Consider the following 72,089-nt stretch of genomic DNA (forward strand, 5'->3'; position numbering starts at 1 on the left):
ATTTTGGCTAGAATATGTTCAAAGATAAAAACAATGTTCATGTGAGTGAGGACGTGAAGCCACAGGAATTGTGTCCACCTGACTCATGCAGGATATAAAAATACTAAGACACTGGGTTATTTGACCTAAAAAAGGAATAAAATTCTGATACATGCTACACCATGGATGAACCTTGAAAACGTTATGCTAAATAAAATAAGCCATACACATGAAAATTAAAATGTTGTATAATTCTATTTATATGATCTACCTAGAATAGACAAATTCACAGAAACAGAAAGTAAAATAGAGGTTATCAGGGGCTGGGAGAAGGATTAATGGGGAGTGATTGTCTAACGGGTAGTGGTGATGATTACACAACATTTAAAAAAATAATTAATTAATTTCTCAATATCCAGTGTAGTTGATTTTCGTGATCCTTTCCCCGTTCCTCTTCCCCTCTCCCTCTTTTCCCTACACAGCATTTTGAATATATCAATGCCCCTCAATTGTATACTTAAAACAGGTTAAAATGATAAATTTTATGCTGTGTATATTTTATCACAGTAAAAAAAAAAAAAACAAACAGGTTAAAATGGATTTTAGGTAAAGAAAGAGGACTGGAGGACCACAATTGGTGGCCATGCAGTCAGGAATTCCAACCCATATCATGTAGCAGAAGAATTAATACAGAATATCTGTCTCACCCCTGCCACCACCACTTCACTGATATTGCTGATACCAAGTGCACTGGTCCCACTGCCATAACTTCCCAAGGGACTCAATCTTATTGCAAAGTCCTTCATCATCAAAAATAATCCCCATAACCCCTGCTTTCTATTAGATACTCTTGATTCAAGGTTCTGGGAGGGTGCATCTGAAAGTCAGAGCCTGGGCCACAGCTATGTTGTAGCTGCAAGAGCGGATTAGAGAGAGCGTATTGAATATTTTCAGTTGCTACAATGGCAAGGGAAATCTGTCTCTACCAAGACTTACAATATGGGAATCCTCCAAGCGTACAAGGGAGTTAAGAAAGACTGATATTAAGAATGAGAATATCTATGTAGGAACACTTTCATACATTACTAATGGGAATGTAAATTCATATAAACTTGCTAGGAAAATGTTTTGCATCGTGTAGCAAAAAGCTGGAAAACTTTTAAGGCAGCAGTACAACATATATAATACTACCCAAAGGAAATAGGTAGAAATAGTGGACCTGATATTGGGCAGCCCAGGTTTCCATTCGGCATGGAGGGACTGACTTCTCTAATTGTTGGCAGAGCTGCCTGTGGACAGCCTTGAGCCTTCCTTGGAAAATGTTTCACTGAATGAAGTCATCTTGCCTGAGGACATATCCTTTTTGAGAACAGACTAAACCTATGGTTGGTAGACATGAGGGAATAAAGGCATTTCCCCTTTGCCCCAGCTTGGTTCCATCCTGAAGGATCACCCCAGATTCAGAGCTGGGGTGGGGTCAGCTAAGGCCTCCATTGAGACAGCATCAAGCCCACTTCTCCTTCTGCCCAATCCTGCTTCCTCCCATCCCATTACACAGACAGTGGGCCTGAAAACACTCCCCAATAAACTTCCTACAGGCACAAATCCATCTCAGAACACGACTCCCCAAGAACCCAAACTGCAACACAGAGAACTGCCCAGAGGTGGTTTGTACATGATCACCCAGCACTGCATTATTTTAGCAGAAAACACTTTTGAACAAAGGCTTCATTGTAGAATAAAATATGAGGTACAGTAGGATACATTCATAAGATAGATGATTATGGAGCCATTAATATTATCTTGTAGACTTGTGTTATATTTCTAAATCAAATTTAAAATAACAAAATAGTAGAAAAAATAGATTAATATTTAAATTATGTCCCAGCCAGAAGAGAGAGAGAGAAAAATTCATATTCCTAAGTGTTAATATTAATATATTTCGTGAGTGAGATTAGGAAAGATTTTTCTTATCTTTCTCTTGTTTTCCAATTTTCCTACATTAAGTATGCATAATTTTTTACAGAAGAAAATTAAGTAAATATTGTGTAAGTCTACTTGCTTTTGTCCATATTTTAAATAATATTTATTTTGTCAAACTATTTAAGGTAACAAATAGTTTTATCTTTGTGTGAGACAAAAGTAATATAAATGATTAAGCTTTTTAGTAGTAAAATGTCAGATGTATTCCAAAGAGTGTGGATTTTAATACTAGGAGTGAGAGAGGAAGGGTTAATTGTTAGCAAGGAGACAGCATCACAATAAATTGCATACCATAATTTTTATGTGCTTAGTGATTTAGTTTTCATAACAATATTATTCGTTTAGCATAATAATAATATCAATAGTGGCATTGCATTAGTGTTTAGCCTGGTAGCAGATTGCCCAAGGCTGGTTGCTAAACAGTGTCTAAGGCTTTCATTGGCAAGGGGAAAAGCCTTTTTCCAGAAGCAGCAGAAGAGCGGAGGCAGATTAAAGAGCAGGCATGCCTACATGGTTGCAGATTTTGTTAGAGGGGCTTTCCCCTAATGAGTCAGGATCTTTCCTAGCTAGGTGGATTTCATGTCACCAACACACTGTGTAACTCTTAGGCTGGCCCTGTAGACCACTTCAGTCAAAGGAAAAAAAAGAGTCTGGGCAGAGAAGAATACGCAAGATTTGCTTGCTCACGGACCCAACTATTTCCATATCCCACTCAGAATGCTACTGTACCAAAATTCTTTAGGTTAAGCTCAAGAGATGGATTCTGTCTCCAAAAATATAAACTATGAGGCTATTCTGAGTAGAATTTTAACAACATGAGAGTGAGCCAACTAGAAAACAGTGATTAAACGCATATGAAACCATTGTGTTTGTGAAAGACAGGGAACACGGTAGTCAAGTGCTGGGGAAGAGCGTACTTTTGAAAAATAGTTACTGTGACAGGCAGTAATAAAGTTGAGACAGAATTTGCTTTCTTCATTTAATTTTAAAAATAAAATCTGGAAACAAAAGGCAAAAACAGTTCATTGGCCCACCTTTATAAAGCTAACTGAGATAGGAAAGAAGAGAATGTTATTAAGCAAATGGGAGAAATGATTATAAAATACCTTAAAATTAGTAAAGAGGAAGATTGATGATATAGAACATAAAATCAGAAATTTAAAAGATAAAAACAAAACAAACAAACAAAAAACACAATAAGGAAATAGACAAAAGTGAGAGAGAATATGATAAACGAGAAGACTGGCTATCAGAGATCTCAAACACGTAACTGGTGCTCCTAAAGGAGACAGAACAAATGAAAGAGTATAGAAAGTGAGGGGGAAAAACAAAACAAGACAAAACAGGAAGAGAGTTTTGCAGTGATGAAAGCCCCTGCTACATGTACTGGTTCATTTTACCTAAACCCATCTGGAGCATTCGCCTTTTCTCTTTTTCCTTCTATCCATCATCAATTGCTACATAACAAATTACTCAAATGATCACACACATATGAATTATCTCACAGTTTCTGTGGGTGTGGAAGCTGGGCAAAATTTAGCTGAGTCCTCTGCTTCAGGGTCTCTCACAAGACTGCAGTCAAGATCCACCTAGGAACAAATCTTCCGGAATCTTCCGGGCTTGGTCAGTGGTTGTTGGTAGAATTCAATTCCTTGAGGCTTGTTGAACTGAGAGACTCAGTTCCTCCTGCCTAGTTGTAAGCCAGACGCCACCCTCAGTTCCTTACCACGTGGGGGTCATTATGACCAACTTGAATAATGACATATTAAAAAATAATAACAATAAAAATAACCATTTCCATATTCTCTGATTGCAACCAACGGAAACTTGCTTCCTTTTTCATGTTTACTCTATTATTTCGTACAAAGTTCAAAGCATTCCAGAAAGTCATAAAAAACAGTAATTTGTTGAATTTCTAAGAAGTACTTAGAGAAACCCTGTGGTATCTCAGTCATAGCATACCTAGACAAGAACATAATGTAGTGTAACTGGTTTTAAAAAAAAAAAAGTAGAAAAGGTAAAAGTAGTGGTAAAAACCGGCTCAGTGGCATACCTGAGGTGTCTGAGGAGGTTAAATGTCGAATAGGTGGAATTCACTTAAAGTTAGTAAGTCGCAGACCTAGGTCTGGAAACAACACTGTGAAATCAACATCTTTGCTCTAAACCATTTTTTTTTAAGGTTTTGTTAATCTTTATTTAAAAACATAACCAGATACTCCTTGGTTGTTTATATTCTTTGGTTGGCATTCAGTCTCAAAATAAACATTGCAAGCATATGACAAGCAATAGTTTAATGAAGCCACAGCATTTACAGGGTTCTCAAAACCATCTAAACTGCTATGCAGTCTGCCTCAAAAGGAAGCTTTTCAGGGACTGGGCTCAAAGTCTTCTGATAAGAAGGTGGTTTTCCTGCCTTTATCCTCTGGTTATCTATCTCCATAAGGGACCTATGATGCCCCTGCAGTGGGAACCTAGTGATGTCATTTAGGCATCTACAGGAATGTTCAGATGCCATTCCTTGGGAGTATATGGTTTATTTCTAGCTCAGTTCATGGTAGGTGGCTAGGTGAGGATTCACAGGTTCAAGATTTCCATTTCATCAATATTAAAAAGGATGAAGTGAAACTATGGCTAGTGTCTGGAAATTAAAACAACCAACCAACAAACAAGCAACAAAGCCACAGAGAGTCAGGTTGGTCACAAGTAGATTATGGCCTTATAGGAAAAAGGGATTTATTTTTGGGTCAGGACAGGGTCATCTGAAACCTCACACTGCAGATAAAGCTATACTTTTTAAGTTATTCTCGTGTAAACTCCCACATGGAAAGAAAGGAAGCAACAATGAGTGATCTGATAGGTGGGCTTTGGATTTGCTGGGGATTAAGATTCACTTTTGAGGTCAGAATGAGCTTATCTAGAACCTCATGCTGCAAGGGTACATGAATTTCCTGCGGGCAAAATTCCTCACGAAAAGAAAGGCCTGCAGGGCCAGGTAAGTGATGAAAACAGGTAAAACCGGCCAAGTACAAGAAAAAAGGCAGCAGTGATGGTCAAGTGGGAAGCATGTGCCCTGATAATGGAAGCAGCCACTTTATTAGTTAGAATACCTTCTGTTTCAAGTAAAAACAAACAAAAAACCCTAATTCAAAATGGCTTAAACAATAAGAAAAATTTATTGATCATATTACAAGAAGTCCCAGATGTGGGGAGACTCTAGGAGTTATTAATCTACCAGTTCAATTATCTCATTAAAAGGCCAGGTTGCATGCTCTTCATCTTTCTGCCCTATCTTATGCAGTATGTCATCCTGGCCTTTATAATCACAGAATAACCACACCAGTGCTACACGGGATATCAAGATGTCAACATACAGGGATGAGGACATACTTCCCTTTATTTCCCAACATACCTTCTCTTTCATCTCACTGGGAAAAAACAGGGATTATACACTTGCCTCCAAATCAACCACTGGCAAGAAGAATGAGATGATTATGATTGACTTAGAGTAACAGGGATTTATTTATGAGATGGAGTTAGGATCGTCTTTCCTAAAAAATAAATAACTGAACAAAACTGGAGTCTGATAGCAAGGAAAAAGGGAGATATTTTGTAGTCAACCAACACTATTTGCTTCACTGCCAAACAATTAAGCTGATGGTTGTTATGAGCAATGTGATTCCAGTGTTGACAAACTATCTGATTACTTTTAAAAAGCCGGGGATCTGGGTGTTTATGCAAGGTTTCCCAACTTTTAAATATTGGCAATAAATTCAAAACATTTATAAATACTATGTGGCCAACATCATTCAGGCCGAATAAAATATATCTGCAGTCCAAACATGGCCCGCAGGTCACCAGTTTGCAATCTCTTGTTTATGCTATTTATTTATTTAACTAAAACTTTCCTTATTTAGAAAGTGAAGGGCCGAGCCCATGGCGCACTCGGGAGAGTGTGGCTCTGGTAGCGCGGTACGCTCCCGCCGCGGGTTCGGATCCTATATGGGAATGGCCGGTGCACTCACTGGCTGAGTGCTGGTCACGAAAAAGACCAAAAAAAAAAAAAAAAAAAAAGAAAGTGAAGTTCAGGTTAACCATATCAGTAACTGAATCATACAAACATCTATGATAATACTTTTTAAAATTAATAAGGTTTTACTCAATTATAGAAAATCTCAAATGACACAGCTAATAAGGATTTCAGAAAATAATGTAGAAAAGAGATATAGTACATAAAATAGAGAATGTTTATACAATTTTCATCTTAACTGAGGGTCCTAATTCAACAAATTAAGAGTTAAAACAATCAAGATGCTCCTACTCATTTAATAATGAATGTACAATTTTTTCCCACTCCTTTCAGTTTCTGTGGTTTTTTTGTAATTTTTTTCTCTAGGGGTGAATTAATTCCTATCAAATGAGCAAATCCAGGTGTCCAAAATATTTGAAGAAATATTAGTCAACATCATAGTAAAAAAAGAAAAAGAGGACAGTGGCTAGGAAAATCACCCAATTAGAGATTCAAGCTTCATAAATATTTCTTCATAGTCATCATCCTTCCCATGAGTATGGAGAATAGAAATTTTAAACTCATACAAAGATTCTCAGGAATGTGCACCTCTTGAAAAATTTGGTTTAATTTCTTCAAAGTATAACATGAATCAGGAAATGTTAACCTCTTTCAGTGTCAAAAGCAAATAGCTAGTGATAAAGTAGGTATATTTCTCTTCCATCCAGACTGTCCAGCCTTCCACGTTGGTCATTTACCCACCAATTCTTACTTAGCCGTTGCCTCAGACTTTTGGATTTAAGCCCTAAAAAAGACAAGAATCTTAAAAGATCAATTTTTCCTAAACATGTAGATATTATATAACTTCAAAATATTAAGAAATTAAAATAAATTCTCTATAGTGACACTTCTTGTTTCATAGTTCGTTTGATTCATCAACAGTGGAGATGAGATTACACAGTAGGGTATGGACAGGACTTAAGAAAAATACCACACTGGGATCCAAATGTCCATCTGGGTAATTAGCATATTACAGAGAGAGTAGGGGACCAGAGTTATGGGATACTGGGTGACTATTCCATAGGACAGTTCCCCCATTCCCACCATCCTTAGAGAATATTTCTGAGAAAATGAAGAACATTGGGGTCATCACAGATTTCTAGCTGAGACACTTCCATCTCCATCTTCTTGGTTAACAGCCAAACTCAGAAGCAAGATACTCATGTTATCACCCTCCCTCAATCACACCTATACTATTCTTAATGAACTTCTTGTAAGAAGACATGGTTGGAACTTCTCTCCTTAATACTAGGAGATTATTTTAAAAATTACATAAAATTATAAAAATGTATAATTATAAATTATAAAAATTATAATAATTTGGCTATGTGTCTCTTACCTTAGGTGTAGACATTGGCTTATCTTTGAAAACAACAGAAGGAAGTGATTTTGTGTCTTTATGCTGCATTAGACACAGAAATGATGTAGGTCATTAAAATTTGTTATGCTTTTCCCATCTTAGCTATACTTACTTCCTTAATGAAATTATTCCTTACCTCCTTTTACACATTTAAATTCTCCCCAACTTTCAGTTTCCAGTTCAAATTCCAGCTACCCAGCCAATAAATTTCCTCCCACTTTAATCACTTTGAACCCGTTCATTTTCTCCTCTCCATATTTTTCCTGTATCATTCACTTTGGCATAAACAATATTTGAGGAATTAAGTGCTCCAAATATATATGACTTGTTTTCCCACTAACAATGTGAAATTTCTTAAAAACTAAACATTAATTTTAGTTTTTTCTCATTTACCCACAACAGAGTACCAAGCATGCAAAAACATGCTCAGAAACTAATGGATGAGTGAATGAATTCTTTTTACTTCCAAAGCACCTGACTTTTATTCTAGGTTTCCCTATACGTGGTCTATTTTTCATACTCTACCTTTTACAGAAAACTGTGGCTAATAATAGGCCTTATTCTAGCTATAATAAATAAGAAAGTAAAGTGTCACTGGTAATAATCTTATGTCCTCTAAAATAAGTATCTAGAAATGACCCTTTGAAGGATACATTTACTTCATACAGCATTTATCACTTCTCAACAATTATATAATAGTAGAACTATTTTTAATAATAAAAAAGCAATACCCATACTAATTTATAGATAGTAAGTAAGCCTTGCTTTTTCAGATATCTTTAGGACAAATATGTTATATATTAGGTTAGCCACAGGAGCACATGTTCTGATAAAGAACTCATGAATTTAGAGACAATATTCTCATTGGGCACAAAAGACATTCAAAAAATCACCAGCAACCATCTGATACTTACAAGGAAAGAGGAAGATGATACAAATGTAGGAATTGGTGGTGGAGGGAAATCTGGCTTTGTAATTAGCTAGTAAGAAAATAAAAAATTTTAATTAAAAGATGGGGCCCTGAAAACAGACATACTTCATGAAAAGGCTTAAATCATTTTCTGAAATGAAAAAGTTATGGCCCTACCCATGAGAATTTTCTAAACCTGGGAGTTTGCTTTCATTTAGGAGCACACATACGATTCAGACAGAAGTCTACTGTCAATAGATATGTGATAGAGATGATTACTATGGACTGAATGTGTCATCCAATGAATTCATATATTGAAGCCCTAATCCCCAACATGATGGTTCTTGGAGACAGGGCCTTTTTGAGGTAATTAGATCGTGAAGAGTAGTGCTCTAATGATAGGATTAATGTCCTTATAAGAAGAGATTCAATAGAGAAGATCTCTCTCCCTCTGCCATGTGAGAATAGAGCAAAAAGGCAGCTGTTTAGAAGGCAAGAAGCAGGCTCTCAACAGACACCAGATCTGGCAGCACCTTGACTTCCTAGCCTCCGGAATGGTGAGAAATAAATATTTGTTGTTTAAGCCACCTGATCTATGCTATTTTGGTTACAGCAGCCTCAACTAACTAAGACAATGGTACTCTATGAAGCATAGTGGTACTCTTCTTGTAATGAGTTATCAGCTTCCCAGCCCTGGAGCTCAGGATTAGGGACTGAATTTAGGAATATAATGGGAGGGGTGGGGAGGGATGTACATTCTCACATTTTATATTTACAAAAAGTGTTGCAGAAAATTTATATTTTATATTAATATTCACACAGATTTTGACATTCTTCTAAATAAATAATTGGGCATTGTTGGGTATGTTTTTCACTAGCATTTCCTTGAGGTTGGATGCGGGTGATACTTTAAGAGAAATTGCTAACTCACAAAAGAAGCTGGAGGCTCAGTGCCTTCTACTGGCAGATCAGACACATGGAGATTTATCTGACTCATCTAAAAAGAAAAAAATAATATTTTAGAATGAAATCATCACTTTCCTATATACAGCTTCCAAATAAGCAGTCCTTTCAAGGCATGGGAGCTTAGAATTAAGAATGACACCAAGAGAGCAGAAAGGAAATCACAGAAGTGCAGCAGGTATATTTTATAGGAATATTTCCCCAGAGCTACAAGGGAAAGTTTCCATCAAAAACATTAGTACCAATGTTTTTTATCATTAACCAACTTTAGTTAAACTCTGTAAACTTGCAGGACATGACCAGGTCATTAAGGATTATACATGTTGCATATGTTATCATACAAATATACATATTATTGTGTCTATTGGGAAATTTGCCAAATGAAGAAAGAGTCAACATGGAGGCAGAGAAAGAAATAGAGTGAGCAAGAGAGAAACAGAGAGAGACACACATCCAGCATCCCCCTATTTGTTCTATTTATTTTCTTTGTACTTCATGAACCTCAGCAAAGTAACCTCTGTATTTTAGGGATGCTCTTTTGCATTTAACAAAAGGCAAAGGAGAACTTTCTGAATCTGTAGTTAAAGAGTCCAAGCACTTGCCTTAAACTAATCAGTGGAGTGGATTTATAAACCTGCTGGGTAGAAATAATAGATAGGTGGTTGGGATACGAGAGAAAGAATTGGAAACTGAGGCCATGGTAAACATATTCTGCTTTGGATGGAAAGTGTGAGTTATTATGAGTGTGGATTGGTGGCTTTGTAAAAGTAAAAAGAGCACAAGAGAGAGCTCTTGTCATTCTTGCCATGTGATTGCCAGTGTCATCACGGGACTCTGTACAGAGTCCCCACCAAGAAGTAGACCCTCATTAGATGCATCCATGGACCATGGACTTCCCAGCCTCTGAAACTGTAAGAAATAAATTTCATTTCTTTATAAATCACCCAGTTTCAGGTATTCTGCTTTAAGTAACAGAAAATGGACTAATACACATTGTAAACCATAGTTCACCTCTTGGGGTTGAACAGCCTTCATCATCTGGGGTCTCCTCTTCTGTTTGAGTGGCCTGGGGCCATTGGCAGGGAGTGGCCTGTAAGTGAAAATACGTCATAAAAATTGGCTTAGCAGTTCCTCCAGCAGTTCTTTCAATATAAGATGACCACCTTCCTTTGCTGATTGTGTCATCCTTGGTTATTGACTGGGTTTTTATATGCTCCTAGGACATTCTTCAGCTTTTCTTTTTGATTCTCTACAGAACCCTGATTCCTAATAATGATGGTATCGAATCCAATTTTTATCTAAATTATATAATTTTATTAATGGTTCCTTTTATTCATTCAAGATTATTAAAAACCCATTATAGGTGAATAAGTCAGTCTTAAAAAATGCTAAAAAGGTACTGTTGTGTCAAGACCGTGTTTGTAAGACAATCAGACGTAGGTGCAAATCAAGGCTCCATCACTTACTCTGTGAGACCTTAAACATGTCTGTTAAACTCTCTGATCTTGCTTCTGCCTCAGTCAAAATGTGAAGTCCCTAACCTTGCAGGACTGTTGCAAGGATTAATAGAAAACACCTTTTCATCTATGAAATGGAAATAATAGTAATTACCTCATGAAGTTCTTGTGCAGATTAAATAAGATAATGAATACACAGTGCTTTGTCATATAGATAATGATCAATAAATGCTACATATTGTATTCTTACAATAAATTCAAAAGTCTTTAATAATGAGTGTTAATGTCACTCTTATTGTTAATTATAAATAAGGTGACTAATGGAAGAAAAAGACGCGTTTCTTGCTGTGAAGAATTTCCCAGTGAAAGGGATACCCAGACTCTAATCTAAGAAGAACGTGTCTGTGTGTACTTCTCAATATGTAAAGTAAACCAAAATTAAACTGAAAAGGTTAGGTCATACCCTTGAATTTAAAGTAAAATAGGGGTCACAGAGTCCCCCAAACAACATAAAGTTTCACCTCTTAACTTTCTTCTGCTTTCCTCTGGTGCTTTGGTGTCGGATTACTATAGCAACCACCACAAATATGACTGCCACTGGGAACAGCACTCCAACCACAATGGAGAAGTCTGCAACAAGGAGAACAGAGGCCTGCTGAGGTTCTCAGAAATTCACACCTACAAATCACACTAGTCCATACTTATTTAGCACAAATTCCATCTGCCCTTTTCCTAAGGAACATGCATTCCTTGGAAAATCTCTCATTGCAGATGAACACGTATTTCAATCAGGATTATTTAGGTCCATGTTAATATTTAGGTACAGAAAACAAAGGTGAAATCGATAGGAAACATTTAATATGAGACAGGTAAAGCATCATACTACTGAGAATTCTTCAACGGGATGATGTTTGTAATAATTGGAAGATAAAGTGCTGGGAGATTAGAAGAGAATATGGAGTAGGGAGGATGGCAGAGCAGGAATGAAACATTTTTGAAATGCAGCCTTGGAATAAGACAGTGAAAAAGAAAATAAAGCCTTTAAATTATATTCCTGTCAGAAGCAAATAAAGAGCTGAGGCATGCATCAGAGTATTGAGACATTACTGAGTGTTCTGCTGATATTTGCTCTATATTGGAGTTACTATAGACAGAAAAAAATTATGTGATCCTGTGAATGGGGGATTAGTTGGAACAAATATTCCTGGGCCTATATGGCATTTTATTTTTTGCCTACTAATCTAAGTAATACATACAACTTCAATCTTTTGCTATCTCAAGTATTCATTTATATTATAATAATTTGAAACCATGAGAAACCAAGAAGTGCAAGTTTGGAGAGCAATGCAGGCAGTTACTCCTCTCTTATTACAGAGAACAGCAAACCAGTAACAAGATCCGTTTTTGTATAAATGCAAGAAACGATCACAAGTGTACGTACACACACATGCAAACAGACATAGATACATAGACAGCAGAATTTTAGGTAAGACTGACTTTAGCTCAAATATTGAATACTTGCCACTGTCCATAACAATTCCTTTTCAAAAAGTCAAAGGAAAATGAAACCCTGAGGCATTTCTATTAGATACAGTGTAGATACCCTCAGGATGAAAAAATGTCAGTGCAAAGACAATGTGTAAAGAAGATAACTCAGAGGTCACACAGTGGAGATATTTTGTATAAATAATGTACATTTCTGAAAAAGACATGAGAAAAGTGAAACAATCAATTTTAAAACTTATAATAATAGGAACATTCCTTGAACTGAAGAAATAACCAAATCCTCAACTTCAAAGTTTTCACTAGCTAGCAACATAATGGAAAGAGAACACCGCCAGGTATAGAGCGATGATTAGTTTTGATTAAATAGTAATTTTAAAAGCATTTAAGCAAAAGCCGAACTGATTATTTAAAGTCGTTGTTTAACATCAACCACAAAAATCAGTCTTGCCTCTGGTTTTTAACATTAAATATCAACATTTACTTCATTAGAGTTCAGAGAGTGAAACTGTGATTTAAAAAATATCAATCCAATCCAACCTGGTATGCACGTTTTCCATTTAGCAAAAGAAATAAATTCTCATAAATGCAACTTAGGAAGGTTAATGTGAACACATTGTTCCTGAAAAAAGAAATTACTCATGGAGGTTATTTAGCAAGTCAGTAGATGAATCAAAACAAGGTGTTCAAGAAGAGGGAAGTCATAGTTTAAAGAATTCTTAATGAGTTATGAGACCATTAAAGAGTTTTTAAATTAGTTGATTCTGTTTGTGCCTCTATCCTACCTGTCCAAATACATGACAAATCCTAAACAACATGTGTTTGTGTGTGTGTGTGTGTGCGTGCGTGTGTGTGTGTGTGTATATATATACATAATATGTATATAAAATCATAGATCAGTGATAAAAATAATAAAGAATTTTTAGAAACTCCAGAAAGATGGGGAATTTAAAAGATTTAGGTAGGCAGAGTGAATTATAGTGCAAGCATCACAAGTAAAAGCTATTCATTCTTGGAAAGCCTAACAAAGAAGCTGAATTTGGGACACACAGTTCATTCTGGTCCATCCCCATCCATATTTCCATCACCAGCCCCTGTGTATATAGAATAAGATTGGTTCACGCTCATAGGACAAAGCCCTAAAACAACGTGGGATGCAGGAGCCTGGAAAGCAGCATGGAGCGAGGCTTACTATAGATACCCAAACTAGACCAGACAGAGAGGAAAGAAGCAGATAAACCAACTCTCTCGGAGGGGAATGTGATGAAGAGCTCTTTTCAGGGTAAAGTCCTCCTCAAGATGGCAGTTGGTAGTGAGGGTTCCCCCTCTGGCTCCTTCCCACCCTAGTGACCTGTAGGGAGACCTGCCTACTAATAGAGCTCACAGCCAGATCTTCCACCAGGAGAGGTATCAGTAGGTATAACATGCACACAAAAATGCAAAGAAAACCATGGGAATCAATTCAAGTCAACCGATATACTGATTCAGCTAAGGGTCACTATCCTAAAGGAAAACAGCACAATGAAATACAAATGACATGGTGAAAGAACAGAACAATCAACCTCAAAAGAACCAGAGAAAATTCAGAGAACAGAACTGAACCTACAAAAATAATCTAAGTCATGTTCTTAGCGAGTTTTATGAGAATATTTTATCAATCCATTAAGTCAAGGCTACTATGAAAATGGAACAAACATAAAGCAAGAAAATTTGGGAAATTAAGATAACATTACAAATATAAAACTTAAGGACATCTTTTTATATGTAGAGTGAAAGCATAAGGATGTGGGAAATATGATTAAAAGGTTCTTAAAGACACTTTGGGGATTAATATTGTAGATTCAATATGTATGGAACAGGAATTCCAGGAGGAGCGAGAAGAGGCAATAAAATCTTCTATAATACAAAATAAAGGCGTGTAGGAGGAGAGCAGTTTTCCCAGAATAGATGTGTAATGTCACCTACGGAAGACTGTTGAGGAGTCATCACAGTCGGGAAGGGCCCATCCTTCTTCACACTGACACTGGAGCTCGTGGTCACACACCTGGAGGAGCAAGGATCCCATCAGTTTCCCCGCTACACCAACCAGAAACCCCAAAGCCCTTTAATGCATAAGAAAGTCCATCCTGAAACAGGAACAACCTTGATCTCCAGGGTTTCATCTATAAGGTATGAATTAATAGCAGGAATCTCAGTAACCAGTTTTCAGAAGCAATTTCTCATTGAACTATGCAACTGAGGGGTTAGACAAATTTAATAATTACAATCATTTAATGCTAAAAACGTGACTCTAGTTTCACCATAACTGACTTAAAATTATGAGTCAACAAGGTTGGCAAAACATATTTTCAAAACTTACAGCATGTCCTTTGCACTTAGATGAGCAATTGGTTGACTTGTAGGCTCTCTCAATATCCACACATTCTGCATTAATGCAAACCTGAAAGTGATGTCAAAAACATGAAATTGGCATTAATGTTCAAGAGCTTCAGCTCTGCAAGTGGTTGCTTCTTTGGAATTTAGTCTTATCTTATTAGTCACTGTTATTGTTATCAAACTCATATTTTTATTAGGGAAGTCACTGTTTTTTCGAAAAAGGAAAAAAGAATAATAATGATGTAATGAATAATGAAAATTATGTAAATAATAATGTACTAAATATTTCAAAATAATCAAAAGAGTAAATTTCAAATGTCTTGCCATAAAAAAATTATAGGTAAGCAAGGTGTTGGATATGTTAATTAGCTTGATTTAATCATGCCAGATTGTATACATATATCAAAACATCACATTATATCCCAAGAATGTACACGTCTATAATTTGTCAATTAAAAAAAAAAACAGAAATATAGGCCTTGAAATTGTGTCCTCTTTGGATGAAGATGAGAAGGCTGGTTGAGATATATGTTAAGAGGACAACAGATGCTTTTTAAAGTGGTTCTAACATGTAATTGTCACAGGAGGAGGTAAAGATGCATAATCTTCTTTATTGTGTAAACGTTTGGGCAGGTGCAGGGGAACGAAATGGAGATGGACTCTGTTGCTTATGGTATTTCCTCAGTTAAACCTACCCAAAAGAGCTGATAAAGTTTATTTAAACATTTATTATTTAAAAAATCCAAACTACACTATATCTCAGAAGCAATGAATATAGAAGAAGTTACGAGATGAGCAATGATCTGCAAAATAAAGATAAAGCTTATTCCCAGGACTACTGTGAGGATTAAATGAGAGAATTCATGTAAAGCACCTGGTACCAGGCCTAGCATTAATAGGATGATCTTATGCCAGGGGACACAGGAATACCTAAATTCTGCCTTAGTCCATGTTCCTTTTGACTTAAGGCTGAAAAGAGATATATGTCCAAACATGGCAACACTCATGCCAGTCATGTGATGATGTCTCAATGTCTTTGTAAGCTTCACCACTAGAAAACTTAAAGAAATTAGTATTTGAAACCTGGAAAATCCAGTTATGTGAAATTTCTTGTCCCTGATGCTGGCATATATTTGGGGAGATAAAAAGGGAAGAAAGAAGGTTAAATACTATGAATACCTCTTAAAGGCAAGCTCTAACATTTTAATTTCAAATCAGCAGCGTTTATAAACTTTTATAAATTTATATTTTTAGTTTCATGGGCTCAGAGGCCATGCCAATTCCATTTACTTTTTTATATTTACTTTCCAAAATTTTTTATGAGCCATACTTACACTGAACCACCAAGGTAATTTTAGACTCATCAGTGAATAAATTTGCATTTAAATAGAGCCAAAACAGGTCAGGTAAATAAGATAATATTTTCAGGATTGGCTTTACCACAGTGAAAAATCAGGGAAGCTCTTGGGTCACGTGGTTAGTACAATAAATACAGTAACTCTAATCTCCTATGAGAGATGAACCTCCTCATATCAAAGCTTATGTGTTGGCCCTGGATAATTAGTACTGCGCCTGAGATTGTGAGTTCATTACATTGTTAACGGATGTGCAAATCTGTTAACTGAAGCCCGGTATCCCACACCCTGGCACTTTCGTGGGTTCCGAGACTTAGTCTAGGAAAAGAAAACAGATGCTGCTACGTGTTATCAGCATGACGTCATACTCTTCTTGAAATCATGTCTATGAGAGTCAGTTCTTTCCGAATTTCACCATAATGTTTGAGAATATTAATGACAACGCTCCACTGTTCTCATTTTTTAAATATTTCATAGTTTTTCCCATTTAAATCCCTAGCTGTTGTATCATGGCATGATGAACCCAATAATTGGTCAACAAAGCAACTAGTGAATTTTTGAGAAGCGAATGACAAAACAGAAAACACCATTTTGAGAGAAAGTTGCAATTTCAACCTACCTTGTTCTTTCCACACTTAGTTCCATTGGCCACCATGCCTATTTCCTGAATTGTGTCTTCAGGATCAAACATTTTACATGTCAAGAAAGTTACTATACGTCCTTTCCAGGGCAAGTTATCTGACCCACCTTGACAGAACAACTTTCCGCACATGGTGTCACTGAGGAAAAAGCCAAAATTTATTGCAGGATTTACATTGAACTTTTATAAAAATGCAAATCAGCTCTATGACTATTAATATTTAATTAATGGTATTTCTCCCTATAGCAGAGATTTCTAGTTGTACCTTATCTCAATTTCCTCCTTATTCCTTAGTTAAGAAGACCTCTGAATATTAGCAAAATACATTGCTGCTCAAACAGCATTTCTTAGATTCCTGTACGGCTAATTTTTGCCAGTTGACTAAGTTCTGGGCAATGGGAAGAAAGCATAATCTTCAGCACAAATTCTAGAAGGTGACTTTAAATGAAGGAGCGTGACATATTCTTCAGCATTTTCTCCTTTCTGATGATTGGCATGTGATAGTTGGAGCTGGAGAAGCCATCACAGACCAAGAGAAACACTTGGCAATGGAGGTCATGTGTATGATGGAGTTAGAAGATATGGAGAGGATGGATTCCTAACAGCACGGAGGGCACCTAAGAAATCAGTTTCTATTTTTATTTCAGCTAAAGTTACTCCTTTGTTTATGACTTGGAGCAGAATAATTCTAACAGATAAAAGACCCAACTCTCACTATAGTTTTGTCAGTACAAAGCTGAGCCTCCCCTGCCACTCCACACTATCAAGTGGGGTCACTAACACAACTGTCTCCCTGTATCTGCAGATTAAACTACTCAACACTCAATCAAGGTGTCCATTTACCACCATGGTGACTAAAATTAAAGCCAGTACAATAGTAGTCAATCACTTTACACAGAATTCAGAAGAGAGCTGTGAAAAAGGTATTCAGAAAGTGATAAGATCAGATTTTTTTAATGACTCTGGTCACAGAAGAAAATATTACTAAGGAGTGAAGGAAGGCATGCATTCTTTCCAAATCTGAGAAAATTTTTTCTCGAATCATTTGGGTAGAGCCATATGAGGATGACCTTAGGGCGCAGGAAATTTCAGGCTGTCTCCATTACAGATAGCAACTACTAGGAAGTGACTAGGAGGGCTGTCCGTGGACAAATGAGATATTTGAGCCTCCAGTTGCTGAAATCATCCAGTGGTTGCACAAACAGTTCCATAGACAATGGTGTGCGTGCGAAGGCTGTGGAGAAAAGATGGTACCCTACTCTCTTCCCACTACCCACTTACATATTGCCCTTACCCTGCCCTGTATGTATTAAGTTTTACATAATTTTTTCCCCTTTTGAATCTACCCTGATTTCCTATTAAGGAGAGACCACAGGATATGATTGTCCTTTAGGCCAAGATTCCTCCAGGATATGACCCTATATCCAAAATATAGTTTGTTTGGTAATATCTGTCATCCATCAAAATTAATGTTTAATTGAAACACTTTGGAATATGATGATCTTGTTCTACTTCTTATTATAAATTACTTTGTATGTGTAAAATTCAGAGCAGGACAAACAGTTTACTATAATTTGAATTTTAAAAGTTATCTTAAAATGCAGAACAAAAAAAGTAGAAAAATCTCAAGTTTATCGGGTGTGATACTCTAATTTTTTTCAGGGTATCAATCTTAAAAATAAAACAAACTTTGGTGGATTGTTAGGCTTTTCTCTTACCGTGTCTTTTCTTTATGTAATTCTATGGCAAGTTTAAATGACACTGCACAAACACTGCATTGGTTATTTCTCTGGGTAGGTAAACATTTTTATTACTAGACATAATGAAACACGCTAGATTGAAAAAGTACTTAAATTATACTGGGAAATGCATGGACAAATTCCCAACCAGGCCCATTCTCTGTTGTATGTTCCATCTCAAACATTCACTCTTCTTAGCAATGACTTTACTTGGTACCATATGCAACACCAATCATGAGAGATTTGAAGAAAGAGATTTATTTTTTATTTGTCTTTTTAGAGTCAGCACCTCGCTGCAAACACGGCACATAGTAATCACTCAGTGAATGCATGTCAAATGATTGATGTTCAAATCCACTTTCTCCTTAAGTGAAATAAATCAGGATGTGTGGCTGGAAGCATGCCATCACCTGAGTGTCTGGAGCAGGAGGGCTCAAACGGCATGACACTTACTTTGCTTTGCAGGGAATGATTGTGTCATTCACTTTGTGGCAGTACCCGTACTTTGACCCAGCTTCATTCCTGTGGTAACATGACTTATCTGCAACCTTGGTTCCTGAGAGCAGGCATGGTCAGTAGGGACATATTTGAAAAGAAAAGAGATAAGAAATTCAATGCTGCAAAAAATCCAGTGTGAAAAGTACTACTTTGGCATAATTCCATTGACCATTGTCAGAAATACAGGCTGCAATAATCTGATGGCAAAGGAGCTTTCTGGAATTAAAAATAATCATTTAAGTATTCTGTTATTAGATAAAGGCTATCTAAATTTTTGGAAGCATCTGCATGATTTACTGAAGGTTAAAAATCCATCAGAATATGAAGGCTTAGCCAAGAGAGCTGCAATCTTCTTATTAATAGCCCACAGATAGATAACTGAATGTTTTCTTGTAGGTATGTGCTATTGTGACAACTTGCGGCCAGGCTTAGTCAAACTTCTCCTATGTGCCAGGCACAGGCATAGGCATCACACATTTCATTTCTCATGTTATCTTCCTCAGATCCACATCAGATGGTCAATTAAACACAGTGGTTAAGAGCTCAGGCTTTAAGCATGACTGAGCAGCTAGCTGTGTGACTCTGGGCAAGTGTCTAAGTGCCTTAACCTCTGGGGTTGTTCATCTGTAATATGAAGATTCATGTAAGAGTGCCCACCTCATATGATTGCTGTGAAAATCAAATGAATTAATATATGTGAACCACTGAGAACAGTGCCTGGTCAGTAATATGTGGCTGATAAATATTAGCCGTACTTACTGTCATTCCCATTTTATCAATAAGAAAACTGAGAATCATATTAAGTCACAGAGAGAAATAAAAAGCCAACTTTATGGCCAGAGACCTGTGTTTCATACTACACAGGTAAATTTTAAATAAATTTGTAATCCTTTATGAATTGTAAAATTTGGAATTTTATTCAGAATTTTATTCAAAATCTATTTTGATCTTTTATAATGGCTGCCTTTAAATAGATGCTTTAAAAGATCTTCCCCATTCCAATGTCAGATAAATATGTTCAATGTTAATTCAGTAGATAATTTTGAACATTTACTAAAGTCAGGTACTGTGCTAGGAGGTACTGGGAGTACAGCGGTGAACAAGGTAAGCAGTGTCCCTGTTCTAGGAAGTTTACAGATTTGTACAGGAGACAGATAGTCACACAAAAGAAGGTAACAGTTCACATTTATTTCAGTCATTTATTGCAAGATAATGAAGGAAATGCTCAGATCTCCACCTCTATGCTAAAGATTTTCTTTCTCCAGGTTTTTACCGTATAGTGAAGTTAGCCCTTAACCAGTAAAGCCAATTTTTAAACTTCAAATCATTCTGACAAATCAATTTGCATTTCAAATATTGAATATGCAGCCACGGCACAAACAGGCAATTATTATGAAGAAGAAATACAAATGTTCAATAAAAATTAAATTCATTTTTATTCACTAGCAATAAAAGAAATATGAATGAAAACAAGGTAATTTTATACATTTGCTAACTGGCAAAGTTTCGTTACAAATCTTAATGCTCCCTGTCGGTGAAGATGTGATAAAACACCTAGCTTCATACTCTGCTGGTAGAAATATGGATTAGCACAATCTTTTCAGAGAGAATTTGCAAAAATGCATATGTTTTGTATTCTAGTGATTAAACCTAGGAATATTTATTTACGAGGATTTTTCAGCCAGCATATTTTTAAATGATACTGTATAATTGGGAAACATCTCAAAATCCAGGAATAAAAATTAGTCAGATAAATTACAATGTATTAATCCAATGCCATCCTTGCAGCTATGATGTTGTAGAATATGGAATGCTTAGGAAAAGGACAAACATATGGTTAGGAAAAGTAAGTTATGAAGCTCCATGATACCAGGTAGATAAATGATTCTGCAATATTAGCAGCTATAACTCTGAAGTACGGGATGTGAAATGTGATGCTTTTCTCTGATAATTCATGCCTAATTATTCTTATTTTCTCAGTGTATATACTTTATAACAAGAAACTAATAAATGTTGTTAAGATACAAATAATCAAGGAAATATGGAAATGAAACTCATTTATCATCTTGAACATTGAAACATGAAATTTATTTAAAATGGTTTGATTTCACAAATCATTACAATAGATTTCATGATTTTTCTTGAAAAAAAAAAAAGCAGCATCTTCATAGGTTTTTGATTATTTTAATCTACTTTGTTGCTTGTCAAAGACTAGATTCAAAATTTCCCAGTATTTAAGAAAGAGTTCTTGATCTTTAAGGGGTCGAGCCAGCACAGAGAAGGAGCCCTAAAGAAAATTACTTTTCTTTTCTTTTTTTTTTTTTTTTTAACTGAAATTTTGTATCCTCCCCTCCCCTCCGCACCCCTGGTAATCACCATTCTACTCTACTTTTATGAGTTCAATTTTTTTTAGAATCCACATATAAGTGAATCCACATCTAAAATTGCCTTTCTAATCAAGTTATTTAATGCAGTTTAAATTTTGGTTTAAAATTTTTAGAGATCTTTAAATTACTCTTTTGTTTTTAAAGTATTCTTGATAGTATAATCAGAGAATATGGTCTTTAAAATTCCAATGGATGAAGTGACCATTTAAGGGTTTTCGTGAAAATGTGCTTTGTATCTCATGAATATTCAGAACCAATAAAAAGTTAAAACAAAAATGAAACATAAAAAATAAAAAAATTACATTATATATTACATTATGTGATTTTCAAATGTTAAGCCCACTTTGCAGTCCTAGGATATTTAGTTTCATCATGATAGAGTATCATTTTTACATGGAGTTTGATTTTATTAAGAACTTGTGCTTCTATGTCGCTATAGGATATTAGTATGCAGATCTCTTTTATTTTAATGTATTTGGTTTACTAGCAAGGTAATACTGGGTGCCATAAATTAAGTTGAAAAAGTGTTCTCTTTTACTATCTGAAAGAGGTTGTGTGTAAGATATTATTATTTTTTTCCTTAAATGTTTAATAGAATTTACCATTGAAACCACCAGTCAAGCTACCTGGACCTCTAAGAAAATAAGGTTATAAATTTCACTCTGAGCACTTTTTTTTAGCTCCATCACACACAGATTGTTATTTTGTTTTAATTTTCACATAATTCATTTTTAGAAATATTTCCTGTTATTTATTTTCTTTGATTTATGGGTATTTAATATGTAGGCTGTTAAATTTCAAACTATTTTAGCGTACTCAATATGTTGTTTTTTATTAACTCCAAACTTAAGTACTACGTGGTCAGAGAATGTGCTTTGTATGATCCCAATACTTTTAAATGTATTGAGACTTATTGTATGGCCCACAATGTGCTCTATCTTGGTAAATGTGTGCACAGAAAAGTAATATGTATTCTGTCTGGTGTTGAAAATTCTCTGAATATCACTTAGGTTATGATGGCTGATTGTTCTGTTAAATATACTCTCTTTTTTGGTTATTTTTATCATAAATTTTACTTTATAAATGTAAATTAAAAATTTTAAAAAAAATTTAAAGGGTTTCACTTTTCCTCCTGCTCTTCTGCATTGCCAGAGCCTTTTTATGGCCTTTTCTCCTGCCACCTCTACACACACACACACACGCACACACAAACGCGCGCGCGCGCCCATGAGTGGGTTTACTTGTCTGAGCAGGATTTTAGGACTGCCAGATAAAATACAGGACATTCAGTTATTTTGAGTTTTAGAAAATTTTTTTTTTTTAGTTTAAGTATACCTCAAACATTGCACGGGACATACTGGCACTAAAACAAAAAGTTGTTGTTTATCTGAAATCAAAATTTAACTGAGCTTATTTATATTTGCTAAATTTAACAACCCTAAAACTACTTAATTAGTCTTAAAATTCACTTATCCATGATTTTGAGTAGTGGCACAGTTTCTGAGAATGGGACAGAATGGTTTACACACTGTCACCTGGAATGATTTTTCTTTGCAGGTGCATAGAGAGCAGGGTTTGTCTTCCTACCTGGTCCCCACAGCTCGGTGCACTGCTCCTGCAGCGTAGGGCATGTTCCCATCAAGCAGTAGCCCCTCCCATTTTGGCAAGGGAAGCCATTGATGCGGAATCTATCATCAGGGCAATTGCCAGATTTACCATCACACATTTCAGGCAGGTCACACTCATCTTTTGCTGGTCTGCACACCATCCCAGCCTTTTTTAGCTGTAGGAAAACAAAAATAGAGAAAAGGTTTTTTCTACCTGCCTTACCCTAATACCTCAAATTAATGCAAATAATACTTCCTCCTTGGCCTGTTTGGGCATGGTTGTTGGAAGCATCATTTTATTCCAATTTACCTTTGCATTATGTCAGTCAAAACCATCTCCTGTTACATCACTTCTGTAGATGTTGGCCAATGGCCTAAATCTTTAAGCAATCAATATTTCTAAGTTTGTAGCACAAACACTAAAGAAACGTAAAGTAGAAAAGAACAGAAGAAAACCAAGCAACATCTTTGGAAGTTATTTCTCCCTTTACTGAATGCTTCTTTGTCAGGATTTTCAAGGAGATTTAAATCTGCAACTTCAGGTGGAAGTGAATCTTCCATGTTAAGGAAGATGTTCACAAGCACCAGATCAGCCTAGTCTGAGACTTTCCCAGGCATCAAGTTTCCTAATCCTGAATTCCTTTTATTGTATGCTCAGATATTTCTTTTCAACTTACTTCTTCCTGTGGAATAATTTATCATGAGGGAGAAATCACCAAATATTGCTTTGACATGTTAACGCCATTGTAATCTAGTACTGCCAATCTTGCTGTTTCCTCAAAGAAACCTTAGTAAGACAAATTCTCCCAATTTTGTGAATCTGAAGAAGCATGTTTTTCCCTAGCTGATGTGTTATTATTGCATCTAACAACTTTCAATATCTTTATACCAGTTACAGGATCAAATTGCAATCAGAGCAGACGAGACCCTCCAAATTCAATCCCCATTTTTCCAGCCAGACTAGTCATGTAACAGCTATCATGCAAACCTTGTTCATACCTTTTGCTAGATCATTGCTCTTTCTCTCTGTATCCTCACTTGGAAATTCCTTCTCTTTTTTTGTCTAAATCTAAATCTAAATTGATTCATTTTTTCCAGGCCAATGAAAGCCTTCTTTCCCATGAAGGCTCCTGTGACCTCTTCAAAGCAAATCGCTGTTCCTACCTTCTGCATGTGATGGCAGGGAGACCTGCATTAGTGTATGGGTTTGAATCTTGGCTCTGCTGGTGGCTGGGTGCTTAACTTTAGAAAATAAATTAAATCTCTCTGAAAATCCATCTCCTCATCTAACATCTACTCTACAAGGTCATTGTGAAAATTAGGTGAGAGTATACAAGGAAAGTATTATATATCTTTACACTAATGACATGGGCATCTAATCATACATTTTATTTTCGTCTGTTTCATGTGCGTATATCACTGCCTGAAAGAAATAAATAGTAAGTTCTTTGAGAGCAAAGTCTGATTTTTCTTAATCTCCCATAATCACTAACAAATAGTACTTAATAAATACTTGATGAATACTACTTAAGTTCTCAAATTTATTTCCTGATGGCCTTTCTTATTTCTTCCCTATCCCTTTGACATTTAAAAAAATTATACCAAACACTATGTATGGGCTGGTATCTGCATATTCATTCTGCAAACAGTTATTGAGTATTTAAAATGTATGAAATTCTGTGCTAGGTGAAGGTGAATCAGTCTCCTGCTTTTACGAGTCAATCTAAGGAGACAGACACATAAACAAATGATCACAATGTAGATATGCAAAAATAGAAAGCACAATAATAAAGTTTACCTTGAAGGAAAAGTAAAAAAAGCCTCAAGAAGAAAATAACATGTTTTTTAAGAATTTCACTTTGAAGTGGCTTCGAAGGTTGAAGATAGGAGCACCCCCACACCATTCAAAATAAAACATTTTCCACCAAGCACATCCTTAAAGGCAGGTGCAAGCAATTTTATGAGATTTGGTCCAAGAAGGCCATACGGCATCACAAGAAGTGGCAGGTAGGAGTAACTAGCACTGGCTTTGGAGCTGGTCATATTTGGGATTTGCCCACTAAATAGTGGCCTTGCAATTTATTTAAAAAAATTTTATTTGCATATATTTATGTGTAGATCATGATGTTTTGATGTACATATACACAGTGAAATGATTACTATAGTCAAGCAAATTATCATATCCATTTCCTCATGTAGTTAACGTGTGTGTGTGTGTGTGTGTGTGTGTGTGACAGCCCCTGAAATCCACTGTCTTAGCAAGTTCCCAGTGTACTATACAGATACAGTCTGGTCATTATGCTGTACTTCAGATCTCCAGCTTTATTCATTCTACGTAACTGAAACTTTGTACCTTTTGACAACATCTCTCATTTCCCCCATCTCCCTGACCCTGGCCATCACCATTCTACTCTCTATTTCTATATACTTGACCTCTTAAGATTCCACATATAAATGAGATAGATAATGCAGTATTTGTCTTTCTGTGCCTGGCTTATTTCACTTAGCATCATGTCCTCCAGGTTTATCCAAGTAGTCTTAAATCATAGCCATGTTATTTTGCACATTTTCTGCTTGGACCTTCTATTTCCTCAAAAATAAAATGAAATAATAATACCTACCTTGAAGGGTCATTGGAAGATCAAATAGGTCATGTATGTAAAGAACTCAGTGAGCACTTGATAAATGGTAAGTGGTATTATTTTATAGAAAGAAAAATATTGCCTTGCTTATATCGCTTAACATAATCACTGAGATGTTAATATAGAAAAAAATGTAATCATAATTATTAAAATATAATAAAATAATCTTACCTGGCACTTTTCACAGCATTCTCCTAATGCACATTGAAAACTTGCTTTGGTTTTACATGTTTTAGCATCACAACAGGTGTTGGTACATTCCTAAGAAATATCAGACAAGAATGCAAATGCCAATTACTTTTTGGTCCTATTTTATTACAATTCATATTAAACTTTATTCATCACACAGATGTTACTTTGGTAGAGTCTGGAAATAATTTTTAGGAAAATGAAATATGAAACAAAACTTCACAATAGAAAAACTGAGATTTTGGAGCAACTGGTGGTTTGTTGTTTTTCTGAATTCTACTTGCATCCTTTCTTTTTTTAACTTGAATATCTTTTCTAGTTCGTCCATTCTCCCACAGTAATACTAAGAAAAGATCTATTCTTTTTGGTAAAGTATGTGCAAAAACCAAGGAAAAAAGATAGTTTTTAAAATAAAATTCATCTAAATACTTACAGAATATGATTAGTGAAACCCATCAGTTATGTGCCTTATCCAGCAGTATATTCAATCTCTAAAACATGCACAAAAGCTAAAGATATCATTCTTTATCCAATTTTGACATTTAATTTAACTGTGGTTAAAGCAACGCACTTAGTCTTGATCTTCCTGCTTTGTTTCTAAGAAATCAGAAAGCTTCCTGCAGAAAGCATTGGAGAATCTCCTATCTCAGAAGCTTTCTCCTGCAGCTGTCTAGATTCCTATGGAACAGTGATACTTTTAGAGTTACATTTTAGAGTTAAAATTTAGTTCAGATATGAACATCATCTGGGAAAGATTACTCTTTCTCATAGAATGAATAAATGTGTAATCCTATTTCAAAGTTACTGAAAAGCCAACCCTCTGTGGGCTTGATGTATAACTCATATTCAGAGTTAACAGGATAAGGGTAAAGAGCCCATTTAGAATCCCTGCTGCCCTATGATAAGGGTGGGATCAGGGCTGGCACTTCAAATGGTAATGACTCCTGAGTCCCAAAGCAGGAAGAGCGGTACCAAATCCCTGTGCCAGGTGGTGCTGGGACTCTGGAAACAGACACACCTCAACCCAGATCTTGTCTCCCCCATTTGCAAGCTCTGTGATGTTGGGCACACAAGCTATTTATATGCTCTAAGCACTGTCACAATGTTGTGCCTAAAGTAATGCTCCCTAAGTCATAGCCACACAGGAAACTTGAAGTATCTCAGCCAGAATGAGGGGGGGATGAGGATAGAAAGCCCAAGTTGGGGAGTAGTACTTTTTAAAAAGGGATGGAGAAGGAACCATGAGAGGAAAATTAGCAAGGTCTGGGAAACAGTGCAGGGTTCCTTGTCAAAAGACTGGCCTGACAAATACCTACAAATGAACCTATCCAAAATTATAAGACACAAGCAATTTTGTGGTGGGCCACACATTCTTTTATAGTTTACCTTCTTAGCAAGTGAAAAACAAGTTAGATGATTTTAGAAACTACTTCGTAGTACCTCAGGAGTCCCACAATCGCAGTCCTCTCCCATTTCCACCAACTGGTTCCCACAGATCGGGATGGATATGATATCTGTCGGCAATGGAGCATTAAAGAGGCAATTTGATAATTTATCTTCAAAGAATTTGTTGTAGCTGATACGACTGCAGGAGCTGAAGTCTGTGGGTATATAGAAGCTGTGAAGGTGGGGAAAGAGAACATAGAACAGAGCCATGCTTAGCACGTGGGGAGCAGTATCTGACACTGGCTATGGTGACACCTACAACCTGCCGCCAGAGATCAAATCAATCCACGGACCAACTGCTAAAATAGGAGCTCATTTGTACACCTGAATTAACCTGCCTAGATGGACACAAACACCTCCAGCTTAATGAGAAAGTGTGGTCACGTCCCAAAGTGTATCATCCAGGTTGCTTTTAATAAAACAACAGTGCTTCTGATTTATTCAGATAATCTTATTGAGCCTAAGGTCATTTAGGGGTTGTGAAGTTCAAAGGGTAGCCAAGTCATATTTATTTACATGTCTAAGAATTTACACTCCTTCAGGTCAATACCTATTGACAGAATCTCTTCATCTGACAAAGATGAGGTTTAAAAATGTGGTAAAATCTGGGCGAGAGAACATAAGCTGTATAGCTCGCATGCAGCCATATGCTATCTTGTGAAGGGGCACGGGAGAATAGCCCCAGCTTGAGTGGGCTGGGGAAGGAGAATAGAAAAGAGGAACTGAGTATATAAAAGAGATTGTGAGCTTTTTAAAGATCAGATTGTCTGACAACTTTGCCTTTGGCAAAGCAGAAACGTGTAATCCTTTTCACAGACTTTTTTCATCCTCCTGTGAGAAGTTTCTTCTTTAATTAGATTTTTTCCCTAGAATCCTTTCCCTACCATCACCCTTTCTGAATTCATAGAATGCTTGATAAATGCTTATGATTTTCTGAAACCAGGTTTTGTATAGATAAGATGATGAGTTGTCACAGTAGCAAAGAGAATAAATTTATACTATGTCCTAGTTAATGAAAAATAGTACATATGGATGAGGAGTAAGGTATTGGCACAGATACACATTCTTTCAATAACTCAGAACGTGAACCTGTGGTTGAAAATGACCTAAAGAGTAGAACAGTCTGGAGTGGATCAAACCAGGGACACACAGCACGTTCCCAGAGAGCCTCACCTTAGCGCTCTGTCCATCACGCATATCGTGGAAGGGCACTTGCAGACGTAGGAGTCGTGGAACATTCCAAAGTTGTGGCCCATTTCATGGGCCATTGTCCCCGCAACTCTAAGAAGATTGTTACTGTGGTCCTAATGATAAGAATGGAGAAAGAGGTTTTCTGGTTTTCATATGGAATTGTAACTCGAGTATGTGTTTTTCATAATGAAATTTTTTTCTGTCGTCCAGTAGAATAGAGAGACTGATTTTAACTTCAGCTTTCTCAACTACCCACCATGTCTGTCTGTCTGTCTGTCTGATTTTAACTTCAGCTTTCTCAACTACCCACCATGTCTGTCTGTCTGTCACACACACACACACACACACACACACACACACACACACACACACACACACACACACACACACACACACCCCCTCTGGTACCGAATGCTCATCACAGCATATATTGTCTGCCCTTTGCTCTGGTAAGCAGATTCCCACACTGAGGGAAATTTTTCCGGTTTCCTGCCATGAGAGATAATGGCAAATTTTCTTCAGCAATGATAAGGAATACAGACATTAAAAAACAAAGAAACAAACAAACAAAAAACTGACTCATCTTCCTTCCCCTTGGCTTGCCTTTCAATACATCCATATTAATTTTAGAAGTCTTTGACGTGTTTGGCTAATAGGGATCTAAAATTGTTTGTTAGCCTAGCACTTTAACACGACACGTATCTTTCTCATTTCTCATCACTGCAAAATTAGACATCAGACAATGCCAGATTTGCCCTGGAATTCCACCGCCTGAACTCCAGACAATAGCCATCTTCATAACCAGATTGCTCCTGATTTGAAATGCTCAGACTAGCGACTGCAAATTATCCAGTAGCAATAAAACAAGGCAGGAGAATTGCTGCTGGGTATGATTTCCTATTGAGACAGAAATATACCAGCAATATCCACCCACAGAAGCTTGATTCCTTTAATCTACTTCATCTCAAAGAACCAAATGGAAAGATCATGAGGAACAGCACTAGAGTGGCAAACAAGAAACAGCTGTGTAAGATGTGAAGTTACCGCCTACATTCATTATATTCTTTCATCCTTTTAAAGTGGGTGTGGTAAACCGTACTGTATTGCAATATGAAGCTGTCCAAATGGGGAAAAAATTCAAGCCGAAAAGCTTGAGAAAAATGGAAATGTGTTTAGAAGCTTTTCAGTTCTTTTAAATGCAGGATTTCTTCCTTTAAGTAATGATTTTCCGAACTTAAATGGTTTCTTCTATTCTGTCTTCCTCCTCTTCGAATCCTACCTACACTTTGAGGTCCACCTTAATCAACCTTTCCTGACCACATTAATCTTCAACAATCCCCTGTTCTGAATTACTACTGCAGTTTTCAATTCTATAATGTAGCACTAATCTATCTATTATTGTATGGTAGAACTATTTGCTTTTAAGTAGGGCAGTTTCTTTTCCAATTTTATGACAAGCTCTTTCAAGGTGGAAAATATATATTTTATTTCTTCTGTCCACCCCATGAAGGCTGTCACAAGCCCAGGCTCATAAAATATTCACTAAAAATATATTGGTTCCCTGTCTACATAGGATGCAGAAAGCTGGAAAGAGCATTATTCTTGCACTATCAAGGACAAGGCAGCTAAACTTAAACAATTATAACTTCCCTTGAATCCTCCAGTAAGTTGGGGTTACAGGACATCGAAAGAGCCTGTGAAAATATATTTAAAATGAAAGCAAAATAAAATTTTTCTTAGACAACAAAACTAAAACATATTTACTCTATCACAAGAAATGTTAAAAAAAAAAAAAAAAAAAAGAAAGAAAGGAAAAAGTTCCTCGGAAAGGAAAAAGTATGATAGCAGATAGAAACTTGGATCTTTACAAAGAAAGGAAGACTGCTGGTAATGGAATAAAGTGAACGTAAGCATAAAACTTTTTTTTTCTTATGTTAAGTTGCAATGAAAGATGACTTTCTAAAGCAAAACTAATAAAATAGTAACAATGCATTTATAGTATATGTAAAATCAAACGTATGATAGATGGGAGGGAGGAATTTGAGGAATTCTCTTGTAAAGCCCTTACACTACATGTGAAGCAGTGTAACATTATTTCAAGGTAAACTGGTGAGTAGAGATGTACAATAAACCTTGGGGAAACCACTGAAAACAAATAAAGTTATCAATATAAAACTAAAAATGGAGATAAATATAAATATTTTTTAAGTACCCAATTTTAAAGGAAGCAGAAAAACAACCCCAAAGACTAAATGAAATAGAAAACAGCTAACAAGATGGAAGATTTTAGTCCAACAATGTTAATAATTCTATAACATATAAATGATGCAATAAAAGACAGATTGTCAGATTAGATTTAGAAAAAGTAAAAACCACATACATATTGTCTAGCAGAAATCTTTACTAAATGGAAATAAATGCATAGGTTAAAAGTAAAAGTAAGGAAAATCATGAATCATGCAAATATTAGCTACAAAATGTTGGAGTAACTATATTAATATCAGGCAAAGTAGATTTCTGAACGAGGATTATTTCAAGGATGCATATTTCAGGATCATGACATGATAAAAGGATCAGTTCTCCAAGAAGACATAACAGCTATCCTTATATATAAACCTAATAACAGAGCTTCAGACTACACAAAATCAAAACTTATAGAATTGAAAGAAGAAATAGATAAATCTATAATTATACTTGGGTACATCAATACTCTCTACATTAGGAATTAACTTGACATAATTTACGATTATAGAATATTCCATTCCACATAAGTAGAAAACACATGCTTTTCAAATTTGTAAAAGCACTGACCAAGAACAAATCTCAAAAAAACTAAAACTATAGAAATTCTACAAAGTATGTTCCAAACTATAACAGAATTAAACAAAGTATCAATAATGGAAACTATTACAGCACACTTGTAAGCAACATATAAGTCAAAGAAGAGATCAAAAAAGAAATGAGAAAATATTTTGAACTGAGCAAAAATAGAAACACACATATACAGGTATCTTGGATGCAGTTAAGAGAGTGCATAGTGGGAAGTTTATAGCATTAAAAGATGACGAATTAAATACAGAGTAGGTAGAAGGAAAGAAATAATCAAGACAAGAGCAGAAGTCAATGAATTTGAGAGCAGGAACCCCATAGAGAGCATCAGTGAAGCCAAAAGCGTTTCTTTGAAAAGACGAATAAAATTCGTATACCCTTAGCTAGGTTGAATAATAGTCATAAAAAGGACACACAATATCAGTATCATGAATGAGAGAGGAGACATCACTCCAAATTCTACAGATACTGAAAGGGTAATAAAGGATATTATGAATAAATTTGTGCCAAATTAAATAACTGGACAGCTTTCCTTAAAGGCAAACTACCAAGGCTCGCTTAAGTAGAAATAGACAATTTGAATAGCCCTTTATCTATTGAAGAAATTTAATTTGTAGTTAAAAATCTCTCCACAAAGAAAACTCCAGGCCTGTATAGTTTTACTGGTGAATCATGGCAAACATGTTAGGAGGGAATAATACCAATTCTACTTTAATATTCCAGAAAATCAGATATTTGGGAACATATCCCAACTCAATTTATGTGGCCAACTTTACTAGCAAAACCTAAAGAAACACATTACAAAAACAGAAAACTACAAATTCATCCCCTGCGAATATAATTGCAAAGACCCTGAGGATATATCAGCATGTTGAATCAAACAATATATGAAAATATGTAAAATACAAGATAATACATTATGACTATGTTAGGTTTAAACTGGAAGGCAAGATTAGTTCAGGATTTGGAATTCAATCAATGTCATTTACCATGTCAAAAGACTAAAGGAGAAAAACTATAATGATCTTATCTGTAGGTTCAGAAAGAAAAAAAAAAGCATTTGGCAAATGTGAATTAAAGAATCAACAGTTCATCTTCAAACAGACCTGAACAATGCCAACTGAATGATAGGGAGAGCACATTGTAGACATAAAAGCAAGGCCCACGGTTGTTCCAGAAAATTCTGTTGCCCTGCGAGAAAGAAATGAGTTTATATAGCAAATTATGATTTTAAGCTATATTTTCTTCATTACTTATTTATTTTATTTTTAATTGACACATTGATGGTACATATTTATGTGGTATAAAGTTATATTTCACTACATGTGTACTATGTGTGAGGATCAAATCAGGGTAATTAGCATATTCATCATGGCAAAATTTATCATTTCTTTGTGATGACAGTGTTTGAGCTCCTCTCTTCTAGCCATTTGAGAACATACATAAATTATTGTTAATTAGACATGCCTAGTACTACTGTATACCACCACAACTTATTTTTACCATCTAACTGTGATTTTGTATCCATTAACCAACCTCTTCCTATCCCGTCCCCCATTCTCTAGACAGTTTATTCAGAACTTGAAATGATTGGCAGAGAGACTCATGTTGTGAACTGTCACTCTTGAATGTTTCCTTTAGTTTCTGAATTTGCATTAGACATTTTTTCTACAGAATGGCTTTCATATAACTTGAAATTCAGGCACCTGGACGTCATCACATTTAATATTTTCTATCTGTCGTTCATAATTATTATATTTTTCATTGTGGAATTTATCCGTTGTCAAGAAAAAGAAAGACTTTTATTGTTTGAATAAATGTTTCTCTCTATATATCTTCTTTTAATATTAGCATTGCCACATATGCTTCATTTTAATTTATATTTTTCTCATTATTTTTTAGATCTATTTACATTTGTCTTCCTTTAGTACTGTTTTAGCTAGTAGGATTTGGAGTTTGGGTCAATTTTGAAAGTATTTGTATTCTGGAACATTTATGTTATTAAAATATTTGTCCTACTGACGAGGGGTTTGGACCATATCCACTTATTTACATAAATTATATATTTGGTCTTTAGTAATTTTAATTTTGTTTTACTTCATTTGTTAAAACTAATTTGTAATGATTCCATGCTCTTTTGTTTTTGTTCTTTTGCTGGCTATATAAGATCCTGGTCCCTGTCTGTCTCTAGAAATTTGCAAAGTAGGCATAGATTTTTTAATTCCCTGGTTCATGCATTTACATGAAAAATTGAACCTATATTTTCCCACAAAGCAACAACAACAGGGAGTATTGATTCCACCATGCAAAATGAGAAAATTAGAAAACTTGCCAATCCCTGCAAAGTTTTATCTCTTTATTTAATCTTAGATTTTAGATATTTGTTATTTTGAAATTATATTTTGCGTTATTTATATTTTAAAGATTTATGGCATTTATGTTCTCCTTTTAAATTATATTAAAGTATTTATACTTAACTCTACATTTGTGTGGTTTCAGTTTTCACTACTAGCTCATTTATAAAAAATAACATCCTCCCACATTCTGAAGTTATCTATTTTGATGTCTCTTTTTAGTAAGCAGAGTGTGTCTGAACTCTAATATTCTTACATGTTTATACTTAAGTATAGGTATCTTTCGTTAATTCTTGGGTAAATGGTAAGACTTTCAATTTATAAATGGAAGAACAAATATTTCCTTCCATTATATCTCTGATTAGTGCTTTTATTCTGTTTGTTCTGGTCTCTTCAATAAATATACTCTCAACATTAGATTTCCAGTTTTTACCCGTACATCTATCATCTTGTCTATGATTTTTATATTTCCACCCTATTACCGTACAATGTGGGAGTATTTTGAAATTTGAGCATGGCTCTGAAACCAGTCTGGTAAGAGTTCAAGTCCCTCACTACTTACTAGCTGTGATACCTTGGAAAATCACTAAACCTCTCCACAAAGAATGGGCTCTGTCCTGTGGTGTTTCCTTGAGCCTAAAACTCTCCTTTCCAAATTAATAAATTGTGTCGACTGTTCTCCAAAAATAGCCCTCCAGTGAGCCAGCCTTGCAGTGCCCACAGTCTAAGTGTCTTCCCCTTAAATCTGGGCCCTAAGACTTGCCCTTGGCCAAAGAGGATATCCATTGGTGACACTGTATGACTTTGAGGTTAAATCGTATGAAGCCTTGATGCTTTCTTCCTGGGCCTCTTGGAATATTTATTCTGGGGAAAACCAGCCACCTTGTAAGAGGTCCAGTTACGCTGAGACAGTCATGTGGGAGGAAGTTCATATTAGCCACATGGTAGGCTGTTTATGGAGATATATGACCAACCAGCCCCTCTGCTCCAGTCATACAAGCCCAGGCATAGAACATACAAGCAAAGAAGACTTATTCTAAGCCCAGAAGTTTTGGACTGATATGTTTTGCAATAATAGATGACCAGCACTGAAACACTAATTCATTCTGACAGGACATAGTCCACTGATTTCACATGCCATCCACTGTTTTCTCAGGAAGTGGACTTTCCAGTAACTTCAAGTCAACGCTTGCTGCTTCCTTCTATCAGATTCTAACTGAAAACTATACATCAGTTCAGCAGAAATTTCTTATTTCTTTTGAGGCATATGCTCAAATCTTATGTAATTTACAGCCATTACATTTATTTCTTCAGATGTTTTTAATTGGTCATTTCAGCAGGACAGTGGAGGTGTGGGGTTAGAATATAATCCTCAGTTGTCCTTCTATCTTAGGAGTTTCTCCTAACTAGATCCTAAAGCCAATCAGTTCTTTTTAAATATTAAATCTAAATCCTTCTTTCCATGATCTAAACTTGTCTTCTTTACTGTATAACCAAGAAAAACAAACTTCATATGAATCATTGGTAAATTATTAGCTTCTTTTAAAAAAAAAGAAAATACTTGGATCAAAAGTAAGAACATATTCAACATAAGGTCCAAGCAAATGCTTTTTATACTTTTAATACTACGTGTGTGAACCTCTTCCTCTCACCCTCTACTCTGAGATACCACTTGCATTGCCAAGGCTTTGAAAAACTTCCATGCTAAATACTACATAGTATGCAAAGGGAAAAATCCATACATACGTGATTAACTGAGCAATATCATGACGCTTTCTTCTTGGGAGGACACTCCCCCTCCATTTAGAAAAATTTTCCAAGGTGACACTTGCATTTGGGGTTATCTTTATCTTATCCTCATCAGTCCAGATTTCCATACCAACTAAGGCCACATGAGTGTTGAGCTTTTTATAAAGCTGTCCAAAGAGAATAAACAGTAAAGCAATGACTTACAATGGTGATATTATCTTTTAATATTTCCAGTGTACTTCATATTTTCAAACATTCGTAACAGCACCTTAAAAACCTTATTTACAAAAATACTTATGAAACAGAAGTTAACATCTGTTACAGACACTAAAATCCTCATTCAAAAGGAAAGGCAGACATCCTTAGATAGTTCACATCTGTAAACTCCTTTTTTTTGGAGCAAAGGCCATATTGAGACAATCTTTCCTTGTAACCTCAAGAAATACTATAATTTTGCATTAGCAGTTCATTACTATGGCTTCACCTCAACTATATTTACTCATATGTTTTTTATTGTTCTTAGTTATAATATTTCAGAATTAGCAAAGTTGGCTCAGTGGTGGTTTGGGATTAGAGAAGTAATATGCTCCGTGGAAATGTCCTACCTCCATGAATTACATACAATAAGGTTAGTGGTTGCAATGGTCTGAATGTTTGTGTCTCCCCAAATTCATATGTTGAAATCTTAACCCCCAAGGTGATGGTATTGGGAGATGGGACCTTTGGGGAGGGATTAGGTAATAATGGTGGAACTCTCATAAATGGGATTAGTGCCCTTATTCAAGAGGCCACAGAAAGTTGCCTTCTGTATATTCATGGACCTGAGAATAGTGTGGTAACTGGGAAGAAAATTCTCTATCATGTTATAATAATACTCAATTAAATAGCAAAAGTCATGGTCATCCCTCAGGAGCCAGTGAGCAGCATTGGTCTCAGGGGCTTGGCTTTCCTTCCTGCCTCATGTGCATTCATGGAAAAAACACAATGACACTCTTAGAAAATTAAAATTGCATTTAATAAAATATATCATACCATATTGACATAATTGACCATCTCGAACACCCTCTTTCTTATTTCATCTGGGTTTTCATTGTACTTTTTAAACTAAAAAACAATAAAGCAGTCAAGATAGAATATGGTCATTAATAGAAGTTAATATAAGTGGAAGGTAAAAAAGGCAACCTTGCTTATATTACTTATCAGTGGTTATAATTCAGGATCAGTTACTAAAGTTAACACTTCAAAATTGGAAACAAATCGATTCCTTATTTTTTTAGATAAATTAAAGTACTTTGGAGTGGAGGTGATTTTTTCTCTCTTAAAGTACTAGCTCAATGTAAAGCTCTAAAGAGTTATTGCAATGTATTTTCAGTTAAATTCTATGGTCTCCTAAGCTGTGCAGAATAGCTTATTCATTTTTAAAAAATATATGAACAATAAATAAATTCAGTGCAATGAGAGAGGCCAAAGTGGTAGGGCCTGAACTAACTAGTTTATTCCTGTTTTCATAGCACAAGATTTCCTTCTTGATATTAGGCAGATGAATCTTGTGTTTAGAAAACCCAACATATGAAAATAAATTCTTCTTAAAGATAAGCAGTTATTATCACCAGATTTGCTTTTTCAGAAGATTTTGTTCACAGGCTTTTATATTTGCCACTTCGTGATGAGCAGAAATATTAATTTGCAAATGATTAACAGAAGACAAAGTGACACACAAAAAAATTTAATTGGACTAATTTGGAAGCTCCTAAATCAATAAGAAAAGAGCATTATAGGGTCAACAATTGAATTGATGCATATCATATCAGTAGCCCAATTTTGAAAAGGAGAAATCATATCAGCTTAATTATAAATGTCAAATTTTATAGATTCAGAAAAATTTTTAACCATAGCTCATACTCATGAATTTTCAAAATAGATTTAGACATTTAATATCTCACATAAATAAATTTATCTAAAGGGGGGTTTTAAAAAGCACATTTTGCTATTATAATTACCTCACCATTATCCAGGACCAAATAATATTCTATGTATTTCTTATGTTCCTGAACCTTCTGGTCATCCAATTTCTGAAATATAAGGAGGAGAATTACTAGGATGACATCTTTCTTTGCACGAGTCCTTCTTTTATTTGACATGTGTAATTTTATAAGAGGCTGGTCGATACCCAGGAGTAAAGGCAGACAATATTAGCAGTTTAACTCTAACTTAACAGCCAGGATTATCTGCAGACAAGGCTCAGAATGTTACACCTAGAAGGGATATCACTAATGTTCTAGTCTGACCGCTTCATTTTAGCAGTTTACATGATTACATAACTCATTAATATGGCAGCTAGATCTAAAACCAGAGTCTTCGCATTTTTTGAACAGTAGACTTTGCAATGGGACTAAATGCAATGGGAAACCATTAGAGGGTTTTAACAGAAAAGAGACATGGTGTGATTTACAATAAAAACTTCACTTTCCTCACCATCCTGATATAAAATAGAGACAATTTGATTTCAGCATCCTCCCGGTGTTTTTTTTTTTTTTTTTTAAGTAGCCTTCTATTCCTATCCTGATGAATAGTCCATCTTACAGGGCATGTATTGTACTTGACACTTCGTTTTAACCCTTGTATATTGTTGATGATAATATTTGGTCCATAAGTATTTGTTAAATGAATCATCGATGAACAGCAATGTGCTAGGATTAGTCTCTTTATAACCTGCTCATTTCAGCAATGACTGTAAAGTTTCCATAAATTGCACTGCTAATACTTGAACCCAAGGAAGCAGGACAGGATACGTGAAAGTGTCACAAACGAAAAATGAAGTTATACATACGACCAGTCTTGTGGCAGACAGGGCCACATTCTGCTGCCATCCATGCACCCATAGCACATCATCCATCCCACAGGAGCTATTAGCTGTCTTTTCATCAGGGTCATACTTGAAGAGTGCATGCTCCTGTCCATCCTGATTTGTTGGGCTTAAAGGTTCAATGAAGTACCTTTGATTCCCTTGACTAAAGTAGCCCCTGAAAAATGTGAGAATTCAGGTTTCTTAACAAAATTTTCTTACATTTGGGGTATATAGACTTATAGGCTCCAACAAGAAACCTTGCAAAATTCCTAGTCAATGTGAAAGCAGTTTAAGCTTATAGAAATAGAATCCTGTGAAATTTACAACTGAAGATACCCTTACAGATTACATACACTTATTTTTTCTGTAAGGAAATAGGACCTATACGGGAGAAGTGACTATTACAATGTCTTATAACTAATGTGTCAGTTCTGGCACTAGAATGAATATTTCCTGACTCTCAGTCCAAAGTTCTTCCAATTTTCACATTGTGCTTGCTCTAAAGGTACACCGAAAATGAAGGGGACTGTGTAGCCTTATTGATAAGGGTTAAAATCCTGTGTCTGTCACTTATTAGCTGTGAAACCATGCTAAATTCCTTAAATTCATAGGCTTAGTTTCTCCATCTATAAAATGAGAAAAATAATACCTGTCTAGTACAATGATTGTAAAGATTGAAAGAGATAATATGAGATAACATGTGAAACATGTGATCAATAAATATTATCAATTTCTTCTCAATTTTCTCTGCTGAAGTCCTAAACTAGGATTTATTAAACCAATATTTAGCAAGCACCCATTATTCATTAGTCACTGGGCTAATAAGGACAGACAGTAAAAAAGAGTCATGGTCTCTTCCCTTATGGAACTTATGTTCAAATGAGGAAGATAAATGTATATCAAATAATCACAGAGTATATAATTATATAGTAAATTCATAATATGTGTATAATTACAACAGATAATTGGTATGAAGAAAAAGTACAAGAGCATATAATAAGGAAACTGAATTAGGAGTATGTAGAATTAGAAGATAGCAGGAGTAGATGTGGGGAGATAAATTATATGGTTTATTGCAATGCTCTGCATAAAGTATCATGGTAGTTGGACTAAAATGTTGCAGTGGAGACAGAATGTAGTGAACAATCTCGAGAAATATTTAGAAGATAGGATTTATAGGGCTTGATAAGGGATTGAAGGGCCGAAAGTCAAGAAGTCTTCAAGGAATTTAGGTTTCTGGATTGGGCAAATGTGTATCTGGTTATGCAATTGATTGAGATAAAGAACACAGGAAAAATACCAGATTTGGAAGATAATCATTAGTTTGGTTTAGGCTACATTGAGATAGAAATGTCTTTAAGATATTCAAGTGGAGATATTGAAAAGGAAGTTAGATAATCAAGTCTGTGCATCAGAAAAGACACCTAACTATAGACAGATGCATGGAAAGTGATTAACAGACAGAAAGAAATGTATGTCGTAAACATGGATAAAACAAGCTAGCGGGAGAGCTTAAAGTGAGGGAGAGGGTAGACAGAGCTCCCATTCCTTAAATATTTTAACTCTAAAGCTGAGACTCAACAGCCTGTATTTTTTTTAAAAAGCAAACAAATCAATTTAACTCTGAAAGCAATTCAGATGTATAATTTACAAACCACTATTAAGAGAAAGTGTTTCCTTCAAATTTGAAAATTTTAGAGCCCTTAATATTCATACTCAACTATAGTATAATTAATTATATTTGAAATTCTCGGGTTTATTAAATACACACACGCACTCTGTAATTGTAGTTACACACAAAACATTTATTAAATCTTACCTTAGGCCCCAACACGTGCTGATGCTAGCATCGGAAACATTTTCATTAATGATGTGTCCTTGATAGTAGCAGTTATCCTAAAGAAAGGGAAAAGGGGTTTTGTAAAGAAAAGTATGTGTGACTTTTAGACCCAGGGCCAAAGTTAAACTTGAAATTTTGAAACAGGATCTGTGATGCCTTCAATCCATTTTGTGCTAAACAACAGTCAACATAGGGATGTTAAAAAAATAATTAAATAAAAGTTGAAATCTATAATGTTAGTTAGTAATCCCAAAGTGCTTATAGGGTGTTAATTAAATGTTGGTGTTGCTGAAATAGGATAAAAATGAATAGTGCTTAGATATGTCAGTTTATACCTAAGCCCCCCAACCATCACACAAAGAATTCTTCCCCTTGTCTGATTGCTCATTAAAGTTTTTTTCATAAAAACCTACAAGCTCTTTTTCTAACAGATGGGCTATTCAGATTGGGTTTTTGTTTCTTGATTTATCTAAAGAGCTTCTCCTTAACTGGATCAGCACGACATTCCCTGCCTCCATTTGGAGCAAAATGCTCATCCTACCATTTTCCCATGTGGGTGTTCCATGAATGACCTTTCTATTTTGGGACAGGTGAGGTATCTGTATCATTGCTGTAGATGAGAATGCATGAAGGGTTCCAATAGCAAATAGAGCTCAAAAGAGAAGAAATGAATGCCCTTACACAGCTGCGTTACACACTGTCACCTGTGTCACTCTGCAGAAAATAACTCTATGGAAAACAAGAAACTCCTCTGCCCGTCCTCCCACTGGGAGCCCTTGAAGGCTGGGAAAGGTTACCACAGTTGTCAGGAACGCCTTTATCCCTGTTAAAATGTAAAAAAAAGTTGGAGATCAATTAAGTAGTTACTATTACTGAAAAAAAGCACCAGAGCTATAATGCAGTTTCACTACTACCATTTGCCTGGGAATGATATTGCATTTAGGACTACGGGTTGCACTTCTATTAACAAGGAACCTAGGAGACTCTGTTATACCATGATTTGGGGGCTTGTGATGACCTCCTTTCCAGTGGAATTATAATATGTTTCCGTGTAGCCTGGTGCAAGGAGATTCCTGGAGAAAGAAAATAAAAAAAGGTGGTGGTTACTGATGCTAATTGCAAAGTCCAATGATCAAAGTGAGAGCTTTTGCTTGGAGTGAAGGCAAGTTTTAACTCCTGAGCTCCTTCTCCTAACCCCTCAAAACAAGTCCAATCACAAAAGGGCTGCTTAAATTGGAAAGATTGGGAGGGACAGGGGCATTCCTAAGTAGTGTGGAATGTCTTCTTTTTTGCATGCTTGTTTGAAGAGAGACTTCAGGAAGAAGCAGAACTGAGAAGGTCAAAGTTGATAAAGATGAAAGATATGAGCAATGCTTCTAAACAGCTTGCGATAACTGCATTTTTACTCAGTCCTTTTCAGTTACCAGGGACCGTTAACAACTGTGGCAGAGAAGAGTTTGTTTATTGGAAATTAACTTGAATTGGGTAGTTAGGACCCTTCTTGCATTTTTCACTGTTTCTTAGAAGTCTTTCAGTTAGGCAACAGAAAATAGGAGTAAGAATATATGTACATATTCCAGCTTCACTGAGGTACGATTGACAAATAAAGCATTGTATATATTTAAGGTGTACAACTTGATGATTTGATATACATATATGTTGTGAAATGATTAAAGCAATCAAGCTAATTAATGTATCCACCACTTCACAGAGTCAGCATTTGTGTGTGTGTGTGTGCGCATGTATGGTGTGAATACCTAATATCTATTCTATTAGCAAATTTCAGGTATGCGATACATCATTATGAACTATAGTTATCATGTTGTACATAAGGTACCCAGAACTTACTCATTTTATTACTGGAAGTTTGTACCAACATCTCCCCATTTCCTCCCTCCTCCTCCAGTCCTTGGCAACCACCATTCTACTCTCTGTTTCTGTGAGTTTGATAATTTTAGATTCTACATATAAGTGAGATCATGCAGTATTTGTCTTTCTGTGCCTGACCTGGGTTACTTAGCATAATGTTCTCCGGGTTCATCCATGTTGCAAACGGCAAGATTTCCTTCTTGTCTGAGGCTAAATTGTGATATGTATGTATGTGTATACACGTACACACATACACATACATACACACATATCCATACATTCCACAACTTTTTTAACCATTCATCCGCTGATGAACACCTAGCTTATCTTGGCTATTGTGAATAAGTAATATATTTTTTAAAGAGACATGGCAAGGAGAAAAGAAATAATTTATATGTTTAAAATGCCATCTCTATAGCAGGCACTGTGTTAGAAATGTTATATTCATTATTTAATCCTTTTCAATATCCTATGAGATAAATATTACTATCCTTATTATTCAGATGAGATTAAATAGTTTAACATGCAAAGAATCATATCCAGATCAGTCTGAATCCAAAGCCTATGCTACTTGCATTATACCATACTTTTTCCAAACTCCAGCTGATTGTAATAATTTGCAAAAGGTGATAGCCTGTTTTGGGGGAAAGAAATCTTGCTGTCCTGTATAGAATAGTCTAGGTGTTGAAAGAGATTAAACACACACAAAATTAGAAAAAAAAATTTAAAAATCCTGTATCTAAACTTTTGAAATAGTTTAAATACAGGATTATCAAGATCTGGGAAGAGCTGTGGCAGTAAAATTGGAAAAGAAATGTTAAATTGAGATGAATGAAATGAAGAGAATGAAGGTTTATTAACATATGAGAAAAATGGACGGGTTAGTGAACAGCTGGGTAAAAAGAGCACTGATGTTTGGGTCAGGAAAGCCTGATTCTGGTTTTACGCCTGACTACTTAGCTCTAGAATTTTATGTTACTTATATATGTCTTGCCTTTTTCTGAGTTCTAAATTATTTTAAAATCTAACCTTACAGTGTTAGAATAATAAATTGTAATGGCATCGAAAAAATTTAAAATTTATAGCAAAGTGCACTGGAACCTCTCTATCTGCTATTTCATAGAATAGGTAAAATGTACGTATGTCTGCTTGCATCTCATTGGTTGTGTTTTACTACTAAAAGTATCAAAATACTAGTAAATTCTGTATTACCCAATGTATTTCTACCACTTCAGTATAAACAAATATTCAGCTGTGAGCGAAAGCTAATGAGTCAAGGTTTGTGAGAGCCATAAGTAGTAACAGACTCAGCACACTTTCCGCACACTAACTCACTCTTGGTAAGGATAATGTCAGAGGTGAAGACACTTACTTGGTTTTTTTCAAATAAAGCACTGCAATTTTTCCATTAACTGTCATCTTATACTTTAATTCAGTTTCAAAGTTTTCCTGCAAAAAGGCATAAGCATTTTATGATAATTAAAAAACATACATAAACATTCATTTGGCTATGTTTATCTATTTAATCATTAGCAAGCAATATCTTCCTTTTTTTAGTAGACTATATAATACCAAAAGTATATCTCTTCCCCCTTTAACAGATCAAACAACTCTTGCAACTAAAGAAATTACGAGAGGCTTATAAATTACATGAGACCCTTATAGCCATCCATCCATCTATCCATGTATTTACAAATATTGCTTGAATACGAGTTCTGTGCAAGACAGTGCTTGATGCTGGAAATTCAACTCTAAGCAAATTAAAAAAAAAAGTACCTTCTGTAGAAAGACAATGAAGTAGTGAGTTATATTGCATGATGATGATGCGTGTATGGTAGGATGTCTAATGTCTTAAGGGCAGAAAAGCCTTTCTTGTGGAAGTAATGCTTAAGCTGAGATGTGAGTTACCCAGGTGAAGTGGAGAGGGATGTTATCTAAGAAGAAGGAAGAATACGCACAGAGGCCTAGAAACCTCCATTGCAACACACTGAGAATAAAAGAAACATAACAGGAAGGCATCCCTTACAGGGGGGAGAAATTTTTAGGAAGAAACTATGTTCTCAAGTGTTTGGAAAGAAGAGATAAATAAGTAAACCATGTGGAAAGGAAGAATTGTTTTAAGGTTAGATTTAGATATATAAGAAGGGATGTCGAAGAACACACAGAATTATTTTAAAGGAGATTTTTCAGGAGCACAAAGGACTAACTTTGATCTATAAAACAAGATCATTAACCATGGTTACTCTCAGTATCTAAAAAATCACTGGGAAGTGCCAGGACACTGTCATTAAGGACATCTAACTAAGGGAGACAAAAGGCGATTGAGAAACAGATTATGGATTGAGCCCTGTTTCCTCTGCTGGGCTGCACCTAAGGCCAATCTTTTCTCCTCACCTCCCTCTTCTGGCCATGGTGGTACCGAAGCTCACAGAAGGACAATGACACCATCACTATAGATATAAAATCAATATATTTTTTAAAAAATCAAGAATTAAATTGCTTAACTCTAACAGTGACTGAAGCACAACGTCAGGAAAGGGATCTATTATTAGTATACATGTGAATATGCCACACTGGCTTCACAGAGAGTATAAGATGGGCTGAGCTTGAAATACAGAGAGAACATTTTAAGTAGCAAAATATTTATAAGAAAGGGCATAGAGGCAGAAACAAGAATATTAATAAGAAAAGATAATAGAAAACCAAGGCTGAATAACAAACAGATTATGTTGAGGAGCAGGATGGAAAAGAAAAAAGTTATTAACTGGGAGACAAAAAGCCACAAAAAGCCTTGAAAATTAGTCATAAGAAGTGGGACATGATGGATTACAGAGGGCAGTGTCATAGCATAATCATGAACAGGGAGTTAATATTTTTATCTTGCCTCACTTTCCGTATTATCTCAAAACAGCCATATAAGATTTACCATTATTATCTCCACTTCAAGACCAAACCTTGAAGTTTATGTGTTTCTATATTTACACCAGTAGAATGGGCAAAGCTAAGATGTGAGCACAAACCAGTCCTCTGAGTTCAGATCCTGTACAGTTTCACTATGGATCAGGAAGACATAAGATTCACATAACCATCTAATCTAGTAGTCAACTAGATAAATCATGTATCTCCAACAAATATCAAGGATATTATATCAACCATATCTATCTACTCAATCATTCCAAAAATGAGTTCTTATCATTTTTTATATGCCAGCAACTAGTCTATGGTTTTTCATAAAAATAAATTTTTCAAAGCTTAAATTTATTTTTACAGTTGTGATAAAATCACTTTATAGCTGTGATTATCAACACTTCACCTATATTTGAATTTTCCTAAAAATGGAATCTGGCATTTTTAAAAGACTGTAAGAAAGCATTTGAAGAAAGCCACATAGGTTTCATCTAAATTTAGCAAAAACATTTTGTTGATTGATAATTATTTTGGGAAACAGGCTCTACTAGGGTTCCACAGACACAAATTTGCTTTAGTAGAAATACTCTGAGAAACCTTGTCCAGTGGGAAAAAATGTGCACCAGGTTAGTTGCATTTTAGAATATTTCTGTAAATTATCATTTATGTCTTAATTATCTATATTTTCCCGGCTCCCAGCAGCAAACTTCAGAGTGCAGATAATTAGAACATTTTTGTTAAATGGAACATAATATTTTAGCTTTCTTCTTGCAACTGAGTGAATGTTGACTGACAATGTGTTTGTTCACTAAGCAGCAAAAATTATACAAACTTTAACAGAGGCCTATTTGGAAAAAACATACATTTCATGTTAATTTGCATATATGCTTTCACCTGAAGTATTTTATTTTCTACTTCTGTTTTAGCGGTCATCGTTGTCTGTGTGAATAGACAGATGATAGATAAATAGGTAGATAGATAGATAGATAGGCAGATAATAGATAATGAGTTATATCTAATTTTCTTTGGAAGTGCACAGAATAAGTTATCCTCGAATATTACAGTTTATACTCTGTGTTACCTTGGACAATTTATTTTACTTTTCAGAAACTCAATTTATAAAATGAGGCTAATAATAGAACTTTGGGCTATAGTGAGGGTTTAAAAAGGCCCAAAACATACTCATATATAACCACTGCTGTTACTTAACTCCAAGGCATGATAGCTGAAACTTTACAAAGCTCACTTGACAACATTAAAAATATTTACAGATACACATACGCACATGACACGTATATCTCAAATCAAGATTCTCTGATAAATCAAAAGCTCTACCTGTTGCTGAGGCTGTTGGACCTCTCTTTTATGTAGTGGATGAAGTCTTATGGGAAAAACCACTTCATATTTCTTTACCTCTGAGAGTTCTTCTAACGTACTAACTGAGAAAACAAGGAAAAAAGAGAAAAGACTTAATTAGGCAGAACCAAAACAGGCTGGTCCGTAATGGTATCCTTTTAACATTTCCAGTGAATGATGATGCCACACACAGGGGCCTGGAGTGATTTACATCAGAGTTATCAATGTGCTGACACTAGAAGAGATCTACAAAATCAGAAACCCATTCTTTCTCTCAAATCTTTACTTTATATTTTCCAATATTTCCTCACTAAAAGTTTACAAGTGTTTCTCTATTTGGCTCAAACACCTTTTTTTTTTTTTTTTTTTTTTTTTTTTTTAATTTTTGCATTTCTCTTTGCTCTCTTGGATCCCTACAGTGGGCTCCCTAAGCAGGCATATTGCAGCAGCACAAGGCAGAAGGAAAGCAATGCAGAAGCCAAATTCATCCTCTAAGAAGCTAGTCGGTCCCAGAATAATGGAGATGAAGCACTCTGAAAACCATACAATGCTACAAAACGAAATAACTAATGCATGCCATTTTGATTCTAATATATTTTTCTTGGATTTGTCAATAGCGATGTTTTATGCCAATGAAAGAAACTAAGTCACAGTAAGAAAAGCCTACATTATTGAATTAGCAATAAAGATAAACCTTCATTTTTACGTACAAAACATGAAAAAATGAAAATTAGTGAAGCAGACAATTCGAACAGAATCACAGGCCTGGAAGGACTTTTCTGAGCCTGCAGTCATATTGAAAGAGAATTGGAAAATTATCTGATCCAGCCTTTCTGCATCATAAGTGCTCATCTCCATGGTATTTCTAGAAGTCATTTTAGAGAGAAATTCAGAGTTTTCCAAAAGCGAACACTGGATTTTCTATTTTCTTTTTGCTTGGTCCACATGGTCTAGACCCTGCTCTGTATGTAGTCCTGCCTGAGGAAATGTCGATAGACCTGCTCTTTGTCTGCTGAAGGTGCTACAGGTCCTCACAAATTGTCAGCTGCTCTAGGAACCAGAGAGAGCGGTAGGCTCGACCCAACGGCTTACTACAACTGGATCTGTAAAGGTTTTATTCTTTTCTTTGTGTAATGATTAGGATGGTCTCTAAAGGAAATCCTAGCTCATTGAAGTACTCAAACCTAAATTTACGGTAATATAAATATATGTTACTGTGGTTGACCTTTTAACAAACATAACCGAGGCACTCAATAAGTAGTAGTATTCGTCCATCAGTGACCTTGGAGGACTGTATGCTTATTGCAATGACATTCCAAAAAGCAAAACATTCATTTTTGAATTTTTTTCTTTAGAAACTAAAGCAGAAACTTTAAAAAAAAATCCTAGCAGTGTCAAATTTTCATTTTAGAATGACTTTAACTCATTTGACCTCTCAAGAGCAATTTACATTTAACTTGGAAGAACAGAAAAAGTAATTGAATTTGCTAAGAACTTTTCGAGTCAGAAAATGGGTGTTAAAGTAATTAAACAGCTTTTCTTTCAGTGGCTTGAGATTTACTCTAGAAAACATTTCAAAAATACTTAAAGCCGTGGCACTGGCACTAGAATACCTTAATTTTGGATTTGGTTTAGATTTTTTAATTGCTTGAAAAGAGGGGGCACATTAAATGGTCTGTAGAGCTAGTTCAAATGGTCTACGACTTTATGCAAATAAAGGCAGAATCCCCTACTCTTCGAAGAGGATGATCATTAGGATAGGTAAGTTCTAATCAGTTGTGGTAAAATAACCCTTATTACATTGTCACACTTCAAGAATGACATAACAAGTTCCCTTAGCAATCACTGGGCATCTTTTATCTCTAATCAATTTTTGGTAAAGGAAAATAATAACATTTGTTATAAAAAATGTTTATAACAGAAGTTCAACATTCTAAAGAAACATTAACTTGATAATTTTCTTTCCATTGAGTTAAAATTTTCATAATTATTGTTAAGTATTTTAAAACAATAAGATGCCAAGAAGCAAGAAAATTACTCTTGTCAGACATTAACTGATGGTATTGAACGATTCCCTGCTGCCTCCTTTAAAGCAGTGACAAAAAACAAACACAGCGTAAGGTGCCAACATGCTTCCTGGGTATTATGTCTAATCAATGCAATTAGTCCTGTTAATACGGAGTTCGTGAAGCCACATTTCACCTAAGCTGCAACCAGAGTAAGTGTTTTAAAAATGCTACATTAGGCTGGCTGGTTAGCTCAGTTGGCTAAAGTGCAGCCTTAGAACACCAAGGTCATGGATTCAGATCCCTATATTGGGCAGCCACAAAAAAAAGGGGGGACGGCTAAATTAGTGGTTTTCATCTATGACACAGACAATTGTAACAGGCAATATTAGTCCAAGCAGCCTTTGGGTCATAAAATAATAACTGCTCACCTGAATTTTTGTACAAAAGCACGAAGTGATAACACACACTCAGAAGTACTGAGACGGGAAAAAGGCCAGTGTAGCCAAAGCAAATTTTCTCTGATATGCACACTGATCTCCATCCTTATGGTTAGTATCTGAATCCTAATGTTTCATGAAATCAGAAATTACCGACTGGTTCTTAGATCCAGACTGGAAATATGTATATTAGTTATAAAATTTATTTCCAGCTCTTTATCTGATGGCCAAACTTTCAAATGGAAGCCCAAAACAAATTAAACAAACAAAACAAAACAAAAAAACAATTTTTTTCAAATCTTTAGGCAAACTCTCACTCTTTTCAGTTTGCAACGAATGAATTTCCAGTTCTTCCCAAACTCTTGAAACACAGTATGTTCTCTAAAGAAAATGGAATTTCCCTTAAATGCTCTTCTTCTCCTGAAACCTAGAAGACCCCTGAAAGAATGAGGTCTCAGATATAGCAAACTGCACATCAGTTATAAGCATGTAACAGATCTAAATATTGTTTAGCTCATTCATCCTCAAATTTCATGGCAATGGTGCAGTCTCCTCCCAGGTGAATAATGTCCGATTAATTATTTTGAAGCCTGTGGAATAAAAACAACTAACTGCCCTCTGGGGATCACACAGCTCCAAGGCGTAACACAATATGTTACTAATTCATTTTAATGCTGCTCTCTCTCCCACAGAACTCACATGTTGAATTAGTTTTGACCAGCAAAACCGGATCAAGAGAAAGAAAACTGTAATTTGGGTTTGGGTTGGATAATTGTTTTTACTGTTCGTTAGTTTTAGAAAAGCCGAAACTCATTAATAAGATTAATATAACAGACATTGGTCTGGATTGCTCCTTTATTTGTTAATGTGTTTGAGGCCATTTTGGAGATTAGAATATTTGTACAAAATACTGACATTGTTATTTTTGTTAGAATCTGTTCAAACCTGTTTAAAGCAATGTCTATCCAAACTGAATACCTGACATTAAGCCCTGAATCAGGTTTTATTTCATGACATTGAGTTAAGTGCTGGGATTCTTTGTACCCCCCAAAACTATCTTGTGATCTTTAAACTTCACGCAATAAAATAAAAGTGAGCTTAAACACTGAGGGAAAAATCACACCCTTAATTAAGTCTATTATTTTGGTTATTAAGGTTCAATTGCATATACTCTTGTGGATCTTCTAGCTACTTTATTAAGGCAGGAACAAACTGCTAGTTTAAAATAAAATAACTCCAAAAAGCACGGAAACCCTGGATATTCCTCTGGATTATAGTAAAGACTCTCCTTTGTCAGTGCTCTCAGTTACTTCCTCACCCATGAACACCTGTCACATCCTTTTAAATATTTGTGTTTTTCTTTTCCTAGGATGAAATCGCATAAGTCAATTTTCCTCGGGGGATTATGACGCTCATTACAACTAACTGGCCTTATTTCACAACTCATTCTTTTATTTTAAGTGTATGAAAACTGGGAAAAAGTCATGGCCAGAGGGGTACATATGTATTGTTTTGATGAGGGGGACAGAGAAACAAAGAGAAAGACCTGGGAAATGAAAATTGCTTTACTTTTTATATTTTGGCTGGAAAGTAAACTCCAATGGGAGAAACAGCAGGTGTATTTCAGTGACCAAGGAGACACCCCTGAAAATACAAGCTGAAGAGCAAAAGAAGGGGGCAACTTTCTGTTCAAGTTAGTAAAGGGGGGGAGACATCTTTCTGTCCCCCATTCTCACAAGAGCAACTTCAGAATCTCTGTCCCCATCACCTTGTACCCCGGGTGACGTCACACTTTTCGGCATGATTTCTGAGGAAGTTGCGTCTCTTGGTGCCGTGTTGTGAATGTACAGTCAGGAGAAGCGGGATCAATTTTGCCCAATTTCTCTGGGAAGGCCGTAATGTGCGTGGGCCCCAGTGTTAGCCGTGTGACTCTGTCAATGAAACCAGCCTGATCTTTATGCTCATGGACAAAGCTCATACCCAGGCAGTTCTTATGTTGTAGCTAAGAGAGGGGTCCCAAAGAGTTGCTGGTGCTAGCAGTTTTGGAAAATGTAGGGAAAGGATATTTCCATTGCTTGACTCAAAAAGTAGGAAATTTAAGTCAATAACTTAAATGCCAAGCATCCTTTCTGTACTGAAAGACATTCAATAAAATTTTCACAAGTCTGGAAAACAAATCAGAAATGAGGTGTAGGGAAAACTGTTTTGTCATGACGAAGTAGTGAGTGGATAGGTGGAGGAGGAATTTTCCCTCCCGAACTCCACAGCTTTTGTTGATAATGTGTTCCTATTCTCAGGTCCCAGCAAGCATTCTAAAACCCAAAAAAGGTTTACCAGGGAAGGACTCCAGGCACTGAGGCTAATGTGCTGACTTCAATCAGCTCCAGAAATAGAAATAAGCTGACAAAATACGTTACCCAATCTAATTTAACCAAAATCTAATTAATGGATTTACCAGAAATGGAAAAACATATGAAGACATCATTTATTCTTATGAAGTAGTATGCCAACACGTGTAAATTCTTGAATGTTTGATATAACCAGCAAAATGAAAGTGCTGTGTCAACTTAACAGCGACATTGTTTTGTCAAGTAATATCACAGTACTTTATAAATATAAAATTGTTCAAGTGCTTATTTCCAATTAGTCACATTTATTATCACCAGTAATGAAAAGACTAATATAAAAATGTACACTCAAAAGGAACAGAGGCACCAAACTCACCCCAACAATAATAGCCGATATTTTCCAAAATCCTTCTGTCCTGATGCAGTCAAATCTGCTGCACCTTTACTCCTCTAAAAATGACAGTGTTAAGTTTCGCTGAATTCTACTTTTTGACTGAAAGATTATATTCGTTATGTAAATCACGCTGTATGAAATCTTTCCTTTATTTCTATGCGCTCTCAGATCAGACACATAAATATTGGTTCAAGACCTCTTATTGCATCTCTTTAACACTCAGTCTTTACATTAGTCACATTCCTCTAAACAACAGATTAAAGCCAGCTCAACAGGTTAGTAAAAATAGTTGATGGAAAAAAAATACCTACCAGTCAAAACGTCAAAATATTCTATACAATTAAACTATGGGGAGAAGACAAAAAGCAAGCAGTTCACTGACATGCTTAACAGAACCTGAAAAAGAGTTAACCACCTACCTGGAGCTGGAGAAAGAAGGAAAGAGATGATCAGAAGCTCTTCCAGCATGCTGGTGGCTCCAGTGCCCACCCTGCTCACTTGGACCTGGGCTGCCAGCTCTGTTCCTGCCTCCTCTCAAGTGAGACAGAAGGAAACTCCCTGGTTCATTCTTGTCGCTGCCTCAGGAAGTGTTTACTAAAGGTGTTGCACAACCTCGAAGCTGTGGTCCTGCACAATGGCACAGCAGGCGGAAGTCCCGGCTGCCTCCTGGCTCTAAGATTCTTTTATCATAAACCATTGTTTCTCTCTCCTTCTCCACACTTCATACTCCAAAGTCGTATGTTTCTAATATAGTACTATAGCCTGGTAATTCACAAGGAGATAACTGCTTTGATAAATACATAATGTATATGATATATAGATATATATACTCAAATATTTATTTTTATGTATATATATTTTTTGCTATGTTGGCAAAAAGTTACTGAGAAATGTTATTCTTCCCTCACATACATATGTGATTCGGTAGAGCGATTTCTAATTCAATCCAATTATTACGTAAATTTATTTTCCAATTATTTGTGTCCTATTCCTATTTCAAAATAAATATTATCCTGAAATAAGAATGTATGACAGTACGAACACAGGTTTTTCAAATCCTCAGGGGTACTTGTATCATAAGTGACAACCAGGAGCGGGAGGGAAAACCTTCAAGACCCAAAGGATGAAATTTCCAGAGAAATTTCAGGACCTGTCACTGGTGGAAGGAAGGCTAAATTGGGCACGTCCAGAAATCATACTGTATAACTAATAAAATAACTAATATTAATTGAGCTGTTAATTAAGTTCCAGGTACTTTCCTAAATCCATTATACTTCTTATCATATTAATCCTTATGACACTTCTGTATTATAAATATATTTTGTAGATGAAAAATTGGAGTTTAAAAATACAAAAGGATTCAAAAGATTTTATCACCATTATTGGTCCAACTCTTTGCCAGAACACAAAATAAATGTCAGAATGAAGAACAATGTGCCTGAAAAACAGACATTTCATCATAGAGAAAACTCAGCTAACTAGTGTAGTAGAAACAGAAAAAGCATCAGGTAGCACTCAGAGCTTGTAATAAAACAAATTTTTAACAATGCCCCATGTATATCTACATTACACACACAGGGTTGATACAAGGGTACTTCAAAAAGCTGGTGGAAAAATACAATTGGAAATTAATACAAGCCTTTCCATAAACTTTTTGAAGTACCCCTGTATATGCATATAAACATATCATTATTGTTTATTTATTACTTAATATATATGTATGTAGACATATGTATGTGTGTGCTTATCTTGTTTGTATTTAGAAATAGCACTTCAGAAACACAAGTAGCATCACACGGTATCAGTGCTGCAAAGGGAAGTGTAGAACAGTGTAAAATCGAATTTGAATTTTAGGACAATTAGTTTGGCAGCGATGGATGTAGAGAATGGCTGAAGCCAGATTACTACAGAGAAAAGGAACTCATTGGAAGTGAAAACAGAAGACGACAGGGTCTGAATTTAAGCAGAAGTAACAGGGATGGAAAGAAGGGGATATATTTGAGAAATATTTATTGAGCAGGATTGGTAAGCCTTAGTTACTAATAAGATGTGGGGGCACTGAAATTAAGAAGAGTGTTTATTTATTCATTAAATATGTATTCAGTGTCTACTCTGTGCAACTACTGCACTTGGCTTTGGAGATTAAGCTTTGAACACAGGGACAAAAATTCACATGTGCATGGAGCTTAGAATCTAGTGGGAATGGGAGGGTGGGAAAAATAAGTGCTATGAAGAAAATAGAACTAGGCGATAAGTCCTGAAGGAACATGCACTGCTCTCTCCTGATGTTTCCCCCCATTAACGGAGTAGGCTGTTCAGTAGCTCATCCTCTTGGTTCCTTTCTGTCCCTTCTCTTACTCTACCAAAGGATGTACAGAGACCCACCGCGGGGCTCCTTTCTCTTTCCCTTGTCTTGGGGCACATTTCTGCTCTGCTCCCCCAATCCTTCAGTGTCCAGAGGGCAGTGGAGAGCAGTTCTTGTAATCACGGGGACAGAGGAAGCCTGCCCTGGGGAGTTCCTAGGACATAGATGAGCCTATCAAATTCTGGGGGTCAGTGGCAGCAAACACTCTTTCCTAAACTTATAAGCCACATAGTTTTATGTCCAGCATTGTGAATTATAAAGGGGCTACTTCAGTCATTATCGGCCTTAACTTTGCCTTATTTCTCAGATGATTCAGAGATCTGGTGAGGAAGATGAATGTTTTTAATAGATCTGTCTTAAAGCCCAATAAGAGGAAATAGGAAGGAAGTAGACCCAGGGATACTTCCACCTCTGTCAGGAGGTAACATTTACATTGGGCTTTAAATGATGGGAACCCAGTCATGGAAAAATGTGCAGGAACAACATTTGGGGCAGAAAGAACAGAACATGCAAGAGACTGAGGCTGAAGCATGCTCAACATACCTAAGAACAAAAGCCAGTCCGGTGTGGCTGGAGCCAGTGAAGGAGAAGAAAAAAGGTAGTTGGGGATGTGGGCTAAGGGCAAAATCATGTTGCTTCTGGAAGTATCTTATTGCAAGTACAATGGGAACCCCTCGGTGGAACGTAAGCAGGTAGCAACAGGAGCTGTTTCATGTCATTAAAAGATTTTCTTCGTAGGAAAGAGAGTAACAGAATCAGAAAGAGATCAGAAGTGGAAGGGGAAAGATCAATTCAGGGGCTACTAAAACATGTGACCTGAGAAACAGTGGACCAGAGAGGTAGGTGAGAACAGAGGTCATGGCTCAAGTTAGGGACATATTTAGAAAGTAGAGATGCCCACGTTTGCTAGTGGTTTGACCTCCCTGATCTTTGTGTGGAAGTCTGAGAAGGTGATTGCAGTGTTCCCTGAGAGAGGATTCACACAGTAGAGCAGGTGAAAAACAGTCAGTCCAGTTTAGGACACATTGCATACAGGTAGGCTAGCTAGCTGTTAATTCAAAAAATAGGTCTGGAACTCAGGAGGAAGATCAATTCAAAAATAATATATAATATGTATCGAGGTTTTTTTTATTGGTTATGAATATTCATAGGGTACAAAGTTGATTGTCAGCACTTGTGCCCAAGATGTGCTGGCCAGATGCATACTGGCAGAATGCCCATTACCACAAATTGTGATTGTACCCCATGTCCCCCACCCAATTATCCCCAAACTCCTTTCCCATCCCACCCATCCCCACTCCACTTTGTATCCCTAGGTCTGTTCTCTCCCTCTGCAAGTCCAAAGCACCACTGTGGTCTTTCTTTCCTTCCTTCTTTCTCTCTTAGCTCCCACTTGTGAGTGTGTATAATGCATTGAGTTTTTAAAATGTGATTTAACACATTCTTATCCTCATAACAAACCTGTGAACCAGGTAATAGTTTTATTACTATTTTAAAGAACAAGCCAAGGTAAAGAGAGGCTAAGTAAAATCATTCAGTTATTCTACAAAAGAAGCAAGATTTAAACTCAATCAGCATGGTGCAGGGGCAGGTCCATAAATATGTACTCCACAGGGCCTTTCAAACTGCCTGGCATCACACAATCCCCAATAAATGTCTATGGATTAATAAACTACTAGGCTATCTTGTATTATTATTCTACACATAAAAAAGTGTTTCTTCAAGCCCAGAAGAAAGAGCACCTTTGTTATCCCTGTTCAGCATACCTTAAGTTATAACAATTCTCTGCGTAGAGACCGTAGTCATGTTCTAAAAGATTCCAGATGATAACCCACAGAAATAGCATTTTTCTAATAGCATTTCTGGGATGTATGATGGAGTAGTTTTGTTCAGAAAAAGAATCAGGTTTCCCAAAGTCACACTGAAAAATGTCCTCAGAGCAGAGGTCCAGACTAAAAAACACCTCTCATTTCATAAGAATAATAATGACAAAAATAATTGTCATAGCTAATTCTTTGAGCACTTACTTAGTGCCAGAAATCTGGATAATGCTTTAAATACATGACCTCCTTTACTTCTCACCAAAATCTGAAGATTGCAGTAGTAGATGCCATTGTGGTTTCATGAGACACGGCACAGGACCTTGAGTTGGAAAACAACAGACAGGTTCAAGTCCCCACTATTCCACTTGCTATACTGCACTGGGCATATAAGTTTCTCTTAAATCTTGGTTATGGATAAAATTAAGTTCTAAAGTCAATTAACAAATAACGTTCAGCACTCTGCTTCATTAGAGTTTATAAGGATCACATGGCATTACATGTTAAAAAGCACTTGTAAAATGTTTATTTTATTCTCTATTCTATACCAACTTCTCTTCATTGAAGGCCACCTGAAAAGAGGATTCTAGCAAGATGATCCATTTTCAAGCATAGATTAAAAGTAGTAAAGGACGAAATTTGATCTGGATGCAAAGAGCATTACTGCTTTGAACCAATGTTCCAAATTGTGCAGTTCCTGTCTATTATAATTGACAGTGTATCAGGAAAGCCTCTTCCCTTTCATATATGCTGATACCATTTGGAGTGTATCACACATAGCGTCAGTAATTCTTCTAAAAACTCTTTGATGTATGTATCATAAATTCCAAGTTACATAGGAGAAAACTGAGGCCCAGGGATATTAAGGGAGCTGTCCCAGAGACTGCTGCAGTCTCTGTGCAGGATTGTTTCATGGTACTATTCACCAGCACAGTTGCCCAGAACCTAGCTCCAACCCTGAGGGGCACAGATCATGGGAGAAAATGACACTCCTCTAGGCATGCTGGCTGCGGAGAGATTGACAGTGAAAGCACCCCATGGCGCCAAGCAGGAGACAGGTGATGAGGACTTGGATTCGCTGTGTCAGAGAAGAGCTGGCCTTGAGCAGCACCTTTTATTGGAGCTTCATGACGTGTTTATTGGAGCAGAACATCTGCAGCAGGTGGGATACCCTCTCTTACCATTTTCCTTCCTGGTGCACACCTTGAAAAAGAAACTGCTGGAAAAAACAGACACAAAGGAATGAGGGCAGGGGGCGGGTTTCAAGGTTTTAAGCACCTTCTACTTATGGTAGTTGGCCTTTCCTTCTTTGTAGTGAATGGTCCAATAGTCTGGGAGTGGGAGGACAAAGGAAAGGGATGGGAAGACCCAATTATAGGCAGTTTCCTAAAATTCACAGATTTCTTCTGATTAAATAAATACAAGTGTTGTGCTGTGTTCTCTGGCTATTTATTTTATTCAAGGGCTTCAAAGTACTTTCAAAAGTTATTATTTAGCACCATCAATTTATATGAACGAGAAACCCCATCTTGAACTCTGCCAAGTGGATTACGATGGAAGCACCAGAAGGACCTCGACCTAGCTCCATTTCACCCCCAGAACCATGCTAACTAGACTTGAGGCACTCTATCCACTAAGGGCACATGGGGACGATTATCTCTTTCCTCAAAAGAACATCACAAACATCCCTTTTCAGCCCCCAACTCTCACTCTACTTTCTGCTTTCCAGTTTGATTATTTCTTTTCTTTCTTTTTTTTTTTGCATGAATTAGTTGTCCTTTATTGCCAAATAATAGCTTTTCATATACCAGTGTTTGTTTATGCATTCATCTGTTGATAAATATTTGGATTTTTTATTTTTTTTAATTGATCTTAGGGTATTTTATTTATTTATTTTTTTAAATTTTATTTTGTCAATATACATTGTGATTGATTATTGTTGCCCCTTCCCAAAACCTCCCTCCCTCCTCCATACCCTCCCTCCCCCCAAAAAATGTCCTTTCTGTTTGCTTGTCCTATCAACTTCAAGGAATTGTAGTTGTTATATCTTCTTCCCCTGCTCACCCCAGTTTTTGTGTGTGTGTGTGTGTGTGTGTGTGAATTTATATATTAATTTTTAGCTCCCACCAATAAGTGAGAACATGTGGTATTTCTCTTTCCGTGCCTGACTCGTTTCACTTAATATAATTCTCTCAAGGTCCATCCATGTTGTTGCAAATGGCAGTATTTCATTCGTTTTTATAGCAGAGTAGTATTCCATTGTGTAGATGTACCACATTTTCCGTATCCACTCATCCGATGATGGACATTTGGGCTGGTTCCAACTCTTGGCTATTGTAAAAAGTGCTGCGATGAACATTGGGGAACAGGTATACCTTCGACTTGATGATTTCCATTCCTCTGGGTATATTCCCAACAGTGGGGTAGCTGGGTCATATGGTAGATCTATCTGCAATTGTTTGAGGAACCTCCATACCATTTTCCATAGAGGCTGCACAGTTTTGCAGTCCCACCAACAATGTATGAGAGTTCCTTTTTCTCCACAACCTCGCCAGCATTTGTCGTTCAGAGTCTTTTGGATTTTAGCCATCCTAACTGGGGTTAGATGGTATCTCAGTGTGGTTTTGATTTGCATTTCCCGGATGCTGAGTGATGTTGAGCATTTTTTCATATGTCTGTTGGCCATTTGTATATCTTCCTTAGAGAAATGCCTACTTAGCTCTTTTTCCCATTTTTTAATTGGGTTGCTTGTTTTTTTCTTGTAAAGTTGTTTGAGTTCCTTATATATACTGGATATTAATCCTTTGTCAGATGTATATTTTGCAAATATTTTCTCCCACTCTGTTGGTTGTCTTTTAACTCTGTTGATTGTTTCTTTTGCTGTGCAGAAGCTTTTTAGTTTGATATAATCCCACTTGTTTATTTTTCCTTTGGTTGCCTGTGCTTTTGGGGTCGTACTCATGAAGTCTGTGTCCAGTCCTATTTCCTGAAGTGTTTCTCCTATGTTTTCTTCAAGAAGTTTTATTGTCTCAGGGTGTATATTTAAATCCTTCATCCATTCTGAGTTGATTTTAGTATATGGTGAGAGGTATGGGTCTAGTTTCATTCTCTTGCATATGGATATCCAGTTATCCCAGCACCATTTGCTGAAGAGGCAGTCCCTTCCCCAGTGAATAGGCTTGGTGCCTTTGTCAAAGATCAGATGGCAGTAAGTGTGTGGGTTGATTTCTGGATTCTCTATTCTATTCCATTGATCAGTGTGTCTGTTTTTATGCCAGTACCATAATGTTTTGGTTATTATAGCTTTGTAGTATAGCTTAAAGTCAGGTAGTGTTATGCCTCCAGCTTTATTGTTTTTGCTCAGCATTGCTTTGGCTACGTGTGGTCTTTTATTATTCCATATAAATGTCTGGATAGTTCTTTCCATTTTTGAGAGAAATGTTATTGGAATTTTGATGGGGATTGCATTGAATTTGTATATCACTTTGGGTAGTATGGACATTTTCACTATGTTGATTCTTCCAACCCAAGAGCATGGGATATCTTTCCATCTTCTTGTATCCTCTCTAATTTCTCTCAGCAGTGGTTTGTAGTTCTCATTAGAGAGATTTTTCACATCCTTGGTTAACTCATTTCCTAAGTATTTTATTTATTTGGTGGCTATTGTAAATGGGCAGGCTTTCTTGATTTCTTGTTCTGCATGTTCACTATTGGAGAAAAGAAATGCTACTGATTTTTGTGTGTTGATTTTGTATCCTGCTACTGTACTGAAATCATTTATCAATTCCAAGAGTTTTTTTGTAGAGGTTTTAGGCTGTTTGATATATAGGATCATGTCATCTGCAAAGAGGGACAGTTTGACTTCATCTTTTCCAATCTGGATGCCCTTTATTTCCTTCTCTTCTCTGATTGCTCTGGCTAGTACTTCCAACACTATGTTGAATAGGAGTGGTGAGAGTGGGCATCCTTGTCTAGTTCCTGTTCTTAAAGGAAAAGCATTCAGCTTTTCCCCATTCAGGATGATATTCGCAGTGGGTTTGTCATACATGGCTTTAATTATGTTGAGATACTTTCCCTCTATACCTAACTTATAGAGGTTCTTTGTCATGAATGAGTGCTGAATTTTATCAAATGCTTTTTCAGCATCTATAGAGATGATCATATGGTCCTTGTGTTTGACTTTATTAATATGGTGTATCACATTTATTGATTTGCATATGTTGAACCAACCTTGCATCCCTGGGAGGAATCCCACTTGATCGTGGTGAATAATTTTACGTATGTGTTGCTGTATTCTGTTTGCTAGTATTTTAGTGAGGATTTTTGCATCTATATTCATCAAGGATATCGGCCTGTAGTTTTCTTTTTTGGTTATATCTTTACCTGGCTTTGGTATCAGGATGATGTTTGCTTCATAGAATGAGTTTGGGAGATTTGCGTCTGTTTCAATCTTTTGGAATAGTTTGTAAAGAATCGGTGTCAATTCCTCTTTGAATGTTTGATAAAATTCTGCTGTGAATCCATTTGGTCCTGGGCTTATCTTTGTTGGGAGCCTTCTGATAACAGCTTCAATCTCCTTTATTGTTATTGGTCTGTTTAAATTTTCTACATCTTCGTGGTTGTGTTTCGGGAGCTTGTGTGTGTCCAGAAATTTATCCATGTCCTGCAGATTTTCAAATTTGTTGGCGTATAGTTGTTTATAGTAGTCTCGAATGATTCTTTGTATTTCAGATGAATCAGTTTTAATAGGTCTTTTTCATTTCTAATTTTTGTTATTTGAATCTTCTCTCTTCTTTTTTTTTGTTAGCCATGCTAATGGTTTGTTAATTTTATTTATCTTTTCAAAAAACCAACTTTTTGATTCATTGATCTTTTGTATTGCTTTTTGGGTTTCAATTTCATTCAGTTCTGCTCTGATCTTAATGATTTCTTTCCGTCTGCTAACTTTAGGTATGGATTGTTCTTGTTTTTCTAGTTCTTTAAGGTGAAGTGTTAGGTTGTTCACTTGCCATCTTTCCATTCTTCTGAGGTGAGCATTTAATGCAATAAATTTCCCCCTTAATACTGCTTTTGCAGTATCCCACAGGTTTTGGTGCAATGTATCATTATTTTCATTAGTTTCAATAAATTTTTTGATTTCCTGCTTGATTTCTTCTTGGACCCATATGTCATTAAGTAGAATGCTGTTTAATTTCCATATGTTTGTATAGTTTCCAGAGTTTCATTTGTTATTAATTTCTAGTTTTAATCCATTGTGGTCTGAGAAAATACATGGGATAATTCCAATTTTTTTGAATTTATAGAGACTTGATTTGTGACCTAATATGTGATCTATCCTGGAGAATGATCCATGTGCTGATGAGAAGAATGAATATTCTGAGGTTGTTGGGTGGAATGTTCTGTAGATATCTGCCAATTCCAATTGGTCTAGAGTCTTGTTTAGATCTTGTGTTTCTCTACTGATTCTTTGCCTAGACGATCTGTCTAATATTGACAGTGGGATGTTCAGGTCCCCTGTTATTATGGTATTAGTGTCTATATCCTTCTTTAGTTCTACTAGAGTTTGTTCTATAAATCTGGCTGCTCCAACATTGGGTGTGTACATATTTATGATTGTTATGTCTTCTTGATGCATCAGTCCTTTTATCATTAAGTAGTGTCCCTCATTGTCTCTTTTTATGGTTTTTAGTTTAAAGTCTATTTTGTCAGATAAAAGAATAGCTACTCCAGCTCGTTTTTCTTTTCTGTTTGCATGGTAAATCTTTTTCTATCCTTTCACTCTTAGTCTATGTTAATCTTTATGGGTAAGGTGGGTCTCTTGTAGGCCATATAGTTGTGTCCTCCTTTTTAATCCAGTCAGCCAGTCTGTGTCTTTTGATTGGGGAATTTAAGCCTTTTACATTAAGAGTTGTTATTGAAAGGTGTTGATTTATTCCTAGCATTTTATTGGTTGTTTGGTTGTCTTAGGTGTCTTTTGATCCTTGCTTTCTGATTTACTGTTTGGTTTCTGTGTTTGTTGGTTCCTTAGGTTGTAGATAGTGTTTTTGTTTGATTGTTTTCTCTTCATGAATGCCATTTTTATTATACTAGTGGGTTTTGATTTTTCTTGGGTTTTTATGGCAGTGGTAGTTATTTTTCAAGAACCAAACCCAGTACTCCCTTGAGGATTTCTTGTAAGGGTGGTCGTGTGGTAGTGAACTCCCGCAGTTTTTGTTTGTCTGAGAAATATACTATTTGCCCTTCATTTCGGAAGGATAGCCTTACAGGGTAGAGTATTCTTGGCTGGCAATCTTTGTCTTTTAGTATTTTGAAAATATCATTCCATTCCTTTCTAGCTTTTAGGGTTTGTGATGAAAAGTCTGCTGTTAGCCTGATTGGGGCTCCCTTATAGGTGATTTGACGCTTCTCTCTTGCAGCTTTTAAGATTCTCTCTTTGTCTCTGAGTTTTGCCAATTTGACTATGACATGTCTTGGAGAAGGCCGTTTTGGGTTGAATATGTTTGGAGATCGTTGAGCTTCCTGGATCTGAAGATCTGTGATTTTTCCTATACCTGGGAAATTTTCTGCCATTATTTTGTTGAATATGTTTTCAATGGAATCTCCATTTTCCTCCCCTTCTGGAATACCCATGACTCAGATATTTGAGCGCTTAAGGTTTTATGATATCTCTCTCAGATTTTCTTCAATGTCTTTGATTATTATTTTTTTTTTTCTGCTTGTGTTATTTCAAATAGCCCATCTTCAAGTTCAGAAGTTCACTCTTCAACTTTGACAAGCCTACTGGTTAAACTCTCTGTTGTGTTTTTTATTTCGCTGAATAACTTCTTCAGTTCAGCAAGTTTTGCTACAGTTTTTTTCAGGATATTGATTTCCTTGTAAATTTCCTCTTTCAGTTCCTGTATACTTTTCCTCCTTTCATCATGATGTCTAGCTGAGTTTTCTTGTATCTCATTCAGTTTCCTTAGAATTATCACTCGAAATGCCTTGTCAGTCATTTCAAGGGCTTCTTGTTCTATAGGATCTAGAGCTTGAGAGTTATTATTACCCTTTGGTGGTGTACCTTCTTGATTTTTTGTATTTCTGGTATCTTTTTTTTGATGTTTATTCATTGTGGCAGGGGGTTTCACAGTCCACCGGTTTGAGACTAATGACTAACTAGGATGTTGCTGTGGTTGCCAATTTGGCATGGCTACCTCTGTGACTGCTCAGTTGGCCTCTAGTCCCTTGTGTGTGTGGTTGCCTCGGGTCTTGGGCCTCTCCAGGGGGCCACCTCTCTGGTCAGCTTGAACTCTGCTGGGCTGCTGGATCATGGGGTGGTACCGCAGGGTGTGTGGTCTCTGCTGAGCTTCCACTTCCCGTGCAGGACTTCTCCCTGTTCCGTGCATTCTGGCCTAGGCTGCTGGATCATGCAGCAGTGGCCCCACAGGGTGTGTGGTTTCTGTCAAGTCTCCCCCTCCCTAGCCATATGTCTCCCCATTCTGTGCACACTAGGCTGGGCTGCTGGATCTCTCAGTGGCAGCCCCGCAGGGTGTGTGTTTTCTGCTGAGTCTCCGCCTCCCTAGCCGGACGTATCCCCGCTCTGTGCGCACTGGGCTGGGCTAGGACGTGTTTTCTGCAACCTTTGTCTATTAGCCAGGCCTTCAAGACCCTGCTTGGCACTTCCTCGCCCAGGAAGTCTACCAGGTTTCTGCTAGGCGCAGCCGACCGTTCGCTCTGGGTGCCTTTGTAGCACTGTGTAGATCTTTCTTGGGACTTATCACCTTCCTCCTGGTATCGTGGTTATTTGTGTACTTGTCTTATCTCCCACAGCAGAGTGTGAGCTCCTCGGGGGAGGAGCCTGCAGCACATGGTTCACCTTTAAATCCCCCCGGCGCGGACCGACTCTGGTGCCCGCCCGCAATCAGCTCTCCAGCAGGTTCAAGCGAACTCGGGAATGCTCCGACCACACTATTCCTAACCAGAAAATCGTTAGGCATTTTTCCGAACTGGTGGCCGCAGAGATGGTATCTGCCTCCCAGTAACAGGAAGTTTACCGGGGGCCGGAGCCCAGGGTGTGGTGGAGTGACAGTCGGCCCAGCCCATACTTCCTTGCCCTCCCGACACTGGCGGGGGATGCCCCACGCCACCAGCCCTGCCAGAGAACCATGGAGGGAGTGGGAGCGGAGGCCAGCCCGCAGTCCCCGGGAAGCCCCCCACCCATGCAAACAAGTGGGAAGGCTCAGTGAGGAGCCGAGCCAGGTGATGAGGACAGGCCTGGCCGAGCCGGGCTGGAGCCGCCACCAACTGAGAAAATGGAGGCAGCCCTGGGGCTGGTGAGTGGCCTGGTGGGGCAGGCGGAAGCCAGGCAGGCATCTGCCCCCTGAGCGGGGCCGGGCCGGGGTTCACTCACGGGGCTGTGCCAGGCTGGGCGGCTCCCTCTCTGCCTCCACGTCATCACCGTCCCCGTCCTCGGCCGCCGCCGCCTCAGGCTGCTCACTCGGTCCCGCGGCGCGGCTAGGGCGCTCCCAGGAATTTTCTTTTATGCTGGCCTGAAACCTCGAATCCTGAATAGGACAGTTGGCCGCTGCAGCTAAGAAACAGTTCTTTTCCTGCTCCACACTTCAAAGCTGTTGCCTGTAAACAAGGCAGCCTCTCCTGCCAAGGGCAAAGTGGCGGTCAGCCCCCACGACCGGCCACCAGTAGTGGTCCTCCCTTAAGAGACAGCAAGAGGAAGGTCCACAAATTTCCCGGCTGCCTAAGGCCCAGTGGCCACCTTTTCCACCTCAGCTACTCAGCACCAACCACCGCAGCCACTGCCATCTTCTAGTCAGCTCTCCAGTTTGATTATTTCAAAGAAGGTCATGTACAAAGAGCACATGGGGTGGATTCTGAAGGCTGGAAATGGGAGAAAAAGTGATTCAGTCATCATCTACTGGACACCCAACTCAGGTCAGTGGGATGCAAGGTCTTCATAAAGAGAAAAGGAGAGGAGAATACATGCTCACAGGGTGGTTAGAACATGCCTGTTGATTTATATTAGTTCTATGAATCTTCACCACAATGCTGAGAAGGAACTGTCCTTGAAATGTCAAAAACTGGTAGTGACAGATTCTGGAATCACTGGGTGTGGAATCTTTAATATATGAGTGTGTGGAAAATAGGGTAATTTAGTCAGACTCCCTCAGCTCAGGTCTGGTTGGGGGTCGAGCAGCACATTTCCTGTAAACAAGTTGTGTGTGGATGGAGTTATGCACGTGTGCACCAATGTATCTTTTTAGTTTTGTCGCTATTGTATGTTCTTCAGTTTGTGAAGCAGGCTGGCTGGCAGAGAGCTTCAGTCTAAAGATAGAGCATGTTTATTCTGCTGGCAGCTGCCCAGTTTTTCTGTGGACTTTGCCAGTAGCGGTTGAGTTTCTGAGTTTCTCTTTGTACTGCCTAGCTCCTAGATGTGTGTGTGCTGAATAAAGACTATTCCTTCTTCAATCAAGACTCCAAGGACCTTTCTGCCAGTTACCTAGCTCGTAGACCTGCATGTGAAGGGCTTGTGAATGGGTTCGAGGGATCTGTGAGCTCCAGACCCTAGCTCTAGTGCTACAATGAGTTTATTTAATTAAAAAAATGTTATCTAAATGGCTATATTCTTACAATTGCTTCTGGAAGGAACAGAAAAGTGCCACTACTTCATCCCAAACACAGACAGTACAGAGATATTGTCTTGGTATTCCCAGAACCCACAAATGACCTTCACAGAATTAGCACTGAGTAAGTGCTTCTGGTGATGGTAGTAAGGGAAGTTTTGTGGGGTTTAGCAAACTTTTGGTTTTTCACGTAGTTGACCACATTCTTTCTATCTGTGCTCTACACACATGCAGAACAAACGAAAGCACAAACATTACCTGAGAGTAACCTCCAAGAGAAGACAGACTGGTCAGCATCAAATTCAAGATTTAAAAATATTTTCCTATATTTTAAACAAGTTTTTCAACCACTGAGAATCATTCTAAGGTAACTATCTGAACTATAGAATGGGTTTTATTCATAAAGATGTTAATTACAGAGTTCTGGTCAAGATGGTGGAATAGATCGTCCATAGTGTCACTCTCTCCCATAAATCAACCAATTTACAACTATAAAAATGTAATATCAGCCAAGCTGGGGCCACTGAAACTCAGGGGAAGAGGAGGAGAGACCTATGGAGTTCATGAAGGTGGGAGAAACCATGGTGAGAGAAAGAAAAAAACTGCTCTAATGGTTTTGTGTGGTGGCTACTTTAAGGCTTGATCTGCTGAGTACATGGAGCAGGAGCTGGCAGAAGCCGCAGCTGAGCCCTTTGATTGAAGTTACATGGAGGCAACAGGGGAGAAGAGGGCCTTGGTGGCCTTCAGGACAGCAAGACAACCAATAGGGTTCCCATGGACCCATGCAGTAGCAAGGAGCCAGAACAGCTGAAAAAGGGGAGCCATTCAGAGACTGGTGAGTCATCGCAAGAGACTGGAACAGGGCCTTTCCCATGGGAAGTGTTTGGAGCATAGGTGGTGGGGGAGATGGGCCCACCAGGATAATGCTGGGACACAGCAAGGACAGCTGATCTGCCCCGCAATCAGCGCAGGACCACTCAGAGGAGACTGGTCGAGAATGCAAAATTGCATGGGGTGCAATTTGATGAAAAAACTCAGGCCCAGATCAGAGTTTCTGTATAACCCAGGTGCACCCAGTCTCTGGAGAGCTGAAAGTACCTATAAGGTAAACCATTAAACCTTGAACTGCACAAAAAGCAGCAAAGCAGCAATTTAGCTCAACCACACAGCTCAAGCACTGGTTCCCACAGGAAGTTCCCCCATTTTAGAAGTAAGCAAAGGACAAAAAATTAGTTCTGGTCCAGGAACACCACCAGCACCTTGGAGCCCACCAGGGGACATGAGGCATAGAGCTGGGACTGGACCCGTGCCCACAACCACTCACAGCACCAGTGCCTCAAGGTCCACCCAGGAAAATGAGGCTTGGAGCCAGGAACCAGATCCCACTCCCACATCCAGGCATACCACCAGTACATCAGGGCCCACCTGGGGTCCCAGGACATGCAGCTGGGGACCAGAAACCCCACCCACAACTAGGCACACCATCAGTGCCTTGGGGCCTTGCCTGGGGGCCAGGGACATGGAGAAGGGGACAGGACACACTTCCCACAACCAGGTATACCACTCCAGCACCTAGAGGTCAACCAAGGACTCAGGGCATGAAGAAGGGGACCAGAACCCCCTCCCACAACCAGGCACACTGTGTCTGTGCCTTGGGGCTGGCTTGGTGACCTGAGGCATGGAGCTGAGGACCAAACCTCCCTCCCACAAATAGGCACAGTGCCAGCACCTTGGGGCTGGCTTGGTGACCCGAGGCATAGAGCCAGGGGCTGGACCCCCTCCCACAACCAGGCACTCTGCCAGCATCTCAGGGCCCCACCCAGGGGCCCAGGGTATGGATCTGGGGACCTGACCCCTTCTCACAACCAGGCACACTGCCAGCACCTCAGGGCCCACCTGAGGTATGAAGCTGGGGACTGGACACTCCCTACAACCAGGCACACTGCCAGCACAAAGGACCATGCCAAAAACATCACCTTCATGTGAGTGACCCACCTCAGCCACCACTATAACCATGGCTGCTGCAAAAGTAGCTAGATGCCACAACCACCATGCAGATGGTCTGCCAGCCACTGGAGTGCATTGACACAAGGAGAGACACCAGCAGAGATAAAGAAAAGAAGAGGATGTCTCTCTCCACAAAGCCCATTTCAGAGTGACAGAAGAAGCATCTGCTCTATAATATTGGGGGACCTGTTCACACCTCTCAGCATTGGACAGTTCATCTAGGCAACAAATCAACAGAGTAGCCATTATTCTTTCAGAAGGAGAGAAGAAACCTAGGATAATTAGAGAGGGGAGGGGGAGGAAAGAGGTGTGGGGAAGATTGGACAAGGGGAATAAAGAATAATTATGATTTGTAATAATATATATGCTAGTAATATTGATTTGATCAATGTATCTCAATGTTGAACCAGAAAAATTTGTAAAATCAATTTTGATTCAATAAAAAAATTTTTTAAAAAGATGTTAATTACATTGTTGATAAAAAATAAAGCTAAAACTAAATATCCAAAAATAAGATGAGTATGTAAATGACTACATACTACTCAATAAACTGTTAAAACATAATTTAAAATTATTTTTACAATGAATTTTAATATTATAGGAAATCTTTACATTATACTATTAGGACCAAAAGAAATAATATAGTAATATAAAAAATGATCAAAACTAAATAAAAACTTTTCAAACCTATTCAGAGTAAAAAACAGAAACAGACAAAAAATTCAAAATATTTAGAGAGGCTTTTTCCTTTGTGTGGTGAGAAGATGAGTGTTTTTACTCCTTCTCTTTTTGTATTTCTTAATTTTTCAGTAGTGGTTGTATAACTTTTATAATTTAACAATTATGGAAATACACACACACACACACACACACACACACACACACACACACACACACACACACACAATCTTTTCCAAAATTATTAAGACTGGTCTTTTCTTCCCTAAATCACGATCTTCTTTAGGATGTATGAATCACTCATCATTGAATCCCCAGGACACCAACATAGTGATTAGAAAATAGTGGCTATTGAATTAATATTTACACACTGAATTAATGATTGAAGGAGGATCACTCTTAAAAGGCAAGCAGAGCCTCAAAACCACAAGTTATGAGGTGCAGAGACTTAAAAGAAGAAAAAAGCTCTGCAAGTCTTTTAGCAGCAAAACCAATAGAAAGTCTTAGAGTTTCCTGTTCTAACTTATTATGTCTCCACCTGCGGTAAGTAGATAGTGAGATCCAAAGGAGAGAAAGCTCTTTGCTTTTAAGCTTAGTAAATACAATTTTACAAAGGAAAGCCAAGAGATCTCATTATCACCTTTCAAGTAGTGTATTTACATTAAGCCTCCACTTTCTCACTTAGGTATTAATTTTATAATCAGCCAATAACCCTTCAGGGCCTGAATTACTAGCTATGTACTTAAGATACACTACATTCCATTAGGTCCTTTGTAACATGAAATGGCCTTTCCTCTCTTAGATATCATGCAATAACTAAGTTAAAAGCAGTAGGAAATCAGCAGAGATATATTGCATCTGACTGAGTGACACACTATTTGCATAATCTGATGCTCTTAACAAGTAGACAAGGCTTAGCTGAACACCTTGCTTTCAAAGTAGAATGAGGGTAGACACTGTCTATCTTTATACCTGTGATTCTTCTACTTTTTTTGTGATCTCCCTACATTCTCCCGCACCACCATGTGATATAAGGACATAAGGATATAAGGACTAAAATTATGGTCCAATATTATGTGCATCTTGACATCTAGGAAAAACCAGAAGGGTCTGAAATGGCCTAACCACAGGTCCTGCTCTCCACTCTACTCCCACTGATAAGGTCCTCTAGTCAAACCACTCTTCTTCTCACAGGGACCAGGATCAGATCCTGCTTATCCCTGAGCAGTGGGCTTCAGTTCCCTGCCTTCTACAGAATTACTCATATAACCAATCACATATTTTCCACAGGAACCAGCAGGCATCTCAACCCTTTGATACTACAAAGCCTGATTCCCACAGCCCCAGCTGTTCACTGTCCCCAAGTGCAACCCTTGTGTGGCCCTGCATGGTCTGTGACAACTTACTTCTCTGGGCTATGAGTGCCTGTGACATGAACTATTGTTCACCTCATCCATCCAGTGTTAGGTATCATGTGTTCAGCCATCTCCCTAACCCTTGGATGGAAATCCCTTCCTCACCCACAGGGCAAATAGGAGTTAATAAGACATCCTGACTGTTGCTTTGCCCCCCACAGATTTGTCACCCCACTTACCCTGGGTGATGGAGCTGCAAAGGATTACTCAAAGCCCATCTCTTCTGAGAAGTGAGAGACCCTGAAGTGGTTAATCTTCCCAGGACCCTCAAGTGAGAGGCATCCCTTCCTTGGGAAATTAACCCCAAATTGGGGTTTTCTTCCTGCATTTATTTTCCAGATCAGGAAGTTACAGGAAGAGAACATAGGTGGGGTTATAGTTTAACAATATAGGCTGGTAACCCTCAGTGAAACAAGTCAGATGACATTCCAGTAAAGCAATTAAGTGATCCAGCAACAAAAGCTTGATCTTAGCAAACATCCCTTCTCCTTCCAGCAATTTTTCAGTATCTTTACACATCAATCAGTAACTAGTCTTTGAGCCAGCAACCTTGCTGTGTTAGAATTCTTTATCTTACACCAGAGACTTTATAGCCTGAGGAAAGTTTCCAGTACTCTGCAAGGTCAATATTTGAAACTGCAAGGCTTTGAAAAACCAGGCCCTGTGAAGAACATTTGCTTTAAGAATCCTCTACACTGACATACACCTCTAGTTGCAGTTGCATATTTTTGGTTTGAGGAGGTATTCTGTTTTTCTCCACTTTGAATCATGTTTGATTTCACAGATGAACTCCCACAGGGAATTTTCATTTCTCTTATTTATAAACCAAGGTGAAAAGAGGCTTATCTCTGCTCTCATTGTGTGCCTACATGTGAAAATCCAGACTGACCCCAAAATCCTCACCATCTCAGTGAATCTGTACTCCATCCATTACAATGAGCTTTGAGGCTGTAAGAGATCTGCAGCCCCATCCTCCTCCCTTTCCCCTCAGCCCCTTCTGATCGCTGAATTCATCTTTCTGCTCATTCTAATCTAGCCATGCAAGACCACGCCCAAGTCCTTCACTGTGTCAGGTGCACACTATCTCAGCATTAGCTTTGACTATTCCCTCTGCCTGAAATAATCATCCCTCAGATACCCACCTGGATAATTAAACATGTGAAGTATTTCATCTATGGTCACCTTCTCAATGAGTAGTACCCTAATCAGGTGTTTCCATTTCTTTCTCTCCCAGCAGCTCCTATCCCATTTCTACTTCATTTCTCTCCATCACTCTTACCACATACTAACCTTCAATAAAATTTGTTTGTTCATTTATTCGTTTCTATTTTCTGTCCCTCCCCCACTAAAATGTAAGTTCCCTGAGGACAAAAACTGTGCATCATGCAGAGTAAGATCTCAATACATATTTGTTAATGTTCTTCAAATAAATGAATTTGAAGATCTTAAACATTTGTGTGACATGCAATTCTGATATATTTTTTAACTTTAAAAAAGTTTTTAGTGAACTACTTGAGTCACCATTATACCTTATGAGCAAGAACCCCATTATATTCCTTTTTACAAATCCCTCCACTCCTGAAATTATTCAACAACTCTTAGATATTTACATAGTTGAAAGAAGGTCATGCCTTTTCAAGATACTAAGCAGTTGGAAAGAATTGGATTCTGATTGGTCTGTTATTATAATTATTGTGTCATGGATAGAAACTGGTCCATAATTGTAGAATTGTACAGCTTCTGGACTCTCCCTGGCAGAGATATTGCCTCAAACAGAGCACGAAGGTTCTTGAGTTAATTAGCTATTGTTTACATTGGCTTGCTCATGCCAGGGTAGCTGGGTATAAAGGTGCTACCAGCAGGAACTATATATTGCTTCAAACCCGAAGCTCTTCTCAATGAAATTTAAACTACTGCCTAAATCTCAGATCTCCATGCTTTTTCCACATGTTTCTTAATTCAGAACTCTCTGTCTTTGGTCACCATCCCCTAAAATATTCTTTAAACTTGCTTATATTAGTCAGGGTTCTCCAAAACAGTAAACCTAACAGGGTATATGTGTATGTGTGTGTGTATGCGTGTGTGTATGTGTTAGTCTGTTTCTGTTGCTTATAATGGAATATCTGAAATGGGGTAATTTTTAAAGGAACAATATTTATTGTTTACAGTTTTGGAGGCTGGGAAGTCTAAAGTTGAGAGAATGCATCTGGTGAGGGCCGTGTTCTTGGTGGTGGCTTTGTAGCTATAGCTGTGGTGAATGGCTTTAGTGAGAGAGAATAGCTCCTCAGTCATTCTCCTTTTAAAGCCATCAGAACCACACTCATTACTCCATAAATGGATTAATCCATTCACCAGGACTCAGTCCTTGCAATCTAATTACCTCCTACCATGGAGCTGGTGTTGCAGAAGAGAATTCTTAAATAAATAAAGTGGTCATCAGCACCAAATATTCCCAAGAAATTAACTTTAGTAACTAAAAAGTGGTCTTTGGATTTGACAATGAGAGGGTCACTGATGTCTTTGTCAGGGGTAGTTTCGGTGGAGAGGTAAAGGCAGAAGTGAGGATGGTGTACATAAAATACATTGTTTATAGAATTTGTCCTTTGAAGGGAAGGAGAAATATCCAGATGTTTGTAGTTTAAGATGTTTGTGTGTGTGTGCGTATGTATGTATATTTGGCAGCTGGCCAGTACAGGGATCCAAATCCTTGACCTTGGTGTTGCCAGCACTGTGCTCGAACCAACTGAGCTAACCAGGCAGCCCCCTGTAGTTTGATAGGAAAGAGTCCAGGAAAAAAATAAAAATTCTGGAGTGGAGGGTTTTAGTTAATTTTCATTAGGTTTGAAAAGAGCTGGGACTAAGAAAGCAGGTAAGTGGATCACACTAGAGTGATGCAGTGTAAATGATTACTTATATAGGATCACCTAAAAAGTATTGGAGTCTAGTGAGGAGGAAT

General features: G+C 37.2%; 1 protein-coding gene across 1 annotated transcript; it reads right to left on the reverse strand.

Annotated features, from left to right (window-relative positions):
• Window positions 1–6,752: 6,752 nt before the first annotated feature.
• On the reverse strand, window positions 6,753–51,699 carry ADAM28 (ADAM metallopeptidase domain 28). Its single transcript, XM_063087710.1, has 23 exons — window positions 51,651–51,699; window positions 46,023–46,126; window positions 43,153–43,229; window positions 40,906–40,984; window positions 39,891–39,967; window positions 38,054–38,246; window positions 37,224–37,295; window positions 36,256–36,327; window positions 35,221–35,390; window positions 32,227–32,311; window positions 28,274–28,404; window positions 27,095–27,272; window positions 25,637–25,726; window positions 22,804–22,999; window positions 18,785–18,887; window positions 16,572–16,731; window positions 14,581–14,661; window positions 14,187–14,265; window positions 11,240–11,348; window positions 10,273–10,351; window positions 9,230–9,295; window positions 8,303–8,368; window positions 6,753–6,773 (listed from the first exon to the last, which is right to left on the reverse strand). The coding sequence occupies exons 1-23, from the start codon at window positions 51,697–51,699 to the stop codon at window positions 6,753–6,755; spliced, it is 2,337 nt and encodes a 778-aa protein (XP_062943780.1).
• Between the last annotated feature and the right edge of the window lie 20,390 nt (window positions 51,700–72,089).

The sequence above is a fragment of the Cynocephalus volans genome, chromosome 2, assembly GCF_027409185.1.
Source record: "Cynocephalus volans isolate mCynVol1 chromosome 2, mCynVol1.pri, whole genome shotgun sequence".
NCBI lineage: Eukaryota > Metazoa > Chordata > Mammalia > Dermoptera > Cynocephalidae > Cynocephalus > Cynocephalus volans.

Bases quoted from the DNA above. Each gene is read 5' to 3' on its own strand.
- ADAM28 (XM_063087710.1), bottom strand. From the start codon at position 51,699: ATGCTGGAAGAGCTTCTGATCATCTCTTTCCTTCTTTCTCCAGCTCCA. The intron at 35,391-36,255 runs GTATGATATATT...CTCTTTGGACAG, and splicing joins TGGTCAATTATGTCAATATG to CTTTATAAAAAGCTCAACAC. The intron at 10,352-11,239 runs GTGAAACTTTAT...TTTCACTTACAG, and splicing joins AAGCAGAAGAAAGTTAAGAG to GCCACTCCCTGCCAATGGCC.